The sequence below is a fragment of the Melanaphis sacchari genome, unplaced genomic scaffold, assembly GCF_002803265.2.
Source record: "Melanaphis sacchari strain LSU unplaced genomic scaffold, SCAv2.0 Contig94_pilon_pilon, whole genome shotgun sequence".
Lineage (NCBI taxonomy): Eukaryota > Metazoa > Arthropoda > Insecta > Hemiptera > Aphididae > Melanaphis > Melanaphis sacchari.
In genome coordinates, this window is record NW_020271674.1 from 1 (window position 1) to 72,089 (window position 72,089).

Consider the following 72,089-nt stretch of genomic DNA (forward strand, 5'->3'; position numbering starts at 1 on the left):
TCTGGAGCGTTGGTTACGTTCTCGTTTTAGTGTGACATCCTCTTAACTGTTTTACACGAACAAACATATTTGTGTAAATTAATTTAATCTAAGTGTAAACTCATTTTTAATGTTGTACGATTTAAAATAAAATGTTGAACTTAAGATTTATTTTAATTTCTTGTCAGGTGGCACTGCTGGAAGTCTTCTTACTCTATGATTAATGTTATTTTTATGTTAATACTTATTATATTTTGTTTGTATAGATTATAAATATACTATATTAAATAAAAAAAGTACTTGCATTATTAAAAAAAAAAAAATTTATTAATTACAGGGTGAATAGAAAAATACCCAATCAATGTGTTCCAGAACCTCGTAACCGGCATTTCAAAATTTCTAATGAATGTAACCTAGAGAGTCCTAGCCAATGTTGTTTTATGTATTAAGCAAAAAAAAAAAAAATTACATATCGAGAAGCTGCAAATGTATATGATATTCACCATTCAGTTGTACAGACATGTAAAAAAAATCCAAGTAACAAAAAACTTATAAAAAAGGAAACATAGACTACCAATATCCAAACATTCTTAAAGTCAGCTGTGACCTATTCTTATCTCAGTAATTCATTATAGTAAGATACCTAATATTTTGCTTTTTATTGATAAATTTCATGGTACTAATTTATCCAGTGTTGAAACATACACCTAAATAAATATGTTTGATAATTAAATTTCATCAATGGATTCTAATACTATATAGAAATATCATAGATACTTAGGTCACAAACAACTTATTTAATGTAGATATTAGTGACATTAATACATATGAATGTATTTTTATATGTATCATCAAATTAAATCTATTTTACAAAACTTTATGTTATGTACTATCTGGAAATAGGAAATTTTTTTAAACAGTCTATACTAAATTATAACTCAATACTCAATCTTAAAAGTGTTTAATTTAATTTAATATGATTTAACCTAATAAGATAAAAATTAAAAATTAAAAGCAAAATCTGTTGAAAACTGTTTAAAATTCAAAAACATTTTTTTATAAAGATATTTTACATGGTAATACAAATCACATTTCAATCAATTATTAAATTAATTTTCAAAAATTAACACTCAAAACTATTTTTAATAGTCACACAGTAATTCAAAGTATCTAAACACAATAGCTGAGCAATTTTTCAGATTACAAGAAAACAAAGGATACTTATATCACCAGGGTTCCCAAGACTGAAAGAAGCCTCACCACAAGAATTAACCCTTTTAAAATATATTATTTTATCAAAATACCTTGGATTTTAACAAATAAAAAGGTATATTTAATACAATTTAAAATTAAATATAATAAGTATTGCAATTTATTTCTATTATTTTTAAAATGCAATATTATAAATTACAATTAAAACTTATAAGTGTATCATCTTTAAAAAGTAAAAATATTAAATCAAGTTGTATTTAATATAAGTATTGAAATTACTTTTTAGTCATTTTAAATTGATTTTTTTATACAAAAAAAAATGGTAAAAATGTATGGTACAAAAAAAATGTTTCCATTTGATAGATTTATCATTGTTAAATGCTTACTCATCATATAAAACAGTTACTGGAAACCATATACCAATAGCTCAGTTTCAAATAGAACTAATAAGACAAATAATAGAAAAATATCATACCAATCGTGTAACAAAATCAAGACCACCAACTAAAGACCAACCATCAAAACTAATTGATAGGCATTTTCCATCAAAGTTCCAGCAACACAATCTGGAAGGCTTGCCAGAAGAAGATGCAAGAAGAATAATAAGAGAACTGACACTAGATATATGTGTACAGAATGTGATGTGGGCTTATGCGCAGCACCTTGTTTTAATATATACCACACAACAAAATATTGACTACTATTTTTTTTATATTTTATTATAAACTGTACCTAGTAAAATACTTAAGTATAATTATATGTAGTGTTTTAATTCTAATTCATGTATTTTTTTTTTAATAAATAATTAATTTTTGCAATTTATAATATATGCGTTATTAATTACCAATTAACGATAAATGTTGAGAACTAATGACTGATCAATTAAAAAATACTTACAACTAATTAGGAAATTAACTAATTAATTTTTTTTTTTTTGCTGATTATTATTGATTCAAGGAATTCATTAAATATAATTAAAAAAAAATATAAAAATTCAAATAAAAAAAAAGCTTGGCCTGGCAGTGGTAAATAATTTTAAAGTGCTTGGCAGGGAAAAGGTTAAACATCAACACATTGTACAGAAATAATTACAACTATACTTAATGATGAGCCAGTCATTTATGAACCTGGAACTTTAAGCCCCCTTATTATATTAGGTATAGACGGTATAGTTAATTATTAATTTATTAAAATTGAATTATTGTTTATTTAATATAAATTAAAATATAGTTACCATGTGGTTATTTTAAGGACACAAATCACAACAATAATATTATTACACTAACTTTTATTTTTATTGATTAAAGAATTTTAATAAACTTTCTTTTTTTTATATAAGAACTAGGTAAATAAAATGTAAAAAATACCTATATGGCAATAAATTATTTGTATAATATTTTATAAAAAATATTTAATACTTCTGTAACAATTATAAATATTAATATGTTACATGACACCTATTCACATGAACCCCACCTTATGCTGACCGATACATTTAAATTAACACATACATACATATAATCGTAAGGCCTATGTCTAATACACACTATGTATTAGGAAGACAGTTCACTATGTACCTTTGACCAAAATACACTATCAACACATGAACTCCGTAGAACTATGACAAAGACATATATTATTATCAGATATTAAGATTACCTGTATGTAAGTATTATGTTATAAGTATTTTATAAATTATAAATTAATAGTCACTATCACTGAGTCCGTGGTTATTTAAATATATTTTACAATCCTTTTAATCCATCTTTACCTCCAGCAACGGTTAACTATATCCATAGAATTCTACGATTTTTCCTGGGTATCTTATATTTAACTGGCCGTTCCCCTGACTATGTTACATTTCTTTACAATAAGTACTTTATAGTCTCTGTTGAAATATTTTATTTATACACAAAAAAATAATTAAGTAGTATTTTTAAAACACTGATAATTATTTAAAATTTAAAACATAATTTTTATTTAGAACTTAGAATATAAAAACTACCGAGTGTTTTAAAAAGTTAAATGTATGCTATAGTTATTCAAAATGAATTGAAATTATTCATACGAGTAATTACTGTACTTTTTTAAAAATCCTGGCACAAGTACAAAAAGTATCTATACTAGTCCATGAGACTAGAAAAAAAAATTCTAGCAGCATACCTGTAAGGCTGTAAATAATACTTATGAAAAAAATTGATTTAATAATAGTAAATAAAATGTATCTACACAATTAAATTGTTTATTTGATTATTATTTATGTGTTATTAAAATTGTTAAGAATCCTTGCACTCACTTTAGATTAGTAAGTATATTAAACTATAATATAGTAGTGTAAGCAATGTTTTATTTATTTTGTAAGCAACTGCGTCACCAAGACAAGAAGATGTAGAATAAGCAGTAGTCAGTCCTGTATAAGTAACTGATTTGTACAATACTGCGTCTTAAAATATTCTATTATAATTAATTAAGTAATAAATGTTTTTAAAGATATACAGATTTTCGTGTAATGTTTAAATTACAATCATAAGTTAACAAACTCTTTCTATAATAAATACACTCATCCGGCTTTAACTGAAAGAGTATGTTGGGAACCTTTGGCTGTAATATTAAGAGTATGCTAGACACTAAGACATTTTAGCCATGTAAGCGTAATGTATTTTATATGTTTTTTTGATTATTCTTATAACAACGTAATCAGTGTCTGTTGCGAGTCAATCGTGTAAAGCCAGCAATTCAGTAAAAACTATTGTAATTCATTTTATAATTTCATAACGGTGCTATCTTTCAGTCAAACTCATAATAGCAAAATAAACGTCAAACCAGGGATTAACCCCGACTGACGAATTACATACGGTAAATCAGAACGAACCGAGCAATCCTACACAACAAGTATATTCTCAGCGAAATATGAATTTAAAACGATTTAGTTTTAAAAACAATAAATAATTTAATATAATTTAAATAAATTATTAATATTATAAACTGTTGGTACATATTATGAGCAAAAAAATGAAAAACGAAAGATAAAAATAATATAATACTACAACAAAATAAAATCCACGTTCTACGTATAAATTATGGTTAAAATAATGCTTACATCGAAAAAATACTCACAGTCCGATCGCTCTCGTCCGGGGTTTTGCGAACATCGAAACGGTCTGGATATCATCCACGTGGGTGAACGGGAACAATTAATGGAATAATTGCGAAAAATGAATCGTCCGTCGTGCGCGCATAACGGTGGAAGGTGATAAAATAACATTTGATGTAAATTGTAAAATTTTTAAATAGTTTGGTACAGGCTAAATGATTATTGAACTCTAAATCGGTGGAGTTCAGCAAGAGCCGGACGCCAAAAACGCAATACACGGATCGTCTGTTACATTGTTATTTCGTTGCCTGTTCGGCGTTCGCGCCATTTGCGTCACGGTTACCGGCATATCGGCGCCATTTCAGGAGGGGGTGTCTGCCGACTTTGCCAGTGGTCTACTGTTGAATGTGGCGATCCAAGTGAACCTATGTGTTCGACTTATATCGTATATTTACGGTCTAACTATACAATAATACAGGTAGAATTCCACTGAAACGCATTCCCATGTTTTTAGAAATCAGATGACATTTTAACGATTTACGATGTAAAGATACATTTCTTTGTTCCGAAAATATATTAAAACTATTCTATTTGAATGATTTTTTTTTTTGTATCCGTACCGAGTATTTATGTTATAGGTTCCTTTATATTAGATAGAAATTTATAATACCATTACCAGAACACACCACAGGATGTACGTACAATTTTAAATGGCTTACAGCTGTATAATAATACAAAATTCAATTTATGGTTCAAATACGTTCGAAATAAAAATTTAAGTATAATAAATAATAATATAGTATTTATTTATATCTTTATAACGATATACATTTGTTTATTATATTAACGTAAGATAAATATACATATGTATCTACTATCTAATAGGAATAAATATTTTTTATAGTAGTATAAAATATCATAATATAATTTACTACTAAACAGTATAATATACTCTATAGAACAAAAAAAATGACAAAATTTTATATTATTTATATTGAACATGAAATGACTAATTACTAATGATCAATGTTATTAAATAATACCTACTTACTTATCTCGTTCTAGTTATCTATATAAATGAGAAAACATTTCCACGAGACCTATTATTTATAAATTATAATCATTTTATCAATAAAAGTAATAATGAATAAAAAAAAAAATCATCCATCATTTTTAATTAATATTAAAATATTGTTTTATCTCTTCAATATAAAAATAACTCTAAATTAGTGCTCTTAAAACGCATAGAAATTTAGCTCATTACCTTAATAACTATACTATATTCTAAACTTCATTAATTTAATTAAAGACGGTATTTTGATTCAACGGCGGGCTTTCCTGATGGTTCGGTCAAATAATCAAATCGTGAGACCGAGCAGTTTGGTTATATTTAAAATATATTATGTAGAACTCAATACAATTTTTATAGTTTTATATCATGATGATAATAATGTTTTTTCTACTTAAAATATATAAATACAAATAAATGATTGTGTATAATATTATAATAAATGCAGATATATTATGCAAGTATACAACATGGTTTTTCATTAATAAATTGTATATATTTATGTACACTTTATGTACACTGCAATAAACATCAACCTCGTAATTAAGTTACTGCACATAATAATTTATAACCATTGACCATTTCAATTACATACATATCGGTAAATGGAATTTATTTACAATCGCAATTTTTCTGTTTCTATGATATTTATTATTTTAATTCTACCACCAGTCCTCCGTTGATCATTATTAGAATTAGGTCACTATAACTCAAAATTGAAGCAACATAAAAAATTCCTTTTAAATATTAGTACAAATTTAGAATATAATTACAATTCAATAACATATATTTCCAATACTGAAAAAAAACAAGATAATAATCAAAAAACTATTGTAAATTTTCCTGATATAAACGTTCAAATAAATATTCTAGATAATTGACAAGTAAAAATACTAAAGAAGAAATACTTGTAATGATGTGCTTCCAAACAATCATAATTAAATATTTATATACTGTTTAATAAAATAAATAATTATGACCTTTAGCTATAAGCAATTTATTAATATAATCATGTATGACAAAAATAAAATATTTAATAACAATATAATAAAACGACCTATAATCGGATCATAAGAACAATAGATAAAACACACACACACACACACACAGGATATTAATTATAAAAAGGCCAGTCACACACACAGTGTCATGATTGTCTTTTTGTATAGACGATCACAAGCGAGAGTAAAAGACTACGCAGATCGTATATACAAGGAGACATAAGCATTGAAGATTGTTAATAGTAAAAATTAAATATATATCATGTATTAAAAGTTTTATAATAAAGTTAATGAGTTTAATCAAATAAAATAAATGTTGTAATTTCTTAACGCATACCGGTTACCTTCAAGATATCAATAGAAAAAAAATTGACAGAAAGAAAAAAAGGATAACATATAATACTATATATACATAAGTCCTTTTGGTATTATTATATACTTATTATAATGATAATAATTAACACTTTATCTTAGATATCAAAAATACAAGAAAAATATTATTGAAAAATTCAGATACCCAAGAAGTATGGTGATGTTGAAGCATTTTTTTATATAAATCATATAAATTTGTTATGCTATAAAAATTAATGCAATATTATTTACTACTACAGAAATAATAATAATTTGTTGTGTAATCAAAAGACGGCGACGATAACAATATTTATATACTAGGTATGTTCTGCAATAGCATTCTGTTGCGTTTGGTCTTCGCGTCTACTGTCATACGTTTTTAGATATTATTATACTTTTACAATAAAACGAATAGAACGATAGAGCATTATATTATATACCTACCTAATAGAAATATGCCAATATACATTTATCATAAAATATAGTAAGTACTATAAGAGGTTGACGGTCTATATTTTAAATAAAATAAAATAATAATTTCACATTTTTTTTTTCAATAATCGCGGACTGGCCTGTCGGCCATAGTAGGTACATACTACATATATTATTTGGCCCTTCAATATTTTTAAGAATAAAATGTGAAAACAGACAAAAACACATCTTTCGAATGATGAATTCGAAAACATTGGATAATACACAATATTAATGCGTTATGCTGAAAATTGACTTTATTTTTGTTATTGACATATTCTATTTTCATTCCGATTAAATTCCTACATGAACTAAACCCGCGCCGCGCCACGCTCTACATTAACGTGTAAAAAAAAAGTTAATGAAAAAACATAATAATGTTATATTGAGTAGACAAAACCCATTGTTTATTTACTTATTTTTATTTTTAATATAAAAGTGAAATGTTATTAAATTTAAATTAAAAATAAAGCAACAGTTTTGAACAGCATTTATTTTCTATCTGAAAGTCAGAATGAACCTTGGAACAAACATATTTTATAAACTACCAGGTAAGAAATATTTCATTTTAATAATTTGGTGTAGTTAGTAAATAGTAATTCATTTTATTAAATATGAACGTGAACGTGAATGCATTCACTATTTTATTGAACGTTCCAAACACTGTTATAAATTAATTATAACACAATATACATTTTAAGTCATAATGTATATTGTGTTAAATTTAAATCTAATGATATATCAATGTATAAAAAAGATGATTCTGAACGAAAGCAGTCTATTAGTCTAGACTTTTGTAGTACCATCAGCAAGACTAAGTTTTGTATGCAACAACATATCTTTTTTGCTACGTCAAATACAGTTCTAGTGAGTTATGTTCGCGATTTATATTATTCTGATAAAAACGGTACTATTTTTATTTTGCGTATTTTTATATATATTGAATTTGGTGCATATTTTTGCATATTTAGTATGATCATATTAATTGTATTTAAGCCGGTAATGATTAAACTGATCTAAGTGTAACTTGGTTTTTTAGTCAAACATAAATTTTATTTTTATAATTATTATAATCCTATGGCACAATATGCGATTAGAGTGAATAGTTGACGAAAAAAGATAAACATAATTAATAAAATATGAAGGTATCAATATAAAAATATAAGATTTAAGATAAGATATAATTTGTTGGGTTTTAGTGTATTATAAACACAAATACACAATCCTATAAAATTTGTTACTAAAATAATGATTAAAACATAAAAAATAAATAAGCAATTTTCAATTTTTAATCTCAATAATATTATATTAAGAATCAGTCAACCACTGATATATTCCAATAAATAAGTATTTTTTTGTAACTATATTTATGTGTATATCTTTTAAAAATTAAAATACATATTTTACAATTTTATATTACATACAATCCTTAGCCCTGGCCATTAGTAATTTTTTTTAATGTTAGTACAATTAAAGGTTAAATTAATTTATTTTTATTTTTATATAAATATATATTAGTTTAATAATATTTCATAATATTTTGTGTAAATAGAATAAAACAAAAATAGGTATTGAATTGAAATTATTTTATTTTTATTTGCTGTAATTATTTATTTAAAAATAAACATTACCTATATCAAGACAAGTATTTATTGATATACATTAAATATTTTTGGTTTAATGAAGTTTTAATTCTTCTTATAAATCTTGATTTTCTAACTGCATACTAGGTAGCCAAATTCCTAATGTGTAGACGTGTAGTCTGTAAGTGTTAAACTCAGTCATGATTGAGGCCGTGATATAGTAAAATCACTAAACTTTGTAACCAGTCTTTTATAATTATCAGAGATATCACTTATGTAAAGTAATAGTCAACAATTACTGTGGTAACTGGTAAGAAAACATAAAAGTATTTTGATGGAAAAAATTGACTTTGTTATATTTTTTAAAAGATGGCCCGAAGTTTTAAAATTGGCCTAACGCTCACCCAATCTGCCCTTGAATACACGTCTAATGTCTACACATAATATACTAGTATTAAATATATATATATATATATATATATATATATATATATCATGACACATTGATATGGGTCATTTATATTATATTCATGACTAAGTAAATATGACATTCATCGTATTATATAAAATATAAGCACTAAGATCCATAAAACCACTAGGAAATAACACATACCTATAAATAACCAACAAAATCCCAGATAATATTATTCATATAAAAGAAATACCGTCAGTCAATTCCATTATTAAAAATCAATATTCATTTTTAAAAATAAACAAAATAAAAAGATAAAAACCTATTTATCAAAATATAAATCGTGAAGTGCATTAACATAATATATAAATTCATACAAAATTAATGTTTTCTCTCACGAATATCACGCTCATATTAATTAACTAATACAGCCGAAATCGGTCTTTCCAAATTTCGAATTTTCAAAAAACATCTCCCAAATTGTTTACAACAAGGTTATTAAATAATTTAATAATTTTTATTAATAATTTGTGAATTAAAATTTACGTTTATAAATAATATATTTACATTTTAATTATTTCCATTTGGTTTAATACAAAATTGATTGTCCATTAAGAATTATTGTATATTAAGGGACATTTGAAGAAACAATGATGTTACATAAGATTCGCCTGACTTACAAAATTTATTGTGAACAAGTATGTTGTGATTCGTAACTACCTATTGCGCGTATAGGTACTATTTTCGTTTATATCGCGTATTCCGTATTTATTTTGTTATTATAGAATATTAAATTACATTTATTATTATTATTTTATTATAAACATTTTGAATAAAAAAAAAAAAATATATGTACAATGAATTACATAACATCACTAATTTTTCTGGTTTTTTTTACGATATTAAATGTTTTATATTATGCAGAACACTCTTTGTCCATATGAAAGTCTTTATAGATAAAAAACAAAATTTGTTGTAAACACGTACGACATTGTAAATATTCGTTTACCAATTTCAATAGTGCGTTTTTAGTTATTTTGAACATTTTAAAATATTTATACTTTTCATACTCATAACTTACTTAAAAATTGAAATATCGTAAAAAGCCAATGAGAGAACACAAAAAATTTTCTTACCTAAAAGTTTGATAATAGGTCAATTCATTCTAATATAAAAACTAAAAACACACTATTGAAACTGGTGAACGAAAATTGACTATGTCGTACGAGTATAAGACAAAGATAACCCTTAAGTACTGGTACGACGTCATTTTAAGTTGTGGTAAATAGTCAGTTAAAAATCAAAATAATATATATATATATATATATATTTAAACCATTTTCGAGTAGAAATGGTACAGCATTAAATATTGTTTTAACAGTGCAATTTTTAAAATTCGTGTATTATGAAACCTTAAATCGCATATATTAATTGTTGTTTAGTTTTTTAGTGTGTTTCTAATGTATTCATTTACAATAATAATATATATCTTCATGATATAATAGTTGATATATATAAATATATCATATTACACTAAATTATTTATTTGGTTAAGTGTTTGTATGGCGAAGGTACAAAAAAAAATACCTATAAAATGTTTCCATGCCTTATAAAAGGCAATTGGAAAATCAATAAATGGCAATGTTGTCACTTGCCTATTTATGCGCCCATACAAAGGATCTAAAACCACATTTATATTTCCTACAGTAGAAAATATTTCTGAAGTAAATATAGATAATATAGTTTTGCAATTGGTGAAGACAAAAGAGCAGCGAAGACATATAACATTTGATCTCTAAAATTATTTATATACCTATTATATTTTACTTAGTTTTTTAAGATGTATACTATAAGACTTACCAAGAGACTAGTTGTTGTTTAATTAATTATTTTGTTGTGTTTATATAATCTGTTTCAGATTTAAACAAATACTCATGTATTTCTAATATATTTTATAATTACCTATTTAGCTATAATTAAAATAAGGTAACTTAAAGGCTGACAATGGTTAAATTATTTTCTAAAATATTTATGATATAATATAAGTTTAATCTATTGTTTATTTAAAAAATAAAATATGTTTTGTTAAATGTTTAAATAAAATTTGTAATGTCTTAAATGTTATTGATTAGTTATTGACTTATTAGTTAATTTAAATTGAATATTCAATATTACAATTTAGAAAATCGCATCTTTAGTTGTATCTATACATAGTTATAAATTATATACAATTTTAATGACACATTCCTATGTAAAATGTTTTAAAGAAAACATTTTTTCTCATGTAATTTGCCCCAAGATAGCCACAATAGGCTCAAAATGAATTTTTCAGCAAAATTAAATAACTGCCCCAAGATACACTCTTTAAAAAAAAACTTGGGGCAGCCATAAAAAAAAATATATATATAATCAGGAATAAAGTATACAAGTTTAAATTAAAATCCATATTAAAGAATAGACTAAGAGACAACTTTTGATATGCATATTGGCCCCATACAATAATTATTGACTGAGATATCCATCATCTAAATTCAAAACTGTCCCAAGTAAGCCACTTCTATGGTAATGACTATAATGTACTAATATATACAAATTAAAACTATTTATATTTTATTTATATAAACGTGCTATTGCCCTTGTGGCTTGCCCATTGTGCTCAAACTCATTTAATTTTATTCTTAATATATTATGTGTATTACATCACTTACATGCATTTATTATGATATTCACACCAAAATTAAGCAAAATATTAAACACTATTGCCCTCACTTGATCAATATAATTTCATATATTAAAACAAAACATATTAGCAATGTTTCATAGAGCATTACTGTATTCATACATAAATACATATGTATGAAAATTGAAATCCTATATAATTATTCTTAAATTTAAATATTTAATAAATATGATACTGGAGGCTATAAATTATACTATTTGTACTCAAAATCATTTGTTTTTATAATTATCATTATATTTTATTACATTTTTTTGCAATAATAAGTGTAAGAGTTTAAGTTTCCACGATTAATGTTGTAATATGGATATCGAAGTTATGTACTCGAGAATTTGATCAAATACATCGTAATATAAAATTAATATATTAACAATAACATAATAATAAAGAATATATAATATTATGATCATGCGCCTTACCTGACTCGTAGCTATGTATATATATCCATGTATATTATATTCATTAAAAAAGTAATGTGACACAACTAAAAAATTCTCTGAACACGTGAATCCAAATAAATACAACACTGATTTAACTAATTAAAAAAAAAAAAATTCAATTGTCGCTTGCAGGATCAGGTGTTGCTTATGTGACTGGTGTGCATGTACTGGTAAAAACTGAAAAAGACGACACGGCCAAACCGGTCAAAATGGACGGCGACTTCGACAAAGACCATTCCCTGTTTCTGATACACAAAATAGTCACGTCGGGCGCCTGCCGGGTGGCGACCTATTGTCGTGTCGATTACAATACTTCTCAATTAATGTACACCCAACACCCGTCATGAACTTGTGACTCGCGTAAATAATCCGAACATTGTTACTCGACCGTAGAGCAATACCTATTCGCTTACCAGCATAGTCGTGCGCAGTTTAATTTTTTTTCCAACACATTGATGAACGTTTTAATTGTACATTAAAAACTGTGTAAATGAAATCAAGTTGTATGTACAACATTAATGTGCTAATTTCTGTACATATGTTTTTGAATATATCCATATTTTTTTTCATAGGATTGCTCAGATAAAATATGATAACATATTTTAATATGTCACATGATTTTGGCTGCGCTCATCGATGGTGGCGGCAAAAAAAATATAATGCGACCGATTGTAGGGATGCATCTGTGTGTGTGTGTGTGTGTGTGAGAGTGTGCGTGTGCGTGCGTGTGTGTGTGTGTGCGTGTATGCGTGTGTGTGCGTGTATGCGTGTATGTGTGTGTGTTAGCAATTATTTTTTTTTTCCACTACGTAGGTATGTGAATATTATTGAAAATTACATAAATATAACAATTTTACAATTCCAAAACAGCGTAGTCTAGGTACATTATTTTTTTTCGGATGTTAAAACGTTTTACACGTACCTATCGGCTTGTAAACGCACTAATTTCAATAACTTAACAAATATTCAAATTGATTGAAATAATTAGATAATATAAGATAATTATATTATTCGAATACAAAAAAAATTATTAATTATGTAATTAGGTACAAAAAAAATAGTATAACAAAATAATGTACACGTATATACAAACTCATAAAAATTATAAAAAATAATACTCAATAGTTACAAATATAATAATATATTTACAAAAATATATCGCAGTATGACAATATATATATAAATATATTAAACATAATATATAATAATTTTATAAAACAACAATATTATGACAAAGTTAAGGATAACATTAAAATAATTCAATAGTAAAAAAAAAATGTAATACTGTCAAATAATGATAATAATTTATTTATACAATTTTAGGGTAGAAACCGTCGTAGTAAAGACATAATACATAAATAAATAACATGAATGCCGATTTATTTAACTGATTTCACGCGTTTTGTTTTGGGAGGTTTGCTATTCGTAGTCATAGTTCAGTTGTTAGTATTACAAAGTTTAAAACAAAATTCTCGAGTTCTTAATTGTTATATTTTGTTTTCCATAGTCCGATGAATATTTGTTATGTGTTATCATTATAGTGATTATAGTATGTGTTATAGTATTAACACAAATAATAGCAGTTTTTATATTGTGAACGCAGTAGCTTAAAAAAACCGGGGACTTAAATTCTATAACATATAAACTCTACATAACAATGAATGAGAAAAACCTTTTAAGTTTTTTTTTAGTAAGTTATGTTGACTTGTTTGTAATTTTTCAATTTTTTTATCATATATTTCCGCATCATTATCGTCTATTCTAGTAATATGCCAAATAAAGTTACCCTATCTACCATATTTATTAAACCCCTATTTTCCCGGGTAATGGTATAAAACAAAAAACAAAAATAAATAAACTATAAAAAAAAAACTATAAAAAAAAAACTATGAATATAAACTATATATATATAGACGATATTGTTTATATATAGTTATATATACTTAACATAGTATATTTTAATTAGTTTGTATTAAAAATAAAATTGTAGACCGCCGAACAATTTTGAATCTAGTATTTACGTATACGCATTATGAACCGTCATCTTCAGATCTTATCGATTTATACTGTTAATACGCATGTTGTGTATAATACTTTCAAATTCAAATCCATTAAAAATTAAATACAAAAAAAACAAAAAAAAAATACACCCATCGTCTTAAGTATTAAATGACACACATTTTTATATAAAAATTATTTTTCTATTATTATTATTAAAAAGAAAGACTTCAAAAATCTGAACTCTAGTTATGAAATAAATGTATATACAATATACATATTATATTCCATGACTCGTAAGTCGTAACAATAATATTTCCATCAAAATAACTATTTATAAGTTTTAAATTTTGTGGCCTTTAATAATAATAATAATAATAATAATAATAAAAACGATATAATATATTTTTAATTCAAATAAAAATATTTCTATACGTTTTTATTATTAATTAGTTATTATTACAAGTAAATGTTGTCATAATGTATAGTTATTAGTTATATACGTATAATGTATAAATCATCATTTTATTATTATTTACTTATTAAATTCAGTAAAATATTACTTTAATTATGCAGTTATTAATTTGTTTATATGTGCAATGTCTATATTATATTTATTTAGTAATACATTAATCTTCACGCGGAGATGTGTAAAAATAAGAATAAAAGAATATAATATTATTATTACTATGGACAGATCAAAAAATAAACACGACTTATACCAAGAAGATACCGCTAGACTGCTGTGACTGACTTCTAAATATGAATGGTTTGATTAGGTGAGTAACGAGTGAAATATTGTTGTATGCAGATTACTATACCAATAATTTCCTCTAATACAACGACAAGGCTGATTGCCGAATGTATAAGAAGTTGCCTATAAAATGTTCCTTAGAAATTAGAATACAGTAGTTAGGAGGGCCATTAATATGAAATAGTACTAGATCATAAAATGGATACTTAAATTAAATATTAGTTTAATTTCTAACCCTTCCCTCCACATTTGTAATTTGTCATAATTATTCCTAAATAACTATCAAATTTAAAAAAAGCCATAAAAAAGAAATATGAATTTAGAAAAAAAATTTAATTTATGTCCCAATAAAATAAATTTCTGCCAACCAGAAAAAAAACACATTTGAACTATAAACGTTTCTGAAAAAATACAAAAATAAATATAATTCTAAAAAAAAAGTTTTTTTTTAAGCTATTACTGCTCCAGTTAGTGTTGCAATTAACAAATAAACTTTTAGCTAATTCAAATTAATAAAAATCTACTTTAAATTCACAACTAATAACATCAGAATTTTAGATTAAATTCATTAATGGCATTAATGGGTGAAATACATTTCACCAGAATAATATCTATATCATTAAAAGCTGAAATGTAAGTTTATTTAAAAGCCAAGGTATTGTAGAAAAACAGTGTATAATAAACTTTAATAAAATCACTTTTGCATAATTATTAATTATATCATGAAAATAATACTTGAGTAATAATAATAAATTGCAAGTTGGTCTAATATGACATAATATAGAGAGAAAAATATTTACAAGTAAATAATATTTTTATAACATTGATAATTATTTATCGAGTTTTTAAACATTAAAAATAAGATAGAATATATATCTAGTTAAATCAATAAATTAAATCTAGTTAATCAATTAATCTTTTTTTTTATTGTAACATATAAGTAGGCATGTTCTAATACATATTTTTTAAATATAACAGTATTAGTAATTAGTTATGCTTCAAATTTTATTTAAAAAAAAAAAAAAAAAATTATATCCAGCATATACTCAATGTATACTAAAACTGTAAACATTTTTGAAAATATTTCTTTTATATAATTTACAATCGAAATAAAATAACATTTTTTAATGATTTTATTGTTATAAATTATAATTTAAAATTTTTAATTTTTGTGAATAAAAATATATATTTTTAATTTCATATTCTGAAACAGAATATTTATTGGAATATTTTGATTTATAAATACCAAAATTCAAACAAATAATTACTCAATGACTTATGAGTTGTATTTAAAGTTTAGGTGTTTAGAGTGTAGTGGTTTAGAGATACTACATAAGATGTTAGACTACTACTCTATTCACTAAAACTCTAATTACTTTATTACTTATTAACTACTCATCTGAATTTTGATTTTAATTAAAAATACCCTGTAAAATATTTTGCTTCTAAATATTAAATTAAAAATTTAGTTGTCATTCAAAAAAGTTAAGAACTTTAAAAAAATTATTATTTTTTTTTAACTGTAAATTATATAAAAGAATTATTTAAAAAGAATGTTAATAGTTTTTAAAATAATGTGTAGTTTAGAGTAAAAAAATGAAAGCGAACTGCATAATATCTTTTAATATAAACATAATATATAAATAGAAATTAATGGTTTAAAGGATAGCAATCAATATCTCATTTGATGGAAACATTTTATGCTTTTACCTGTATTTGTGACTTAAAAGCTAAACATATATTAAACCTATATTTTAATATTTAAAGCAACTTATAGTACATGAAATGTAAAATATCATTTTTCCTGTAACAAAATATGAAAAATATTGACAATATAGAAGCATTTGATAGATTCTAACAAAGCTATGCTTTTATCTTAGATTCCATGATCGTTAAGAATTGTTTTGTTTTCCAAAAATTTCCTGAAATTGAGCATATCATGCTTGGCATAATGATATCAATGAAGTCTGCTTTTACATCAAAGTGTAGAATTAATATTTGAATGCCAATTGTGTCTGTAAAATAAGATATATGTGTAAATGTATCATTATAACATTAAAATAATTATATTGATTATATTAAATAATAAATTATGTTTTGTATATACTTTTTTTTTTTTTAAAACGATTACTCTTTAGAAAAGAGTATTAGAAAAGTATTACATAATAGAGAATTAATAGTTAATCATCATGTTTATAATTAAATAGTTATTAGTTTTAAGGATTATGGGTTAGTATTAATATTAAATTCAATTTATGCACATCTCTCTTTTCTAAATGATAATAAATCCAAGGTATAATTACTATAATTCATGATAGTTAATAATTGAAGTATTTTATTTATTTAAATTAATTTAAATGTTTTGGGTACTAATTAATTTAAAGTACCAAATGTATTCAAATTAATTTGATCCAATTAATTTTTGCTTATTATTTTATTTATATATTTCATTAATTAAAAGAATATTGTGATCAGTGTATTACACATACTTGATTTGTCAATCTTACATTTTTTTTAGGTCATATCAGATTGTAAGTTGTTTCTAAATTTAAAAAAAAACTTCCCCTTAAATTTCAAGTACATACGTGTGGTTCAAATAATTTTTGTTTTAGCAGCAATTTTTTTAATTGTATAGTAACATTTTGATTTAATAATTTATAATTTATTATAGCATATTTTATTTTTATATTTGATACTTTTAATTTTATTTATTTTAATCTGTTTAATAAATTCTAATATACTCGTCATGAAAACTTCTTGTTTTAAATGAGTTCACAATGGTAGAAATGTTTAATTATTTTTGTACTTGATTTTATTATAATTTATTAAATAGTGTAAAAATATATACTAAATTAATTAAAGCCAAACGTAGGTATTAATATTTATATTGTATAATATTAATATTGATTAAAATTAACCGCAATATATAAGTTAAGTAATCTTTACATTTTTGTATACATCTGAGTAAAAACTTTCTGCTTATCAAATAATGATTGATTTATAATAATAACTAGACAGCCATTTAGTTACATATATATACTTCTATGGTTAAGACACAATTAAAATATTGAAACAAACTGCAATATTCCCATTTTGTTACTAAATTAATAAAATATTCTGCTTTCATTGTAGAGTCACTAAAAATAAATCTATAATATTAAAAATAATTTTTAAAATATAAATAATGATTTTAAAATAATATACCTGCTAAAGATTTTGTAAAATACACCACCAAACAATCTCCTTGAGCTTGTGTGGATCTTCACCAATGATATTTATATCCATGCCAGTTAATCTAATTTCTGACAAAAGAATTGAAAATAATTGACTATGTTCGTATTTTGTGTTTAAATCTTTATAAATACATATGTTATTTAACTTTTAAAAAACAAAATTAATTATAATAGATTTCAATAAATTGATTCAATAAAAAAAATATTTTAATTTACCTGTTTATGTATCGATGTCAATAAGATATCTTTACACTTTCTTTAACATACTTATTATTCAGATCATCCAAAATACCCATTTTTCAATAGTAATATTATGCATATCATGTAACTAATAGATAACTGATACTTATAAGTTATAACCACTGATTTTATAATACACAGATAAACCATAGTACAGCAATTTTCGGCTATTAAAATATTAATTATTAACTTTTCAATAGGTATGGTTGGTATCATGTGAAATTATATTTCCTGTGAAATAACAATTCTATTTTTATAAATTGATTGAGGTGGTCAAAATAAGAAGTTTACTATGATATAGTACTGTTATAAATTAAAAAAAAAAATCTAAGATTGAATAGGAAAAACTATTATCACCTATTTTATAATATTGTAATAACCATAATTTAAATCAATTATTAAAAACAAATAGTTAATATACTTTAATACAAATTTTAAAATATTGTAATACACAAATATAAATAAAAAGTTGTTCATCCGTGCTAAAATGCTATAGGCAATCTGCTGTTTAACTATTTAACAAAAAGTGAGTAAACTGACATAAATATTTGAAATAATAACTTAAATTAGTGATTTAATATTTTTAAATAAATTTAAAATAAATATTGAATAGTAACTAGTAAGTTTAATAACCAGATTTTAAATATTATTCTGTCTTTGGGAAATTGGAACATGCTTGGCTGTAGTTTTAAAATAATTAAAATATAGACATTTATTGTCAAACACAGTATAAGTTTCAAATAAAAAATAATAGAAATGGTTGGAAATAATATTTTGTATTTAAAATGTTATTCTATTAATGTATAGTCTATCAATAACCATACACAATTGTCACCTGAATTAAATTTTGTAGACATTATTGTCTTATATGACTGTCCCGGAAAATTTATAAGAAAATATTATTTGAATATGTTATTACTACAGCAAGTTAGTTTCCTACTGAGCTCACAATAATAACAACAGTGTTATACGATAGATGACAATACAGAATCAGTCATCACTATTATTTAAAGCATGATTTATCTGTATATTTTAAAATCAATACTATAGATTTGTATAAGTTTTAATAGAGTAAAATTTTTTAGCTGCTTTGAATCTATAAACATCAGGATGGATCCAATTTCAAAAAACTGAATTTTTAAAGTTTCATTTGTTGCATCTGATACCATGTTAGTAGTAAATTTATCCAGAAGATTGATTAGTGATTACTCAACTACTAAAATATAAAATTATAATTAATATACATATATATATATATGTTTTATAATGTGACTATTTCTATACTTAATTGTTTCTTATTTAGAGTGGAGTATCTTGAATACTGAATCTTCAAATAAGTTAAATAGATCTAAAACAAGAAAAAATTTACCTATGTATAAACAAATTAAAAATATTAAAAATAACCAAAACCAATAAATACTCACATGACTATTTTCAATGCTTTCACTTTTTATTCATTATTATTCCATGCCTCTAGAATTTCTTTACCCAAATTGTCCATGTACGTCAGAAATTTCTGTAATGTTAAGTTGTATAGTTTTCTTATGAATACTCTATTAATTGGTCATAACATTCTTACAATTGCTGCGTGCCAATATCAGATTTTTTTATAAGTCCAGGGTGTTTATTTTAAATGAAAATTACAACTTTTAAGAACAATAATGTGTTTATTAGTTATTAGTATAAATAAAGTTCATGTAACTAATACAAAAAGTGGCCGAGTGTTGTGAAGGTGCTCAGGTTTCTGTGGCACTGGTACACCTGCCATTGTTGCTTTCTAGACTCCCTTATACTTATATGATTTTGATTCCTTGTTATGACAATTCGAAGCCTTGCAGGTATCCTTGTACTTGTTACGTGCGGACCGAAGATAACATATTGCGAGAATCTACTAATCTCTTCCAAATTTCTTTAATCACATCAGGCAGCAGCGAACGCAAATAATAATTGCGATGGGTAAAATATTTTACAAAATAAGTAATAGGTTTAATCTTCATGTTGTCTTATATACTTATATCACTGAAAAAAATGATATTTTTCGAAATTAAAGTTGTTACTCGTTTAATGTTTTACTGATCTGATTATCTCACACGTATCGTCTTATCAAAAGCCACTATTCTTATCAGTCTGCCGAGTTTTATCATTTAAAAAAGTTACGTAAAATAATAGGCGTTGCCTAGGTAGCCAAGTGGATAATATTCAAGGTTTATAGATAGGTTAGATTATATGTATAAATATTATATATATATATATACCATATAAGATTAAGTGATGTCCGTACCTTATCTTCATAAAAGTAATGAAATTATAAAGATATAAGATTTCATTATGTATTATTTATTTCTATTTTCTAAATAGTAAATATATGTACTTTATCACAACATTCACAACCCTGTTATTTTTTAATCACTAAATTGTTATTGACTGTATGTTTGTTTATAGTCTTAGTCAATAATGTTGTGTCCCGGTTCAATGTCGATTCATACATCAAGTTAGAATTAATACATAATGTTTAAACGTTTTATTATTGAGTCTTTATTTTAATAGTCAACTCATATAGAAATACAATGAGTTTAAGCAAAAGATGTTAGGTGAGCGGTGTGACGATTAGACTTAAAAATACTGATAAACGAAACTGTGAGTAGTGTTACGACCTGCCTCTGAGTGTCGGATATTCCTAACCGTTTGCTGAGCTCTTGTCCAGCTGTCTAGATCTCCCTTATGTATGGTAAATTCACAAAGAGAAGTGATTGCGGTAGTGAACATTTCGATAACACGAGAGCTCTTTAATTTTAATTTATTATTCTTGTCGATTCTTATTTTTCAGAGTTTTAAATTTTCTAAAAAGTGAGTGACGTGTGATCATACCCAAATAGTTAAATTAAATAATACAATGTTCACAATATCTGTCCTGACCTCAGATTGTCTGTATTTATTTTAACTATTCGGAATATGTATCACCACACCACACATCTTTTTCTATACTCTGAGCTGAGTATACTTATTATAGGTACTAGGAGGTTAATAGTTGCTAAAATTATTGTTTTTAAGTTTTTATATATTAGGTATTTCTTAAAATATAAACTATTAAGTAAACATATTAAGCAAATTCATATAAGACTACAATATATATCAGTAGTATAAAAAGAGCGGTTCTGTATCCTCATCCTCATCATCTCATTAACTGAGCCGCCGCCCGATCCGTGACGTATACGATATACCCCGCTACCCTGCTCTTCCATATCAATTGGCCGCCGCCACCACTCACCGCCCGATCACGTACGTGCGCGACATATATTTTATCAGTTATCAGTTGTTATCAGTTATCATATAATCATTTGTTATCGAACGTTAATCAACAAATAGTGAAAAAAACTGCAAAATAACTGATTGGGTATCGAACCCGGACTTACCGCCTCCCGTGAGATATGATCTACCACTAGGCCACCCCGCCGTATATCCCTCTTATATTTGGGAAAAGAATATTAAAAAAAAAAAAAAAATGTAAAGAAATTGTCATTAGATAATTAACACGACTCGTGTCACCAGGATGTCGCCGACTTATAATGTATATCCCTACACCACCTCTCACATATCCATATTCAATTCATCGATAATCAATTAAGAACGTACGTCGCACACTAAAGATATTAAAATGTCTATTAGTGAATAACACACATTAATGACAGATATTAGTACCTTCTGCCGGACGTATACAGTATAATATCAATTAAGTATCAATATTCCCATTCGTATATATAAATCCTGAAAATAGTCAACAGTCCTCCAGTACGTTTTAAACCGTCATATATGCGTCTTCGTGTTTAATTTTTCATTTTCTTAAACAATATGTTTAAATGCGATTTGCGAACAGTGTCCGTCGGTTTTCACACGTAAAGATAATTTAGTCAGACATGGGAAAACTCACGATAGTGTTCGTTTCACGTGCACTATCTGCGCGTCATCGTTCAGTGTCATGTCAAACCTTAAGAGGCATGAGAAAAATGCTCATGGTATGTATACTTATTTATTTTTATTATTAATTTATATCTAATGTTTGTCCAAGGCATCGTTCCGGCTCATCGTCAGCCTGCACCGGTTGTTGCTCAACCCACTCGACAGAGTGTTATACAGTACGCACCTCGCGTTGCCCCACAGGGCGACATACAGATTGCCCCTCAAATTCTCATCTCCGATATCCCGGCTGGTGGTTCGAACATGATGTCAGAAGACGAGATTTGCATAGCAGCAATGGGAGAATTTGAAAATGAAGAAGTTCAAAACGATAATTCAGGTAAGTTTTTTTTTTTTTTATTGGGGCTCGAAATAAAAGATTTTTTCATAACAAATTTTTTTAATAGATAGGTCAATAGATTTTCAAAAAGATTCGTTATCACATTTTATTTAATTAGGATCATGTATTTTATTTTAAATATTACACCACCAGCGTTAACGGTAAACGTGTTTCCACCGCCAACACCATGTCGGCTGCTAGAGCGAAGGTTAGGTTAGGGGCTCATTTCACCCTTGTCGCCACCAAAATACTCGGATATGTCGCCAATGCACGAAGACGCTTCGCAGGTACAGGTAATTTACGATTTATAAATGTAAATAGTTTAAATATTAATTTTTATAATTTTTTAGGTGGCTGACGAGGATTGTGGTATAGACGATCTGATAATCAACCCTACACAAGCGACATGGACACCAACCAAGTCATTGGTAATACTCACATTTAATTTTTAAAATAAATATATATATATTAACAAATTATTATTTGTTTAGCATATTGATGATACCGATGGACTAGCACCATCCTCACAGACGGACATAGTCAAACGTCGTAGGCGTAATTTGGACAATGACGCACAGTACCCTCCATGGTATATAACACCACAATATATAGAACCAGCGAGCCTCGCAGTTGATGAGAACGACGGTCCAACGTCTTTTAACCACTCGCCATCAATTCTAGACTCCACAGGCGGCAAGTCCACGAACAAAAACGGAACGTAAAACGCAAACTCTTTTTTTTTTGAATGATATTGTTTAAATAATTTTGTGTAAAATAAAAACAAGCGTGATACTTAAAACAAGTTTTTTTATTTATTAGATTAAGTTTTTACAATAAGGTTTACAATTTATATTTTTAAAAACAAGGTATAAAAAAAATAATTATAAAGTATATAAAATATATACAAGGTTTACAATTTTCTGATCGGATAACGACGAATCAGTAAGAATGAAATTAAACTTGGTAACGAAGTCAAAAGTAAAAATAATTTCCAAGCATTAAATTTGAAATACATCAACGAAATGTAAACAGTATTGTTTGGAATTATCACTATAGCCAAACCTAAAACAAATAATAAATATATTTAAAAAATAAGTTAAATATACCTACAGTTCATTAAAAATTAATTTGTTCAAAAAGTAATTTTTTTTTTTTTTTAATTATATTTATACATTTTACATTGGTAAGTTTATTGTATACAGCTGATATTCAGTAAAATGGTGACCTGACAAAATATTTTTTGAAAAAATAACTCAATATTATTTTAATTTTATTATTTAACGAAAATGGTATCCAATGATACAATAATTTTAATACTACCTAATTTAAAACATTTCACAGTAAAAAAAAAAAAAACCAAAACTAATAAATAAAAGTAATAAAATAATTAATTATAATATTTAATTTATAATAAAATACCTGTTATCAAAAAGTGCAACGAAAAAAATATCTCGTGAACAAGAAGTCAAGAAGGTTTCTACTTTAAAGTTTAAAGTTAACTTGAAAAAAAATAATATGAGGGGGAAATGAACTTTTAACAAATTCGAAGATTAAAGAACTACTATAGTTATATACATCACTACTTTTATGTTACAAAAGTATACTTGCTTGAAATACATTAAAAATCAAATACAAGAAAACATTTTGAATTGAATTTTACTCACCAGACTGATTCTGGGCTTCTTCAAATGTTATTGCTGGACCTAAAATCAAATAAAAGATATCTTAGTTAGGTACTTAGTACTTACCTACCGGATATCTCATATATTTTTGGCATAATTATATTTCTTTTTACCTTGATAACCTGATCTTGTAACACCAACTTCAACATTAATATCTTCAGAAACTTTGTCTAATGAGGTTCGTGTCAATAAAGAAAACATTCCAATCCCGTCTACATGAGGATTATCCATTATTTATATGATTAATATAATAATAAATTTTTAAAATAAAAATTATAGTTTTAAAAATTGAGTGAAAATATAAATGTTGAAGTGAATTACTATATTTATCCATAGTAACCGAAACTTTGTTTTGACGTATTGTCGTTTTGACCACGGTGACATGGTTATCGTTGTTATTTATTATTACTTATCAGTAGCATTACTTGGAACAACTGCTACTCTAATAAATGACTGTTAATTAAATAACTGTTCTCATATCTCAAATGTTACTATAAAAAAATTAAGTCGGGATAATGAAAAGTGGCCGCTGGCAAATATGATAGCAACGATTTTTTTGCTAACAACAGGAGTTCTCATAATGAAAATCAAGGAGCGCGATCGGTATACATCGTCGACTGGTTCACCGTGAACCAGCTGTACTGGTAGTTTTGGTTTTATAGACCTTTTTTTCTCTATTTACCCACGGTTATTGTAGTTTTATTGGCCGTAACACGTTTGGGTACATAGGACATGGGTATTAATATAACATTTTAATCAGAGGTTGCTTTGCGCTTTAAAAGTGACATCACTGTTTGTTTAGTGATGGTTTCTTCAACTAATTCGTCATGATTATGTTCACCATTTATTGAAATTACCGTTTTTAAATTGGCAGTTAATTTAGCATAAACAGTTACGATTCGTGCAACGAAAAACTTTAGTTGCATCTTTGTTGTCTCTAAACTCACTAGATTTATAACTGTTAGTCGCAACACACTTTTTCCCACGTCTGGTTTCAAAAATATCGGAAACGTTCACGTCCATAATTACAAAAAATAAAATAATCTTGCCGATTGGAAATCTAAATCGGAACTGAACATTGAAAATTTGAAACGTTGAAAAATTTAGTTAAATTCATAAACCATATTTTATAAAGATAAAATCGCTTTTTTGCGATAACTTATTGGCAATTAGCGTATGTTCCCAAACGGGCATGGCCGTTTTCGACCAAAAACGTGTTCTATATTTACAGGTAAAAATAATGTAATGTACCCAAACGTGCTTCGCCCGTTTTATTATATGGTGGAGAACCCACTACACACCACATACCATATAATATAATATAATGTATTATACACAACATTTGCTTCCCTGTTCTGATATTTGTCATTCGGCAACGATTATTCCACGTGTTCAGAGTTGTGTTGTGTTTTATTAGTCTTCAAAAACTGTGTTAAACCATTTTATTATTATATTATTACTGTTTTTAGTTAAACGGTTTTTATAATTATAATTGCCAGTAAAAGTTGTTTGAGTTTTAAATGTATTTGAGCTTACAAAAAAAACTCCAGTGGACTGTATAATCTTGTTTATTTATTGAACAGTAAAAATTGTAAACACTATAGTCCGGGCAACGAAAACTGGCCGGTGACCCCCGTGACCCGCCTGCCTTATACCAGCGGTTAGCCATGGGTTCTCAAATCGAACTTATTTGGGCCCAAGTTAAGAGTCGAGTGGCGAAAAACAACAATACGTTCAAGATGGTGGATATCGAACGTCTTACCCACGAAGCGTTAGATGCGGTAACCAAAGAGGATTGGGAGAAGTGTGTAAGACATGCCGAACAATTACAAGAATTAGATAACCAAAAGGAAATCCTTAGAGACACCTTAATGGAACCAATAATTTTGACGATAACGCCTGATGATAGCGATTTCAGTGATGAAGAATCAGATACAGAGCAATTGGAATAACTATTATTTTATTATTTTATATTATGATTTATTTTATTTAATGTATATATAAAATATATTTGTAGATTGTTTTGCAATTATTATTAACAATTAATAAATTGTATGTATAATATATATGTTACGGGCAAAAGCCGAAATCGGGCAAACCTCAGAAATGCCCGGGCAAAACGCGAATTGCCCACAATCCTTGGGCAAAATGTCATATTTCGGCTTTTGACCGGGCAAACCTAGTTATGACCAATATCATTTGGGCAAAACCGCCAAAACCATATACTGACTTTCATCGTAAGGACAAAACCGTAGAGTTTTATATACGTTCGCTAATATTATAAACAAATTTAATAATTATAAAATAAGTATTATTGTACAAATATATAAAATTAATATATTTAAACCTCACTTAAGTCAAACTGTAGCGTTTTAAATAACCACTAATATTAAATACAAAAAAAATAATAATCATAAAATATTGTACAGATATAATTAAATACACTTAAATAATAATAAAAATATAATGATATTAAGTACTAGTATAAAAATAAACATATAATAATATTAGGTTCTCTATAATGTTAAAATAAATAATTAATAAAAAATATTGTACAGGTATAATTGAATATAATAATAAAAAATAATATTTTTGTTTATTTGTTGCTACACATATTAGAACTACACACAATTTAAAACGCTACAGTTTGACTCAAGTGAGGTTTAAATATATTAATTAAGTTTATTTAATTATATTTGTACAATAATACTTATTTTATAATTATTAAATTTGTTTATAATATTAGCGAACGTATATAAAACTCTACGGTTTTGTCCTTACGATGAAAGTAAAAAAGGTTTCACTGTAGTATATTTTTACAGTAAATAGAAAAGGTTACTTTTAAACTATTGCATAATTTTGTGCAAAATTCATAAGAGTTTACAGCTCGTATAAATTATAATAAATAATATTTTGCTATATTATGCTGTTTAATAGAATTGACTCAAAAACTTACGCTAACAGTAAATGTTGTAAAATGTGACTGTGGAAATTGTTCCTTCACCAAACTTAACAACAAGGAATTGGAAATTTTATTGTAACGTAGATACTATATTGCTCAATTAAAAAAAATTTAACAGACCTCTATTTTGTCGTTATAAAAATACAATTTTGGAATAATATTATGACGGCGGCATGAGATCTTTTATCACTGCGGGTGTCGGCAATCGCCCGCTGCGACCGAAAAAGTGAACGACGATTACCACGCAGATTACCTATATTGATTACGCATACCACCAACACCGCTCTCTCATCGAACCGCTTGTAACCAACCATCAGTCCGTCGACTAAACCCTACCGCGGCCTATTAAAATGTATAAAAAACCGCTAATAATTGTTATTAATCGTGCATGTTTACATAATTATGAACGCATAATATTATTAATATTGTTTATTTTAATGTCTTTACTAAACGCGACGGGTAATAATCACGTGCGTGGGTGTGTGCGTATAATAATTATTAATTAATGTGCGTATTCAACCACTATAGGCTGGTTATTTCAATTATTTGTAACAAATAACAATATTATTATTGTTGACTTGTTGAAAAAAGTTGTATTTAATAATAAAGTTGAACTATTTACTATCTGTTATAAATTTCGTAAACTTTATTAGTTTGTATTAGCATAATAGCATGGGTAAGTCGTAAGTGCTGTGTTGGGAAGGAGAGCATGTGTGGAAGCCGATAGGTATTAGATGTTACGTGTGTAGTTTATTATATAGTTCATAAAATAATACAACATAAATAGGTTTTGTTATAGGTATTTTAAAAACAATATTCGCAGGGACTTAAAACTTTTAAATATGTTATGAACTTAACTCTATACAATGACATTTCCAAAACTTGTAAATTAATTTTTTAGATATTATCTATTTATAGCATGCATCTATTCACACTATTTTATAGTAAAGTGCTGTATTAACTCAAAAGTTAATAACAGTAATATAATATGGTATAAATTATATAAATTATTATTATTATAATCAAATATTAATATTTAATAGTATAAATAATATAATAAAATGTACAATGTTTTTGTGTACAAATTGAATAAATTGTAATACTAACAGTTAAATAGTTAACTTTAATAGTAATATCAAAAAATATATCATGAAAATATGTAGTTAATGATATAGGGTGACAGATCATCTCAGCTCAAAATCATTTTTCGTATATTTACATTAATACTAGTGACATATTATTGAATTCAAATTTAATTCGTTCATTACAGTGATTCACTCGACGTTTACTAAACAGCAAAACAGTACCCACTTGTCTACTTTTTTTTAAATTTATTTTTAATTTTTATAATCTATATGCCTATCAAATTAAATCACAGTAAGTAAAATTAATGGTTTATAATATTTATTAGATATCACAATATCGCGTAGATGGGGAAAATTGCATATTTTCCATTGATATGTCCACACGACTCAATAAGTTCAAGAATACTTTTAAAATATTACTTTTTTTAAATAATATAATATAATACCTAGTTATTAATTTGTACATGGTACAATATATTACTTAATACTTTAATGCTCACGTAATATGTAACTCTAAAAAATCATCAAGTATGCATTTTAACACCCATAGTATACATTTTTAAATAAAAATGAAAATGTTTTTTTGTATCAATATAATGAATTTTTTTTTATTTAGTTACAACTTACAACTTGACAATGACCGTGTATCGATTATTGATCATATTTTATGCAGTAATGTATATTATATAAATAAAATTAATAAATAGGAAATTAATTTAATCGGACATTCTTAAGCGCTTTCAGAAAACATTGCATCTGGATCTGTAACACGTGTACTTAATACGCTCGTATGACCCTAGCCTATATATACTATACGTATAATCATTTGTGTTTTCGTATTTTTATATTATTGTTGAGTTTTTATTAAATCGGTCTTTCAAAATTTTATTTCACTTAGGTATAGCTTAATTTTAACTAATAAAAAAATACTTTAAATTATAAGCTAATGAATATTAAAATACTAATTAAATACAAATTTAATTATAAGTTATAACAGGCTTCAGTGCCTCCAGTCTTCACTACTATATAACGCGACCAGAATGATCAGTTAAATTTTAAATATGAGATACTTAGGGAGATTCCTGAGACTGTGTAGATATAATTATTGTATCCGTGTACCTATAAATAGATATATTGATCTTAAATGTATTTAAAATGGAAAAAAATAAATGTCAAATATCAAGAGGGGAAAAAAAATTTGTACAGTTTTTGATTTTGAACTTTATTGAGTACTAGTCATACAAGGTAAATTGTAATTCATTAAGAACGTTCAACGAGTTGGTTTCTGAGTTATCAAACTTTAAAAGTTTTAAGGATAATGGTATAGTTTATATAGTCTTTGATGCCAAATCTTTTATCTGAACTATATTTTAAACATAAACATACTTATTGCTGGCTGTTTTTAAAATTATGTCGCAGTTAACTTCGTTCTATCTAAGTATGAAAGTGTACAATCTTAACTCCTCTCAATTTCTCCATAAAAAATTGTTTATTTACTTGTTTAATAATAAGTATATTAGGTATAAGATGATTTATTAAACTAACTAATATTACTTATAAGTTATTACGTTTATTATTTATTAAATAAAAATAGAATTACAGTTATATCGCATTATATTTACTTTATAGTTTATACACTGTACCTAATATCTAATATTATGTAGTACTTATTACCTAAACTTATATATACCGTGACCATGACGAATTTAATAGATGTCTTGCCTAACTTGCAGTGCCTTGCCAGATTTAGCAGAATCCGGACAATAGCTACTATGTTACGATGCAGTTTATTGTAAATTATAATCGTTAATAATATATACCGCGGAAATCGGATTATAACACGATCGGTCAAGGAAGTCAATCCAATTAATTGACTCGGCGCGGAGTAAAAATGATACGATATATTTAGTTAAAATGGTAGCCTATTATAGTATTATAGTTTATAATTATGATTTATATGATTGGTTCTAAATTCTCCTGTCGTATAAATATTCGTATATTTTAAGTAATAAAAAAAAATTACGTGTCTATATTATTATGTTATCCTTATATATACATATATATATATATATATAAAGAACAGCTCTTTTTTTTGTTTCCGTTTTGTGACGACACTATTAAATTTAACATTTTTCCAATTTTTTTTCGCAGAGTTGTTCAAAATACCTTCCTGAGTGTCACCACGTCGCCCAATTTTTCATTTTCTTACCCTGGGGAGAGGATGAGGGGAGATTGTATTTCATTACTACAATTATAATCGTTTAGTTCATCAATGCATATTTGTTTACAAATTGTTATTAAAGAGTATTTTTATTTACTACACAAAATGATTGCCTTAGCAATAGCCAATAGATAATTTGTATTTAAACGACGATGTTATTGGTGCATTTTTAAACATCGTAAAATTACAAACATTGTTTATTCCACAGAATGTATTATTTTATCAAACACCACTTATGTATTCAGCCGTCAAAAACGTGGATGATTTTAAAATTTTGTAAATGGTTATATTAAAAATTATACTAATTAGTCTATACAATACGATTAATAACAATTAATTGGAGATTTTAAATATTTTACGATATATCCTTAAAATTAAAAATCCAATGTTGTGTTTAAATCTGTTATAAAACATCCGGATGGGTATTCCTGTTGAGTTTTTGCAAATGCATTTGCTACATCACTAATATTTGGACGTAATCCATCTGACGAATGTTATATTATTAATTAAGACAATGTAATATATCGTGTTAATGTATAAGTTGAATTCTGTTGGATTACTGGACCGATCATAGCCGCTTTTGACGCGGACGTTTAATGCATTTCCACATTGAGCAAATCTTTGCGATATGTGCTCAGATGTTGTTGACGTCATTAAGTGACCGGTGAACAGCTGCTGGTCGTCCGACGGGTGTGTACAGTCAGTCGACGGCTGCGACGACGGGCGCGACCACGATGAACGCCTCGGGCGCATCGAACTGGACCACGAATGATTGTAGGTACATATACCGTTCCGTGGTGGTCATAACCAAAAACTGGCCGGACGCACATCGAACAGTGTAAATTGATTCGACGATCACAGGTTGGCCGTTTCCGATATGGCCGTTCGCCGCCGGAACTGTGCTCAGACCGTGAACCACGGATCGCGAGCCGTCCGCGTTTACTTGCGAGTAGGGTAGGTACTCCGCGATATCCGAATACAATTGCCACACGTCTTCCGGCGCATTGTACAGCGTTATAAAAAAATTTTCCGGGCACTTCGTGGCCGACAATCACATCGTGATCGTCGCTGTACACCTCGGACCCGCCACTGCCGCCGCTACTATTCACATCTTCCATTTGACATAATTTTTCTTCATACCTACTTGCTATGTGCCTGATTGCATATCATCGGTCCTTGTTCCTGCTCAGCCGATTTGTGTTTTTTGCAGCTTTTTTCTGTTTCCGGGTGCTCACTGTGCAACATCTCATAAAAGTTTTAAAGAACTAGCTTAGATTCTTCAAATTTTCGTATTTTGGAATAGCTGAACTTTTGAAGTGTATGTACTATGTTATAAATTAAATTATACAAATTATAATTATAAATATAGAATCATTTTTTAACAATTATATGTGTAGGTATACAATCATTAGAATTATATGTAAATATTATTATTACTTTTGTTTTATTTATAATTCAGCAACTACTAGTTACTACTATATTTAGCACTCGATAAAATTAAGTAAAATTTGAGAAAACAGAAAATACACACCGGCGAAGCCGTGTAATTCAGCAATAAATTATAATATAATATGTAGGTACCTAAACATATATGTTTTCCTGAATATGTTTAATAGTCAATGCTATATTTTGTAATACGTTACAATGGTTCATATGCTTTACTAGACTACAGGTTAGCTACTAGAGGTATATTTACTATGCTTATAGACATCCGATAAGGTTCGATAGTAATGTAATATGATATCCAAATCGATATTTCGGATCTTAATTTTAATCTATACTAGTTCATTCATTACACTGTTATTGGTAAAGGTATAATATGATCGAAAAAATATTAGGGAAGACAATACATTAAACAATATCTTGAATTATTATTAGAAAATAATTTTACGTCTTATTTCATAAACTAATAAACAAGGTTACCTAACTAATGTGCGAAATCCGCACTTATGACTCAATGGTCTATTTTTCTTCAATAGCGCTAAATAACATTTAATAATTATTTCAGTAAAATATGCTAGAATATACTTACATATACCTATTACTGATCATTCCACAATTTGTTTATTTATATACCTATAAGCCCTTTTTTGAATAATAAAAGTAAATTTTTTCTGTTTGACCAATGACCATAAAAAAAATGAAAACATTATTATATGAAAAAATATGGACCGAAGTGTCATTAGAAATAACGCAAATGAGTGTTATATTGAGTTTTAAAAGGTAATTTTTAATTTTATTGATAAATCAACTATTCTTCTAAAAATAATAAATATGTGACTAAAGTAATGTGTGTCAGCTGGTTTGTTATGCTCTAGTCACCATTAAAAATATTTATATTTAAAACGTAAAATAAACTAAAAAAATAAAAAATTGGTTCTACATTATAAAAAATATAAAAATAATTATAAAATATTTTCGATAATCCCAATTAACTCGGCCACTTATAAATTAAATTATATTCTTTGAAACTAATAACGAAGATATAATTAAAACTATTATCACTTATTAGTAATGACCAGTATTAATATGATGCTAACAATTTTTCAAAGGGAGGTATCAAGTTTATTAAATTAATTCTTTATCAATGTATGAAAGTAATTAGCTAAAAGTTCTAGGTATTCTGTTAAAAATGTTTCTCTTGAAAGTTTTTTTTTTTTTAGAATAGAAAAAAATAGAGAACTCAGATGTTATATATAGTAGGTACCTAAATACAAAATACAAAGTAGTCGCAAAGATAATGCAACTGCAAGTTTCGATAAATATAACGATCAAATTATCAAAATACATTATTGAATTTATTCAGAAGTGCCATTTCCAGTTTTTTTTTTTTAGGAGGTATAAAAAAATAAAGAGGCCAATTTTTTTCTAAAACTAAGCCAATCATCAAAAAAATGTTTCTCGTGTTTTCACTATACAATTATTAGTATCAAAAATTATACTTAGCTTCCATACATAACATATAAGTTAATGAATTAAATATTAAAATTTTAGATAGATACCTATCTATAATCATTCAGTTTTTGTTATTTTTAAATTTTTAACGCATAAATTTGATAAATAGTTACCTATATTTGAAATTAGAATACCAAACAAAAGGGAAAATATAAATTAATAATTTAAAACTAAGTTTATGACTAAAGCATAAAGTAGAGAGTCTATTGCAATGGAAATATATAACAGTTTATTAATATAACGAGTTTTATATTAATAAATATAAGTTTAAAATAATGATATAATAATAAATAATAAATAAAATAGTTGTAATACTCTTTGATAACAATTAAATCTACCTGATTATCATTAACTAAATTTGTAACATTTTGATTTTTTACTTCTAAATATCTAAATTATTAATTGAGAGCCTGAAGGCCAAGGTGGCAAAGGACCTAGGGCCATGTAGATGAAAAAAATTCAAGTTGTGCGAGCGCACACCCTGTTCCCTCCACTAAACGGTGCCCGCCTGAATTTATTATATTAAATTCGCTAGTTAATACCTATTTATAATTATACTGAGTCATCTAAAATTAAGTGAAGTAAAATTAAAATATTTACGCACTCATCCACCCAGAACTGAGTAAGTTTTTTACCTCTAATAACTAATAACTTTAGTTATTTATTTAATTATTTAGTATAGGTACTCGTATTATATATAATGTAAAACGAAAAACACATATACAAATAAAATCACTCACCCACTTTATTATATAAAGCAATCGCTTCAATTCGTACATAGATTCGGTGCCACTGCATACAGCAAAGTATATTTTCAAATAATTTGAAAGTAGTGTAATGATAGTCACTAAGTTATACAAAAAGAGTGGCATCATCATAATATTTTTTACATACACCATACTATTTTAAATACCATCACACAGCTGTTTATATTATGATTATGGACATCTGTGGACTGTGGTCAGACATTGTTATGTCCTTATCTTCATATAAAAGAATTATCCCTACCGGCTACCAGCTAAAACGAGACCCAATAACGACCATCGACGACTTGGACTCAATGTCACCCTCCCTGGCACCCTTTGGTTGTGGTCATACGTTAAGTGTTAAATGTGTAAGTTATCTAATAATATTTGTGTGTCTTAAATAATAAAAGTGTTATTCAATATTAATATTACATCTCTTGTGTTTTTAATTAACATTAAACCTGTACATTATTCCTGTGTTCACTGAATACCTGACAACCAAATAAGGGTAAGTTAATTTGATATTATATAATAATATTGCTATATGTATAATCGTATATATACATCTATACATAGAAGAGGGTAGTAATCAGGATCGCTTGCACAACATAATATTATATGAAAGGTAGACACAAATATGCTGCGCAAGCGTGTCTATTACGCTTTACTACAGTAGCAATTATAAACCCAATTCTTAAAATGTGAATAATTATACGCCTTATAAACCTTATATCTGTGATTTTTGTAATTTTGTGTAAATATTAGAAAAAAATATTTAAATTAAGATAAATTTCATTTATAGACGAAAAAAGACTTTTAACTTAATATCAATATGTATTGAGACTGGATATCGACATTAAGGATGTCCTATTAAGTACAATTTTATTTGTTAATAAGAAATTAAATAACAATAAAAAGGCAAAAGCGGTGTTCTTGGACTTAGCCAGGGCTTTTGATACTATGAATCACTTCATATTTTTTTTTTTATTTAAAAAGTATAGCTGAACTTAAATTAAAAATTACCTATTAAATAGGAAAGAAATATTTAGAATTGATGATGTAATAGGTCAGGAAAGTATCGTTGAATTTAGTATAGAATCACTAGAATCCTACCAAGAAATGTTCTGGGCTTGGTTTTATTTATAATAAATGTATATCTACTAGGCGAGTAATCTAAATGTTTATGGGTTAGTTGTTTAATATGTTGATGATTTCTGCTTATTTCCCACCTTCAAGTATTACATACTACATAGGGTTCGTCACAAACCAACTCTTGGTGTTAAACTGCGAAAATAGCTTATCAATGTCTATTTGCAGACAGGAATGTGAAATTCAATAAAAAATATATAATATTTATGTCATGACTTTATCTAATAATTAAAATTTTTCAAATTTTAATCCAATAATAATACATAAATGCTTGGATGGTAACAACTATAATTATTTATAAATAAATGTGTAATTATCAAAAAGTAATAATAAGGACTCGATAATATTTAGATATCATATAAATAATAATTATATTATGATAGAAATTGGGAAAATACTTTAAAAATAACTTTTGGCTTGTGACGATCGTGTTTCGAGATAAGCATAATAACACTACTGTCATGTAATCAGTAGTTAATTCACTAAAAAAAAAAAATAAGTAGTCATCACTTATTAATCTGTATCCGTTCCATATTCAGTGTCTGTATTGTATGGTTGTAATTTAATTTAGTCTTATTTAGTTTTATTTAATTTAATTGCTTGATATAATTTGTCTAGTTAAATATTTTTTAAATGCCGAAGATACCATCATAAAATTAAAAAAATTAACTACTCAGTAGATACTACCTTTAATTAAAAACGATTAACATTTTAAAACTGATAGCAAAACTCATTTTGTCAAATATATATGTAACGAACATATTCCGTGCAATAAAACGTTACAGAAATCGCAACAAGTTCACACATCTTTACACCAAAAACTTTAAAACGTGAGTTGAATAATTTAAAACAATTTTTTTTTTTTAGAATTTAGGTACTTCTAAAAAAAAATGTAAATTAATTTTTTAAAGATTTATGTATCAGTTTTATTACTGTTAAATGCTAATATACCATGGCTTAAATTGCAAATTTCACAATTTCATACATTTTTAGAAAAATATAGATATTAATAAATGAAAATGTTCTTATTATGGAAAAATTATCTTTCACATTATTATAATAAAACATTATCCGATATAAGAAATTAAATAAGTAATAATAATACCTGGTTCGTTATCGATGAAACAACTGATTTAAATGACCGTTATGTGGCGAATTTATTTATCGGGATATTTAGGTTGAATCATCTAAGATCAAATTTATTCTTTCTTTTTAACAAAATAACATGTAACGTTTTAGAAAAAAAACAATCATTATACTGTAACTCGATTTGTTATTGATGAGTTAAAATAACTGTAGTAACTGATGAAAATAATGAAAAGATGTTGTTCAATGTTCATCATAGGTGAAACTACGGGTTAGGCCAGTCAGGCGGCCATGTTTTATTAAATTCAACAAATCAAAATTATTTTTAGGTATTTTTATTTCTATTTAATTTACTTATCTATATTTATTTCTATATGATGTACTATGTTCGATTGTGAAGGTATTTGTACAATTTGTTTTTCTTAAATATACGCATATTTAAATTTAAATAACAAGAAGAGCAGTCAACGTCTACAGTTCGTATTTTCGTTGCGGTAATACGGTATAGTCGTTTGTTCGAATATTATGTGCACGAATGAATATGTACAAATGAAAAGTTTTCGAATGTTATCTGTTAGAAAGTTTAAATGTTCGAATATTATTTTCGATTATTCAAACATTTTTATTGTGGAATCGACAAAGCTTAATTTTTCTAAACTGACTTATGAAGCGATTGGTTTATTTAATAGATAAGACGTATACTAGATGCCAAATTCGAATTATATGTATAATTATATACTGTTATATTATTAATAATAATTTATTATTAGATTATTCTACTTCATGATACTATTTATTATGATACATATTATAATACACTACAAAATCGGTATACAAATTAATTCTAAAATATCATAATCAAAATTATACAATTAAGTATGAATTGTTGTGTTTATTTGAAAGAAAATATATTAAAAAGATAAATTATAAGCAATTTCCCTTAAAAAATCTAAAATTAGCATTGTTTTACCAGCTTAGAATAAGATTTATAATACGTACCTTTCGTTGTTGTTTGGATTTTTCGAACTCTTTTGGAAATTGGTTTTGAATCAACTGTAATCTTAGTTATGCGATATATTCTTGGAGTAATAAAATTGGAATGATGACTAGTGATTACACATTTATATTTATATGGCTGGTTTATCACGCAATCATAACAATATATCTATCTCGATTATCCGATATAGTATACTCGTAATTATATTCAAGTAGGAAAATATAACATTCGTACATAATACTATTCGAACACAAGTCCATTCGAACAGATTTTTTCGAACACTCTTCATTCGAAAACAATACATTTGAACACTCGACTATAGTTCCCATAAATAGGGTGTGGTATTATTGGTATTTAATAACCATTTTCTTGAATTTCAATAATAAGCATTAAGCTTGAATATATGAGTATATTATTGTGGTAGCGTGTTACTATGTTTATCAATTATCAAATAAAAAAAAAATCATTAATATCTAATAATTATATTAAATAATACCTATAGGTACAAATTTGAATAGTCAATATTTTTTATTCAGGAAGGCAGACAATTTAAAAAAATTTTGGCCTATCCTTAAACGAATGTTCAATTTTTCTTGTTGTTAATGCTTTTGAATGTTGTACTGTACGCGTATATGTAATAAAAACTGGATAGACATTAAAAGTTTTTATCCCAATTTAATTCACAACACTGAGTAGCTTACATCTTTAACAGGGTCGCAGAGAAAGTTAGAAAAATGTACCCAGACGTAAATAAATTAACTATTAGGTATCTAATATAAAATAGTACCTATTGATAAAAGTTCCGTACCATGACCAAATATATAAAGAAATTTATCTAATATTCCATTACCTCCAGTACCGATAATTAATGTAATTTATTTAATTAAATAAAATGTATACAGCTTATATTTTATTTTTATTTTTAAATGATATTATATTTTATTATATTTCTATTTATATAAATTTCTTTTTTCTTTTATCACCCATAAAATAGCACATTATTTGAATTTAAGAATATATATACATATTTATGTAAAAACCTAGTTTTTGCACTACGATTTTTAAAGAATTAATTTTGGAAAATATTTTAAATATCTTAAAAGAATATTAGCATTCTATTTTGGCTATTTTAAAAGAATATTTTTTTGGGCTCTAATTATAATATCATTAATATTTATTAAATAGGAGGAATCATGTAGTCGCGAACGATTGGTCGGCCTGCGTCGCTCCTCCTCCAGACAGACACCATGGTTACCGCCACTGCAACGAGACGTCGACGCTACCACCACTACCGCCTACAAACATGTAACAGCGCAACTACCATGTTGTGACCATGTACCATTAATTGTACACCTTCTCCGACAGCAGCAGGTTACTGTGGTTGTGTTTGTGTATACTAATTATTATTATTATTATTATTATTATTACGCGCTCGTGCACGGTGTTTTCTCGCGCAGTACAGCGGCAACAACGGCGACGGTAGTGTGTGCGTATCTCACTCGCGGCGTACAGTGGTGTTTTGACAATACATCGCGTAATGTTATATTATTTTTATCATACGTTCGTACTACAACTATATTGATATTTATTTATAACGTTAGTAAAACAGCTTGTACACGTACGAATCAATCGTTCTGACGTAAGTCCAATTTTAATTTAAACAAAATTCCCATCGACGGTCTTCAAAAGCACCAGAGAGAAAAAGTCGTGATAATCTCTCTGCAGCGGTCCGCATCTCTCGATACTTTAAATATATTGTATAAGAATCAAAAACAGTTTTCGTATATAGTTGCGAGCGTTATTTTTGTGGGCGACGTGCCCGCCATAAATGTCATCGGCATCGTCCAGGTCTATACCATCAGCACCGTCAACGCGATGATTGCTTCGGAGACTCGTAACCATTGCGCCGCCGTAGTCATGGATTTAAGCACGCGGGCCAGTTCCGGCGGTGGAGGCGATTCCAACGACGGCGGTAACCACGGTCGCCGGCGCAACGGTGGCGGTAGACCGGCCAAGTCAGTGTTTTCCATCAGGAGTTTAGTCGGAGAAGACACGGTTCGCAGCCGTTGCGACCGGGATGTCGACGGCAGCGGCGATGACGACGACAGAGACGATCACGGTGAGTGTGTTTAAATTTATATATCTATGTAATATTATTTACCTATAAATTATGTATTGTGTGAAGTATACATAAGATAATAAGATGATATAGTGCGTTTTCAACAGATAGGTACTTACCTAGTGTATATTTAATATTTTAGTTGATATAATAGTGACCATAACTAGGTAATAACATCATATCACGTATAAATATTCATACACCAATTTAATCTCTATAGTTTAACCTGACTAGAGTATGCAAATGGTTATTTATTCATCATTATCTTGTATTAATTAAACTATGGATTTAATCGTGCAATATGTATTTGTATAATTTCACATCATTCCGTCGAATGTCATTTTGCATACCTATTTAACTATTGCCTACCAAAATCCCAATAACTTATTTGGTTCGTAAGAAATTATAATTACGTATATAATATAGTACACTTGTCATAATAGGAGTATATAAATTAAGTTTAATGTCATAGGTTCCAAATGCAACAGTAGTGTCACCTGTTACTTATACATAAATAATATATAGTGTGTGTATATACTATATATATGTGTGTGAATAAATTCGATAAATATTATAGTTAATACGTGCAGCGGTTAACTGATCGAATAACATGATGGTATATTATTTAACTGTGTAAGAAAAAAAATTCTCATAAATAATGGTCATATCTCTTGTATATATATATAAAACGTAAGTAGTGATATGGCAGCAACAGCATTTTCTGCTGCTGCTACAACGATAAGGGCACGAGAGATTGATCGAGAGGGTAAATAAAAAAACTTATAAAAAAAATGTATTGAAAACCTCCAAAAAATATGTTAACAACATCTGCAGCTGCAAATAGACATTGCGCTGTACGTTGCATATTATTAAAAACAAAAATTATTCATACTATTTCGAAAAATGAGTGCGCACGTTATTGTTGATACACAGTTTGTTAGTTGAACCTATACACTATCGAAGTATAAACGTATATGTTATCGTTAAATATTATTATACTTTTTTATTTACAATATTTTTTTATCTTGATTAATCGAGAAAAAAAGTTAAAAATTTTAAGGTTAAATTATTTATATAAAAATTTCAAACAGAAAAAGTTACCTATTACCTAAGTCCTATCTATTGAAATTGTATTTTTTACAAAATAATTGAAAATTATTACATTTTTTTTTGCTTTATGCATGGTTGACTGTATAATTGCACTTTGTACCTGGGTTATTCTGTAGTATCTATTGAAACTATAAAAGCTCTGCTGAAAATGATAGCTGATTGTTATGTGAAGTTATATGTACCTATGACGTCTATGCGTGTGATGTATATTGCCGCGTACGATTTATGATAGTAACTAATTTGTTTATGCAATATGCGTTTTATTTCAATAAATTTGTAATATTTTATTAAAACTTAAAAAGGTATATATAAACATATAAATATAACTAATAATAATAATAATATTGGTACTGTAGTTACGTATGATTATTTTATCGGTTGTTGTATGAAATATTTATAAACAAAACATTATAATTTATTAGAAAACGTGAAATTTATTTTATTTTATTTCATATATGTATATATTTGAAACGAAATCGTTATAGAGATTGTTCTTGTCTAGCTTCATGTTCGTTTAAATAAATTATGTATTATGTATTTAAGTGATATCTGTGTTCAACGACGTCTCGTGACGCGTCGATCGATGAGCGATGATAATCATCAAACGCAAATTAGATTAACTCATAACAGTTTTAAAATAATCTACAATATGTTTATTATTATTTATTAATATTTTTATATTACAAAAAAATCGATTTTTTGTTGATATGATATTAATTATTTTAACATAATCCAAATACTATGGATACAATTTCCATAATTTTTGAAATCATTATAGTTTTCATTATTTTCTAAAACTCTGTTTCGAAGTTGTAAACGTCCCCAGTAATAGGTACTTTCGTTTTCCCTGAAATAGAGATTTGTCAATTTTTACTATTAATCCAGGACATCCAATTTTACAGTCTACCACCTTATGGGAGTAGGTACTATAGCGTACTACGACTGATTCAAGTATTTGTCTAACTGGAATAAGATTACTCCAGTATCAAATCGATACAGTCAGCGAAAGATTACTGTGATATATAGTATATTATATTGAGATCAATACACGGGAAAAAATTGTTGTCAGTGCGCAATGATCGATGAATTTGGCAGCTTTTTTTTTAGTAAATTGTAAAGTCATTATTACTTTTATTGTTCCATCTGAGTCCCGTTTATCCCCTTTTCTTGTTGTTTCTTATAAATTTCCTCCTTAAACAATAACATATTTTTTTATGTCCGTACACTCATATTACTTATTTCGTTATTATTCGGTAATCACCCTTTAATTTTCAAATTATTTGTATATTTAATTTCGTCTTTTATTATATTTCTGTATAAAAAACCCATTGTTAATAACATTATTTAAGGAACGTTACAACGAAAATTGAAAATATTTACAGAAAAAAATAACACACTAACAAAGAGTGAGCAACTATTTATTGTAATTTGTAATAATGTAACTTTTGAACTATGGTATATTTATGTATAATCGATTTGGTCGATGATTAATGATTATATTGTGTTAAAGCAATATGTTCTTAAAACTTATAAATAAAAATCATATAAAAATATATTTTTAAAAACATATTTTGGTCGAATATCGCTTTCATGTAGTTGCTATATCACTCACACTAAGTAGATCACATGTAAAAATGGTACCATATTTAATAGAAATTACTTTTAAAAAGTCTTAAATTATCAGTAAGTAGAAATTAAGTAAGCAAAATTATGGCTTCAGAGTGTTTTTACATATATAGCTAAATAGCTTCGTATTTATCCGTATAATTAGAAGTTTATTTGTTTTTATTACAATAAAACAAGGTTTCGTATTCATGTGTGTTCAAGTATTATAAAATTGTATAGTATTATTCATTTATTTTGAAGCAAAATTAACAACAGTATCTTATTAAGTACTTGCATTCATAATGGTTTTTATCCATTACGAAAATACGACACTATACCCGCCACTTGGAAAAACACACTTTCTAGTTTCTGATATACCTATACCGACTGATCAGAATTTTATGAGCGTGTTCTGTAGATACTTTGGGAATGATATTTAATATGTGAACATTTCACAAAATTGTATATTAGTGTATGTTTGTATTTATATTTTAAGCACTTATAGCAGATAGTTATAAGTCAAGTTGATTATAACTTATAAATATAGTTAATAAATACATATTAAATAGATGATGTATTGTATAATACATATATTTTGTAATAGCTATCTAGGGAATACATAGATAAAGAAGTAATATTTAATTTGTTCACCGATAATATAGTGTTTAATTTATTGAAAATTTGTTAATAATACTTTTCAAACAAAATAATATTACAATAAAAAAAAAAAAAAATGTATAGAATATTATACTTACATATTATATTATTATACCAGACACAATAGACAAAATTTTAATATTGTGATAGAGTTACTATTTATTATAGTGTCCTGTGCGATTTTTTTTTTTTTTTGGAAAAGGAAGACTTAAACTCCTGCACCTGTACGCGATACAATAATATAAGTATAATGGCATCCCTTAGGATTAATCTGATACAACAAAAGTTGTTTTAGTAGATTTTTGTGTCTTAGAGAGTATTGTGTCCAGATGAAAAAAGTATGTTTAGGTACAGAAATTGAAAGTCAATAAATTAAAATCGATAAATTTGCCCATTACAATATTTTATACATTACATAAATTTAACATAATAATTAATAATAAAAGTTGTTTTATCATACTTATAATTAAATAATTATATAATATATTTATATTTAGCTAATATAAATTAGGTATAAGTAAAAAAAAAATTCTATATTGAGCAAAAATTTAAATAAAACTATTTTTAAAATTTGACTTGTTTTCTGGATACAAATTGTTTATCCCTCTTTTATTTTATAAACATAACAGGTACACAAATCGTTATCTGCGACTTGTGAGAGCAATGATTCATCTCAAAGGTTATTTTTTTGTGAAAAAGAAATAAAATCTTCGTTTATCTTTTACTTATATAAAAATTGTAAATAAGAATTTATTTTCTAAATTAATGAAATCTCATGTAAATTAATTTTACCTACTGCCTATCTTTTTTTTTTTTTTTTTAATTTGAATTATATGTAAAATAACATTTAATTAGGTATTTAGTACCCACACTTAAATATCAGGAAGTAATTTCATTTGCTTACTTTTTTTGTAAAATTATTAATATTATTTGATTTTTCGATAAATTTGTTAGCATAATGCTCGATCGTTTACGAGCTATTATACAATCATTATTATTAAATATGGTACATTATACAATCGTTTAGTTATTTCAAACATAATTCCACCTATAATGAAATACAATTAAATAGTCCATTTAGTTGCAAAAACGTGGTTCATTCTATTTTTTGTAATTTTTAAGAATACCTTCGTATAAACATTAGCTTCAATAGGGGACTTAAGGGGGACTTGACCGAGATTAAGGAGCTCTTCTCACAAATCTATTCTTCATCAAATACTAAAGAAATATGCTATTTTATTCCTATCATTTTGAAACAAAATCTAACATAAATTATTAAAAAAAATACCTATTTAAAATTATGTTTTTGCGTTAAAATATTTATCTGATATAGAAAGATATAAACATTTTTTGAAATTCGTTAAATAAATCACTAGTATTAAAAGATCATTTAAGGAATTTAGAGAGTTTCGGAGGCCATCAAAATTTAGTGTTAATCTAAGTAAAGTAAAATAAAAAGCAAAGAATTAAATAAAAATTGATAAAAACTTTGCCAAAAAAAAATTTCTTGTCGGGGCCAAATAAAGTTCATTTTTGCGTACATTCTATATCTATATTATATATCGTATACATTATAATAGTATAATACAACAGTTTTACAGTTTATACAGCATTATCATTTTATTCATATTGCGTATGTTTGATTTATAATACTATACGTGTGATATAAAAACACGCAATAAAATACCAAATACCATTATGACTTCTTTGTTCCTGATACTACTTACTCGTAAGTAAAGATGTATTTTCAAATTATGGACATTGGACACAAAAAAATATATTGCCTTTTATATATAGAAATAAATTATAGCTGTGGCAGTGATAGGAGTAGTTCACACATCAACGTCTGTATTGATTTTGAGAAAAAAATCATTTTTCCGTATTTGCTAATTAGTACATAGAACCATACAAAAAATTAATTGGCTTAAACCGGCGTAAAAAAAAAATGTAGTGCTAATATCTCAGTCCGTTGTTTGTTTTTTCACATCGGTTTGGATGAACGAATTTCTTAATAGTTATTAATCTTGTTTTCAATTCGTCATTTCCTTGAACACCGTTAGATGATAATCGTATAATAATACTTTCTTTATAAGTTCTTTATAAACAAATAATTTTACCCTAAATTAAATGTTTTTCTGGAAAAAAATGTGCAAGACAATAAGACTTGCTGTGTATCATTACTTATTTACTAATATCAACGATCATTTTATAATGAATGGGTTGCCCTTTCTACTTGTTTGTTACTGATAAATACTCGTATTTTTGAAATATCTGTAAGTATAGACTTCCTCATTTGTTCTTGTTCAGTATTTTCCGTTTTCAACAATAGAACTATAAATACGGTGGAGTACTTTTTTCAAAGATTATTATTAGCTTCTCCATATCACTTATTATTGCAAACTACGTTTCGATTTGTCGTATTAACAATTATTAAGCATTGAATTCAAATTAAACCGATCCATTATAGCCAATACAATGAAAAAGGAAGTACACACTTAAAACCAGTAGTATGCAACAGAATCGAATTCTACTTGTTTTTCAAATAAAACCGTTCTTTTTATTATAATCTATTAAGTGAATGACTTTTTTTTAAATGTTGATGCATCTTAATTGGAGAGAGTAGTATCTGAGTTGTTAAATTTTGGCAATTGGACATTACGATGTTACGATGTATGATGTACCTACACGTGTTATTTTACTGCAGTCCAAATTAACAAATCCGATTGAAACGGACGTTCCGGACTGCAACATGACTGTGGTCTGTGGCTTTTAAAGTATTAAAGTAATAAGATTTGTTTTTAATATGATTATTTAATGTACACTAATTATCAAATACCTTATTTTTATATATTTTAATATATTAACGAACAAGACTAAAATTGTAATAATTAATGATTAACCTATAATTAGTTATATATATTACTATAGTCTATGATAGCTGTTTGTCTCCCGCTGTTTGTTCTCATATATACACAGAACATACGTTATTATTCCATCTATTAATCTGAAATCTGTTATGCATACCTAGTGGTTAGTTTTAATTTTAAAAATTTCGAACTATTCTTATGGAATTAGATTAATACTATAATAACATAATAACAATTATATTGAATTGTTGTCTAATCAGTAATCACAGAACATAAAATAAATTGTTATAAACCTGCAGTGGTGCAGAACGTAAATACGAGTGTTAATCAAACACGATTTATTAATAAACACAATGTGTAGATACCTAAATTAAGTTTTGTCAACTTTTTATCATATTATTATGCAACCTAACAGTTTTCATTTAGCACCGTGTACCTATATGACTATATATCTGCCATGTTTCCCGTATCTAAACGTGTTGCTAATAGCCATAATAATTTGATATATACGAATAGTCTACTTTAACTGTTGGTACGCTATATAATAAATTAGCACACTTAATACTAAACTGTACATATTACACACAATAATACGAGTAAGTACATTGATATACGACGTATCAAGTACATTAAAACCGGTATATATATTTTTATGTGAGTATAATGAGACTAAGACACGATTTCGTGTACCTACAGAATAAAATCACCAAAATACCCGACGATATTGTATACCTATATCGACTGATGACTGTTCTTCGTCAGTCGCCACTATATGTATAATATGAAAACGATGATGTTATAACCGGAGTGACGTCGGTCGGCGCAGACCAATAATGCTAGCACGCTCGTTTGTTATCTTAATTACTATTACACGTATATATCGTGTATATTTGTGTGTACATTATATATATATTACAAAATTGTACGACAGTCTCGCCTTTGTGGTCGTCGAAGTGGCAGACGCCTAGTTATCTGGGGTGGTCGACCGCCGCCGAATTCCATCGCGGTGACGGCTATAAATTTACAATAACTACTATAAAACAACAATAATAATATCATAACAATATATTAAAAAATTGTTATTATAGCTATCGTAAAATTCGATACCGATAGGAATAATGACTCCGACAACAAGACAATCACAGTAGTCAACAGTTGTACTGTAAGTAGGCACTGTACGTAATGATACGTATGTTTTATACGCGAGGTGGTACACATTATAAAAAAGTGCTTGGACGGTTTAATGGCGAAGACAACGATTGATTCCGGGTCTGGGGCGTTCAATTAACTTATCCATAAATTATTATAGGACATTTTATGACCAACGTAGTATTCTGAAGTTTGAAATTAATTATTGACAATATAGGTATTTATCGAATTATTATACGTACGGTTCACGCTAAGAGGTACCAATAAATATTTTAGTTAGATGACCTTGTACTGAAATGGATTTTTCGGGGAATGAAAGAGAGTAGGAACCGAAATACACATTTTCAGACAAATTTCAAATTTTAACTCTTTTGGTACACGCACACGCAATACAACTTATTTTTTTTTTGTAAATTGTTATTTTAGCTATTTAAAAATATTAAAAATACATAGGTTCGATTTTTATTTATAAGCACTTGAAGTTTAAATCTGGATAAAATTCGTTAAGACCACTAAAATGTAATAACATTTTCAATTTTTATAGCTAAAGATTGAAAATTGAATACAACTTTTCTCATACTATAACCTAAAATTCTTAAATAAACACGAGTTTTTATAATTAAATTTAGATGATTCAAATATTTTTTTTAAACGAAGGATAACGATTTTAATGATGCATATTTTATACATTCAATGAAATTTTCAAGTGTAATGTTTTCAGCAAAAATTAATTAGACTTACTGTATTACTAAATACTAATAGTAAATTGATAACTTGAGCAATATACATATTTACTTAGTAATATAGACTGACAGACCGTCTATGCTAAGAATCGTTTTTCGTATAATCGTATGCAATGATTTATCATTGAATTCAAATTTAACACGTACATTATAGTGACTTACTATTCAATTACGACGTTCAATTGACACCTGCTGTAGGTCAAAGCAGTTCTACTTTCCCTTTTTTTATTTTGTATATTTTTTCATATAACATTTAGCATAAATGTACACTATTACATATTTTAACTATAAACGTGAAAAATGCATGTTTAATGATATGTTTGAATTTTAAACGAAATATTGTAAAAGGCTAAAAGCTGTGCATCGTATTTAAATTTTTTTTTAGCTTTCAAAAAATTGTTATTATAGTGTCTCTTATATTATATTATATTTAATTTCTAATTTCAGTACCTATCATAAAATCAGCAATATTCCTTTTGACCAAAAAAAAAAAAAAATTAAAAATTAAATGACTTTATGTTCAAACTGTTCAAATATTTATTTTAAAGTAAGCCAACAAAAATTATTTCAATTAAGTTAACAGTAACTTTATTTAATCTGTTTTAAAATTATAAGATGCTTCTGTTTAACTATTTCACTTAATGATAGTTGAAAATTATTAACAAAGTCATTTTATATTTTACTATTTTATATTGCATATTTGTGTATAAATCCTAGTTTGAACATTTTAAGTAACAATTTATTGGTGTGTCAATAAATTTTATTCGACATAATATCATATTATAGAAACTTTAATAATATTATAGATAATAGTAGAACTATAAATTGAGTTCTGTAGCAGATAAAATTTCCCGTTGTTACCTACTCAACCTTATAAATTGATGAAATTGATGTTTTTGAAATATAGTTAAATATAGTATTTGAAGGTCTTAAAAACATTAAACTCGGAAATGGTATTTTGATTTTTCAAAATACCTGAAATGCAAACCAAATTTATATATAAATAAATATATAAAATTAAAAAATTTGAAATTCATATTTATATTGGAATATAATTTACACGATTTAATCAAAACTATTTAAAATTGTTTTGATCTCATTGATAGTCTACGTAATACCGGATGGATTCCACGTCATGATAATCTAAAAGTATAATTTATAGCAATTTTATAATCCATTTTAAAATTCCTGTTACTCTTATATATGTTTATATATTTATCGGTTTGGTTAAGAGGAAAGTAGAAGATAACTGTCGTCTTGTACTAAAAACAGATGTAAATTATAAATAATGACTCTATTCCTATGAGTCTTATATGTACTTCACAGAACAACAGATTTATTAATTTAAAATTTTTTAATTAAAAATATAAGATGAATTCATGCGATTCTAGAACTGTTACAGTCTTACAGATTACAGTTTACAGTGAGCATGAACTTTATTACTGTAATAATAAATTTAAAATTAGATAAGTAAATGCTAAGTATTTATTCTTCAGTATTAATTTATTATTATTGTATTATTATTATAACAAATAATATAATGGCTGCATCCGAACTTCATGCAAAAAAAATGTTCAAATTGCATGCCACCTCTTAGAGAGGTAAATCCAAATTGCATGTCGTGTACCCACAAATTTAATTTTATTTATCATGCACTTATGTGAACAAATTAAACTTTATTTTCGAATTTTCTAATTTTTTTGAAAAAAATTATACTATATATATATTGTCAAAAACTTCACCAAATTTTATAATACTACGTATTATTTATTTTAAACACCATGTAAAAATATAAAATACATTCACGTGATTAATTTAAACTATACAATCGTTTTATTTAATATTCACAGTGTCATCTTCTATAATTTGGTAAAAATTTTACTTGGATATAAAAATATTTCAATCTTGAAACTAATCAGTTTCTATTCGTGCGCTTAAAAAAAAAAAAAAATAGAAAAATCAAAAATAAAGTTTAAATTGTGCACATTATGTGCATGATAAATAAAGATAAACTTGTGAGTAAGTACACGCCGTGTAATTCGAACAGACCTCTTTTAGGGGATAGCAAACAATTCAGATTAAGAGTTGGTATGTAATTTGGACATACCAATTTATGTAAATTTTTTTGGCACGCAGTTTGGATGCACCGAAGATACTAAGACATCCGATGGGTGGGCCTAAAAGGGATTTTTGTAACATACCGGAACGGTTAATTTTTCGATTTTGTTAAGAATCGCGTTGGAACTAACTCCACATTTGCTGTCACGCCACATCTGAAGTCCCCGTTTGATTATTCAGTACAAAAAAAATCGTATTAAAAACAAATTTATTATTATTATTATTTACAATAAAAGTTTTTGCACTGCAATTCGTTAATAATCAAATCAATAAGTAACACTCGCATATCGGTGACGACAAAATAAGGCACGCTCGCGTAATAATCCTGGAAAACGATTTCGATTTTCATCGCTGGCATCTATTATTTATTTATGTGTAGGTACGCACATAAACGTTTTCACATAATAATTATTAATCGTTATTATTACGACACGTCGGACGAGAGCGACGTTCGCACCCCGTCGTCCGTGTCCCGAAAACGTATTACAATATTATGTTATTACGTGCGTACAACAACGACGACCAACTTTGGGGGGGGGGGGGGTGCGGTCGCGAACCTAATAGCGGACACGACCAGTTGCGTAGTGGAGGGTATACGGCGTATACCCACTTCTCTGATTTTCCGTAAGTGCGTATACTTATAGAATAACACATGATGCGCGGGTATATACGCGTATGGGAATACATTTATTCTACAAACAGTGCAAATTACTACAGTACAAGACTGTAATTAGACATTAATATTATCAATTGCACAAGCATGGCTAAATGTTATTTATATGGGGGGGGGTGTGGGGGCAAAGCCTCCCACGTTTTTATTTCAATCACATTTAAACGTATTCTTACTAAAAAAATTACGACTACATCACTAGACACGACGTATCATTACGATATATATATATACATATTATTATATACATTATAATATACACATAATATTGTACATATTGTACAGGTATTATAAGCGGACGCGTACGAAGAATATAATAATAATTATTAAACATCGCACGCGGAGAGAGAGAGAGAGAGAGAGAAAAATAAACATTAGGTGTATCGTATTTTACGTGTGTCGTTAATATATTGTGTGGAAAATAATGTAGCCGAACACGCGAGAGCGACCGAGACAGCGGCGACCGCGCAGAGTCGTATCGGGCGACGACGACGACGACGATCCGAAAAAAAACGTAATCTATTAACGCGCGCGCGTTCGTGTGTCTGCCAGCGCTGCGCTTGTGTACTGGTATTATCTCTCACTAATGTCCGCCGAACGCGTGTAATTCGACGGCGAGGACGACCCCGAAAAATATAAATTAATGTATGTTTTAATGCGTGTAATGATGTTAACGCACAAGACGACCCGGCCAATTAATCGATACGAATGTGATACGTATGCAGTCGCGCGCACACGTATATATGGGTATGGTGTAGTACGATAATATAATAATATAATGCGTGGCGTGTATACTCGTTGTACTGCTATCACAACTACCACCACCACCGCCACTACTATTACTACACTACTACTACTACTACTACTACTACTACTACTACTACTACTACTACTACTAATAATAATAATAATACTAAATACTAATACTACAAAAAATACTACCTACTACTACAAAACGTATTATCATTATTATTATTATTATTATTATTATATTAATATTATAGTAAATAATGCTCTCGGCGGCGAAACCAGTTTATCCATTACCTCGGTGTGTAGAGTACTCTATGCGCGCACGCACACACGAGTCTTGGTACGACTCCGGCGGCGACAATCTCGGTCGTCGCGCACGATAAAAAATTTTTAAAAAAATAAGAAACTGGTCGCACCGTCGCCGCCGCGCTTATCAGTCTACGAATGCTGCTATTACTTACTGCGAGCCGGTCGCCGGTCACCGGACGCCGACGGTACCGAAAAGCCCATGTCACGCGTTGTAAATGTAATTATTATTGTGGTCTTCGGAAACGATAACGGTCGAGAGAGAGAGAAAGAGAAATAAAAATTAAAATTAAAAATACGAACGCCTTGTCATAACGACACGGGACGAAATGTGGTCGTCGGAAGCGTTTTTACCACGAAAACGTTAACAGTTAATTTGGCACAACGACGGCGGCGTTTTTTCGTTTTAAATATAATTATTGACACAATATTGATTTTAAAATTTTTACTACTACATTATCTAAATATTAATGACTAGAGCTAGGATTTAAATGACCTAAATAATACATAAAAATGCACTAAAAAAAAAAAAAATGCGAAAATGATCTAAAAACTCTAAAAATGACCAAAAAATATACTTGGGTAAGCGAAAAAAATTTAATTTTAAAATAATTATTATTTATTCATTTTTTATATTGTACAATATAATAGGTAAAATTTTGTTTTAAGAAGTTTATTTAAATTTGAGTTGACAATTAATTATATTACTTTTTCAATATTTATGGATTGGAGTATGTATAAACGACATCGAACACGGAGAACCACCGGTTTTGCTTGTTCGCATACCCGCCGTCGCATCAAGTTATTTGCCAAACATGACTGTAAACACGAAGAATACGAGAACAGTTTTGCGATTACGTTTTTTTTTTTATTTTAACCAAATTATTGGAAACGAAGGGAAGTGTACAACGTGAACCGATTTAATCACGTACATTAGGCATTATTAATACCAACTGTGGCACTGAACACGCGACTTCTATTCCAGGCGACGCTAACTGTTGGCTATGCTTAGGTAATAGTAGGTTTTCTATGGGTAAATCGACCCGGGGCATATACATTTTTTTTAAAACTCAAACTTCATACAATTGTTCGGGAAAAAGCTTAATTCAATGGAAGTAATGACGTGTACCAAATAATCGGCACATTAAAAAATTTTGATTTTATTTTAAAAAATTATAATAATAATAACAATAATGTAAATTAGGTATTAATGAATTATAATAATTTATGGATAACAACCATTATTTTAATTTTAAAATGTTTACAAGAATAATATACTGTCCTATGCGGTTTATACTGCGGATATCGGCAGTGAGTGTCATCGTCGTTTTGAGGTTGAAATATAAAATGAACAGATTTAAAACTCTTGTTTTTCTGTGCTCATTACAACTTTTATAAAAAATAATAATATACTTTAAGTCGAATCTCTGTGTAAAAATCGTTGCGACGAGTTAGAGATAAAAAATTATTAACACTTCAATCTTCTACGATTTCCAATCAATAATGTTAATGAAACATTTAATTTTTTTAAATCAGGTCAAATAAATCTTGAGTACATTATTATTATTTATTAGTCTGAAAGACTAATCTAACCTTGGGTTAACCCAAATTTTAATACTAGGAAAGACACCACAAAATTAGCGTGTTGGCATATAGTTGAGTTCAGCATCTGTATTAAAATTAAACTATATAATTGTTAATTGGCATATTTAAAAACCTTCGTTTTTACTATCATTTATTTTTTTTTACGTCAAAAATTACATGTAATATAATAGTCAATACTCAATGGATATATTTTGTTTTGTAAAATCGTATTTAATTGAATTCGCAATCTCAACCATGGATACAAATAGGTATAATATTATACTTTACTACTGTATAAATTATTCATGGTACTACTATTTGTAAGCTAGTCTTGAGTTAAAATTAGATATTTCAGTAAACATTAAGCTTATTGGTTTTATAGTTTTGTGCTAATTGATAAGTATATATTTTTTTAGTATTCAATTTAAAAAAAAAAAAATATCTTTACGTGATTTCTTTTGAGTATACTTTCTAATTCTACTATAATGCTGTGGAGTTTCTCGGTGTATCTCAAAAACTCCATAAATACATAAATGCATAATTTTAATTTGAAAATTTACGACACTCGTTCATAAGCTGCAATATACTGATCATTGGATCAAACATACTTGTATCATCACGGATCGAAATATTTTTTCTAGCATTTAATGTATGGTTTGTCAGTTATTAGTAATTATTTATTAGTGTGCACCTTTGTATTTTTAACTAACGCTAAAACGAAAAAAATTTTCCAAACCCATCGATGGTAATCTTATGGTGCTCGGGTAGTTTAGCCCCCAACAAAAAAAGTATAAAATACTTGTTACGACAATCGTTAAAATCTCAAAGCGTTTTTTTTCTAGATCTTGTTAAAAGTTTTGAATATTATTACACAACAATCATGCGGTTTTCATTCGACTGGTGTATAATTTTTCATAACTGTTCACACGATTCGTTAATTGCTTCGTACACGATACCACCACTACGGAACTGAATTATAATATACTGGGCGGGGGTGCGAAGCTCCCGCGGGTCACTTTGTGCCGCATGGCGTAAAGTCCTATGCCTAGCCTCCTGCACAGAATTCTACGTACGTCAAATCTTCGCTCACGCCGGAACCAGAAATTTGTTTATGGCTCCGACCAAACGGGAAACGATCAGTAATCGTCGGCATACCCGCGGCGTAACAACATTACGTCGGGGTTGACGTCGCGATGTGCTATAGTGCGCACTGCAGTACTCGGACGAGTATAATACTTATTATATCGGGACGACACCGCTGCGGCGGGCATCCACACCGTGCACTGACGGTCGGCCGACGATCGGATCGAAATCGAATAGCAAACGAACCGGATCGTTATAGCGACATGCCCGACAGTGTGTTGTATTTTACGCGTACAATACGTCGTATACGTATATGTATATATATAAATACCCGCCGTAGTAATACATAATGTTATCCGCGCGTATAGATATATTCCCAGCGGCGGCGGCGGAAGTAATTACCACTTCCCCGCCCGCGCGGCGTACTACACTAACTAACTTTAACGGGCCACCGCGGGCGGACGGAAAACCCGCGGCACGGTTCATTAGGGAAAAACCCGTGCGCGCGCGTGTGCGACAAGCGGCGCAGCCCAGCCGCCGCCGCCGTCGTCTTACGGCGCGCATTTTATGTGTACGTAATATCGTATACGCAAAATATATATATATATATGTACAAATATATTTTAATAATAATTCTACGTCATTACTCTGTACGACGCATAGCCCCGGCGCGCCGAACCGATGAACCGCGGCGGACTCTGCTGCACCGGTTTAATGATAAATATACACCGTCGCGTCGTGGTGTGCGTGCAGCGTTTGGTGTACAAAGCGGGCGGGCGGTCGATCGGTCGCGCGCGCGCGCGCGCGCCAAGCGTAAAATATGTAATTATTGTCGTTCGGCGCAACACGCGCACACGGGCGCACACGGACGCAATACACGCCACCGCCGCCGAGTGACTAACTGACTGACTGAGTGACGCTACTCATTTCCTATATTTAATAATATAATTTCGTAGCACACCTGCCGCCGTTGTCGCCGCCGCCGCCGCCGCCGCAGGGTTTGCGCTCCGTCGCCTCGTCGCGCCGCGTTTTTCTATACTATATATATATATATATATATATATTTTGTTATTTTTTTTTTCACCATTGCATTTTGTTGTTTACTGTGCACACAGACGTCGTCGGCGCTCGGTGCGCGCAGGAAATCCTCGTCACGCCGCCGATCGGTATTGCTGTTGTTGTTGTTATTATTAGATTCGTCGATACACAACGCGGCGACGACGACGTTACGCCTATTGATAACAGCGCGCGACAATATTGTTGTACAGGAGGACGTATTGGATATAATAATATTATGACTCTGGAAGTTCGTCGAAGCCCGTTTCTGTTGTTCTCGTCACCGCGACGATTACGAAATCGACGGATAGAAAATATAATAATAAACTATTATCGACGAATCAGTTACGACGTGCCCTCCCCCTCCCCGAGATGAGCTCTATAGTATTATCCAAGCGATGACATAAAATCGAGCCCGGCTCAAGTGTTTAAAACACTTAGGCAAATTTGAGTTTTGCCGTCCCTGACGTGTAAATTTTTTTTAGATTATCTATAATACAAAAATGATAATGCCGTCTCTGAAAAATATCGCCTTAGGATTGGGCTTATGTCGCATACCGCCCTTGAGCCGGGTCTGCAGACAATTTAAATTATCGTGCACGCGGATTAGGTTATGGTTAAAATAAAGGATTTGTCCGACTAAAACTTGGCTTGTACTTGTAAATATCGAGAAAGTTGTGGTGTATTTATGATTTGTTTACAAAATTACTTATCGAACTACCTAATTATACTTACTCAATATTACAAAGAAAGAATTAAGGAAGGATCCTCGTTAAGAGAGAGATAATAAATAATTAGAAGAGTGAAAGAAATAAGGAATGGCAAATAGGGTTTTCCGGAGTCTAAAGTGGGATCGCATTGCCCTCTTTCTAAAATTTGAGATTCATTAATAGTAGTGTAAATCCACGACCCGTGTTTTAATTAATACTCAAATTGAAGTCGTTTTACGGAATGTCTATGATTTAAATATTTTAATGTATACATTACGGCTTTATGATGTATTATTCTATGTCCATATTTTATTTACCAAAATTGTAAATGTACATTTTGAACTTGAATATAATCTATTAATCTGATATAATATGTTTTTACAATTTTATTTTCTTGATTACTTTATGTATTGTGTAGTAATGTTATAATACAATCCTGTCGTAATAAGATAATAAGAAATAAAGGTTAGGCGGTTTCGGCCTCTCTAAACAAGTTTACTGAGTTCCGCTTATCGACGAATGGCATGAGACTTGGTCACGGATTGTCATCGAGTGTGATTGGTGCGCGAAAGAGTAGGTACCGTAGATACAATATTTTATCGAGTTAAAATATCTTTTGATTGAACTGAACGAGTCCTTACCTCTTTCACAGTTGAAATGTTTAAATATACATTTACTCTGCAACAATACCACTACGTTCTTTATGGCACCCATTAAGTCCAAACTTAAAACGTAAGCGTTTGATCGGCGGTCCTAAGTACCTACCTACTGGTATTTCGGATCGTAATTATTAAACACGACGTAAATACATAACATATGATAGTATGAAATCGTCTCGTTTTTTACCAAACCATCAAACAATGACTGTAACGCAAAATCCAACGAATGTTTCGGCGGTCCAGGCTTCGGTTGTATTATAATACATGTTCGGGAATTACGACCCGTGTGCCCGTCTACCAGACTGCTTTGGCCCACAGTGCAGGTCAATCAGAAGAGGTCGGGTGCGCATAACATTATTGTTACGCGTATACGATGACTTGTCGTGGCACGCCCGCGTGCAATACCGCGCACATTGCACACCCGCAATAATGATAATAACACGAGAGTGACGTGCTTTTCTAGCGCGCCGGGCGTTGACTGCGGTCTGCGTACTGATCGTGCCCGCGCTAGACGCCCAAATAAAAATCGTACGTCTCCGCCAAACGTTGATAATCGTGCGGCGGCGGCGTCGGTCGTGCCGCGACCGTCGTATACGCTCACCGCGTATAATATGTACATATTCATATAATATCATTATAATCGCGGCGCGACGTCGACCCCGAGGCTAACCTAACCTAACCAATTGCGGTTATCATATTCGATGCGTACACGTAGAGAGGCATCTCCTAGGCGCGCACCAGGACGGACCGTCGCCCCTAATGGCCGCGTTGCCGGCTACGTGTTTCGTGCGCGATGGTTTTCCGACCAAAAACAAACACTCTCGAGACCGCAGCGACACCCCGTCCTGGCGAACGATTTCCGTTTAAGTCGCGTCGTTAAACACACACACACACACACACGCGCGCGCGCGGGCACAGGTACCGATCACGGTTTACACCGGTTATAGCGTATAGGTGTCATTACCGCGGTCGTCGTCTTGTGAAACCATCGTTATTATAATGACGATCTCGTGTTTCTCGTTTCTTCCCGTCATCGGAAATCAGAAAAACAAATACGCACGCGCGCGCTTGCGCGAGATAATGACCGCGGCGCGATCACGACGTGATGCACCGCAACGATATTATAATATTATGTACCCGGTAAATTACACAAACCGGAGATATCTTCTCCTCTCCGCCGAGAGCGCCTGCGTTATCGGATGTAATAATAATATATGACACATTGTTGTTGTTGGGTACGGGCAGCACACGCATTGTAGTACGCTCCGAAGTCTCGTAAGATAAATAATAATGCGCGCGCTCGGGCATCATGATGTGCGCGTACACCTCTCGACGAATTAGTGGTCCGCGATCGTGTGTGTAATAATCGACGTCGACGACGAGTGTCATTGTTTTCTGTACCGTATATTATTATTAAACTAATAACCACCCGACGACGACCAACGGAGAATGACGGACATGTAAATAATAATAAGAGCGAAGGAGAGACAGAGAGAGTGAGAAAGAGAGAGAGAGAGAGAGAGAGACGATTGGAGTAAAAAAAAAAAAAAAATGAGATTGCGTGCCCATGACGTGTTTTGGTCCGTGGGACTTTGAGGAGGTATCCTCGTGTGTTGGAGGCACGTGCGGTGAGGCGAGGTGTAGGTAATCGTCGTTGTGGCTTAGAAATCTGTCGTCGACGACGAGACCATTTGCACCCATTAGAATATCGAATACGCCTATATTATAATATTATTATTATTGTAAAATATTATTAACGACAGGCGGCGCCGTATATATTACTGTTCTGAGGTTTGTACGCCTCCGATTCGTGTACGATATAATATTTATAAGCAACAACCGGCTTAATTTCTGTATCTCTCCGCATGAAATAAAATCAAATAATCTATAATTATATTTTCATTTTCATAAAACATTAAGTATAATTCGTATAAATATTCAATTTAAATTTAAATTTTCTACCTTTTGCTGAAGCCAATTTTTGTACCATATCGTATTAACTCCTCATTATACTGACAATAATTTTAAACTCCAAGAAGAAAATTAAAAAGTACCAAGTGTTGTTTTACTTTTAAAATATAAATTTTTTTTTAAATAAATATTTTATATAATATTTTAAGGTCTAAGAATTACAAGTATTATGTATTTTTTGTTACACACAATATTTAAAAGTAATAATTACAATATTACGTATGAATGTATGGTGTAAGATTAGAGACCCGTAAAAATCTCAAGTTTATTGTAGACCAAGGGTCATACCCAACCCCTTTAATCCATACTTGCTCTTTTCGTGTGTAACATATTTAGTGTGACTAGAAGTCTTCTATTTAGAGATTCACGTCTTTCTTTTATTAAATAATCCCATATTCATGCATATTTTAAATATTAATTTTTTAATTTATTTTTATGATTAAATCAAAATTCTATTATTTATGATTATACGTATGATCTATGATTTTAGTCACGATGTAGAAAATTTTTTTTTTACATCAATATTTTCTTTATACTATAATTTTACTTTTTAGTTATTACTTATTTAACATTGACACCATAGAAACATTGGCCACTATCATTATTCAATTATAAATTATCATGGTATAAAATAATATAATTTACTTAAAATACTACCTGAATATAATATATATAAAAGTAAAATAATTAGTTTAACCATTAGTTTAATAAAAGGGTATTAATAATTCTCAATATTTTTAAAAATGTGTCCACTATTGGACAAGAAATTCATGATACCTATAGGTATATATTTAGTATACTAAATAAATTGTATACTTATATGATACATATTTGATGTTCGTCTTGTTCTCATACTTCTTTTTTCTTCTATATATAAGCTGAAATATTTAGTCTCGTTGATTATTCCTCATGAAGTCATGATATTATGTCTCACGTATTCTATTTTTTGTTGTTGTTAAGAGTTCCTTCTCTTTTATCATTATTCATTACTAAACTTTAATTAGTAATACGATTTGTCCACGACATTTTTAGCATTTGCCTATAAAATCCTACTCAAAAGATTTCATTTTCTTACATATTATGAACTTTGTTAGTGTCCAGTTTCGACATCTTATAGTAATACAGAGAACACCAGGATGGGCAGGATGTATTTTGACTGTGTTAAAGATAGCTATTCCTAAAACGCTTTTTAATAAACATATTATAATCAATATGCCGTCATGATAATAATTAATAATATTTAAATATGCTCGAGATCGACGAGAAAATAAAACCGACAAAAATTAAGCATGGGTCTTGTCGAAGTCCCCCTCCCCCCCGATTGCTGCGTCTTTCTTAATAATTGTATTAACTATTATTTGTCGATACCGATCGTTAACGCGGGACTCGTTCCGTATATCGGTTTATGATGTTAATGATGATAATATGTATACTTTGTAGTACAATAATAACGTGCGGTGGTAAATCGAAATAAAAATATTCATAATATTATAATAATAATTAGATTGGAGGTTAGGTCGGTCTCGGTTGGATGCGAAAATAAAATAAAACACGTAGGTAAATACATACGACAGCGACGACGACGACGACGATTGCTGGTAATAATAACCAATTACCGTCCGTAGCTGTTACGACGGTGATGATAATAATCGTCGCGGTTTTTCGCCGCGTTCGTCATTACGATAATAATAATAATAATCCGGAAAACCTAAAAAACCAACAAGACCGCCACATCGCCAAGAACGGTGCGGTAAACGCCGACGAACGAGGAGCTCGTGCTGTGTACCGCCGCGCCGCCGCCGCCACCTAGCTCGGAAACGCAAACAAACACGACTAATTGCGGCTTAAAAGGCGCACACCACAGCCGCCACCACCATTACCTCCTCCGTCTGTATTGTAATAATAACAATAATACATTGCCCCAGGGTACATTATAATATTTATTATTATAATATCGTAATGCGAGTGTGCGCGTATATGGAGTGTGTGTGTAATATCGTTTTTATCGTAACCGCGCGCGCGTGTTCGGTACACGTCGTTATTTAGAATAATATAATAATATAATATACCCACACAACAAACCGAAACGCGATATTACGTATAATGACGTGACTGAGACTTTGGGGTTAAGCCACAGAGATGACTGTGTAAACGTTTATTTATTTTTTATTTTTCCCACTCGATGAGTAAGCTCCGAGCAGACAAACCGCTAATCGTCGTTTGAGCACTTACTATACTTTTAAAAATAGATAAACAAATAAATACAAATAATATGAATTTGGACGTGATGATATTTTGAATATTATTTTTATATACCTAGTTTATAATATTTTATAATAAGTACATTGATCTGGCGGGATCAAGCTCGACTTGATGTCGAAATGTAAGAACCTACCTATTACTACTGTTATGGAATCGTCAATTCAACGACATTTCGGTTCAAAGCAAATTAAATCATACTGCATAACACTTTTCGAACATCGTTTAACAATACATTTTCTTTTTGGATAAAGGATAAATGGTTCCTTAATACAACGACTTAACGGTTCTTAAGGGTCCTTATCAAATCTAAGTAGGTGTTGTACTGTTCTATCGTACACCAATACACCATTAACCGTGGTCGTATCGAAAATTTAATTCAACACATTCCTTTCGATGTCTAAATGTGGTAACATATTATTATATTCTGCACAATACATAGTTTTTATACACTAAACAATACTATACATTATTAATCACTTATCAGTGGTTCTTACCAGTTTATAAATAGTATTCATTACAATTTATATATTGCATAATAAGTGAAATTAATCTTTTTTTAAATCATTAAAATAATTTCAGCATTATGCACATTATTACGAGTATATCTGTTTTTAGTGTTAATTTTATTTATCATTATTAGACAATTTTATTATCCTATTCATTTCTGTAATAATTAGGTTATGACTGCGATATCTTGAAAGTATTTTTTTTGCTGTGTTTCATTAAAACTTGTCGAATAGAGGACAAATAAAGGCTTATTTTTCAATTTAGAGAAAAGTTATTTTAAACATCATATAATATACTAGAAATAATTATAAATTTTATATTTCATAAATACATGGAAAACGACTAGTTGTTTGAAAAGTTTAATTATAGATTATATAAAAAAAAGGTTGAACTAAAGTATTAAACATTTGTTTGTTAATATTCTATATAAAAATGATGACACTTATGTGAATAATACAATGAAAATATTTAAATTTATATAGGTATTTAATAAAAATATGTAGCTGATGATAAAATACGAAAATTTATAAAAATATAATAAGAAATAACAGATCATAAAATTTGAGCATGCTTTTTTGAGAAATCCTAAAGATTTTTGTTGTAATTTTTTTTAAATTAATCACATCATTAAATTTAAAAGAAAAAAAATACTTACAATTTTACAATAAATTGTCGTACTTACATTTTTTTGTTTTTTAATCTTTTAATAACTACTTTAAAATTAATTTTAAAATGCATAATTTGAAACAACATACTTTTCTAAAAATGTTAATGATTGTAAATATCTTATATTCAACAAAATAAATGCGTTAAATTTCAGTTCAATGATAAACTGATAAACAATTATATAGTATGAAAAACTAATCAAACTGTAGACTGTCCTATATTTTTAATAATACTACATTATTATATACCCATTGAATAATTATATAACTATTATTAATTTATTTTTCTATTAGTACCTATATTACGGTAGGTTGAACTAATTTTTATCATAAATATAGAAATTCCTATATCTATTTATTATATTATTACGATAAAAGTAGAACGTTGTGAATTAATTTATGGTATGAATGTATAATAGCTTATAATTAATCTAAATATTTAAAAAAAATCATTATGTATCATAAATAATAAACTATTAATGTAGTAACAATAAGTCCAATAACAAATATTATTTTTGAATTATAACAAAATTACTAAAATCATTATTTTTTATTAAAATATAAAATTTGTCATCTTTTGAACTTGTAGATATTTTGTATTTTTATACAACTTTTTAGGAACCTTGTATTAAATTTTAATGATTTTTTACTCTAAAACAAAAATCGTATAATACCTACATAAATGGGGGTAAAAGAAATCAGAAAATCTTACAATTTCATATGTCTATTTATAGACATGAGTTTATTTAAAATTCCTTAACGTTGAATATTGAAGCATTTTTGCTATGAAAGGTAATGACAAACATGGATAAATCTTGTGTAAATAAATATTACAGATCATTGTTTAACCAATACATAAGTAGGTACATCGTTCGTTCAGATTCTAAAATTTAAATAATAAATATTGCAGTTTATCCTAATTAGGACTAAATAACACACACATACACATATTATATATTTATATATAATCTGTTACTGTCACGAATAGATAGAATGTTTTCGGGTATATTATTACCGATATGCCGTTATTTTTGAGAACATGATATTCATATGATAATATTCCTTGATAATGTTATTAACGTCGCAATGAAGACAACGATTGAGTGCACATTATAATTTAAATAATACCACATTATATTGTAGGTACGGCTGCTATAATTATTAGTGTGATTATAATTTAGAGAGTCGCTCCGATTGAGATCGTCGACAATTACACAATCACGCGGGTATGCACGTTGTCACCACGAATTCTTGGTGACGACGATAATATATTATAATAATTTATAATATACTTATTATTAAATTGTAAAATTTTAAATATTAAGCACCATCGAAATTTCTAACCTCTTCTACACATGTACAACCGAAGTTTTATGGAAAAATTCCAATAAAAATGCATTATCGCCGAAAGCAATAATTTTCAATTTGTCCGTTTTCCAAAAAATTATTATAATAATAGGACCACTTGTTGAGCAGGCTACTAAATACTGGTGTTGAATTTAACAAATTTGTACCACCAAATTAGTAGCAACCGTTGGATTTTACTAGAATTTACATTTTTTTTTTTTGAAACATATTTTTATCACACTACTAAGCATAATATATAATTAATATTTTTATGTTATTCGCCAAAATAATCACGATAGGTATAAATATTTAAATTTCTAGTTTTATAAAAATAATTTATACTTCACTATATATTTATGTCTCTCAACTTGCCTGTTCGGGTGCTGAAGCTCTCTCTTAAGCCATTTATACTAAGTAAATTTTATTGCTTTCGACTATATCATTAAAGATATAACGACATAAAAATAATTATTCTAATACAAATATTTTTGAACATTTATAATCTTTGACCACCAATGAATAGGTGAATGTATTAAGTAATCATGTAATTTTTTATAATTAATACATTATAATATAATGTATACTTAAAAAAATAATAATCTAAGTAATTGAGTTATTTCAAATAGATATAATTGTCTTTAAATGTATTTTTTTTTTTAGTATAAAATATAATATAATATGTAAAAAAGTAACAAATATGAAATAAGTATTTAACTGTCACTTACGTATTCTTATTATTAGGTAAACGTATAAAGTAATTTCATGGAACACTGACCTAATAAAACACAGTAGATAATTTTTGCAATAATATTCACTATATTTTTTTTATATTTTGAAATAATCATAAGTAAACTAATTCAATTAGACAGTGTTTCATCTTTTTATTCATCTAAAATATAAAATATATTATAATATAATATACATATTATATCTGTTATATATTTATTATTTGCCTAATTAACAGAATGAAAACTATATGATACGTTTTATTATTTTAACAAGTGTTAATCAAATTAAATCAGTAACATTAAATTGAATAATGATTATTTAGACTAAATTTTGGTAAAATTGGAAAACTGCTGTATTTTTAAATTATTTTCAGTCAACGTTATCATAAAAATAAAATATACAGTAGATATAAAGATTACATCAGTAGTTTACTATACTTTTCAAACATGTATAAATATATTTTAGATTTATACAAACTGTACTGCCGAGTTAAGATCAAAATCCAGACATTTCTGTGTTTATATTTTTATGGTTTTTTTTTTTTTACCTTTTTATATTAATGTGTGTGTATAAATGACTAACGTAATTCACTAATCCAAAAGTAATTGCAGTAAACGATATAAACAGTAAAATTAGGAGAAGCGATAATATGTGTGTAATGTACATAATCAAATTAGACGAATGACTATATTATATGAGTTATATTACTATTTGAATGTATATAAACTGGGCGATTTCACGTGTTTACAGTAGTTGTGTTGTTATAAATTATAATAATAACAAATTAACAAGTTGTTAGTAACGACTAACAAGACCTGTAGAAACCTGTAGTTAAAAAGTACCTAGTGCGGTTAGTGGGCACGATTAGGTAGATTCTAAATATAATATTATTTTGATTATTATTATTAAAATTATATAGCAGTGAGTTGAGACAAATTATTGTTATAATAGCGAACACTTTAAAAGGAAAGATAAACGAAAATTCGTTCATTTTAACGTACACCGGTTACTACCAGAAATCAGAGTTAAGAAGGCAAACAAATGCTGAATTAGTTATTTCTTTCTTCATAGTATTATCTATTTGTTATTTGTATATAAAACAGCGAACGTCAGTTTTACTATTGCTCCGTCATCTAAAAGTAAATTTTCCAAAAGATATTCTAGTAGAGATCTTAAAATATATTTAATAGATTTGGTATAATATCCAATGATCACATTTTCAATCATGACATACAATGTTTTATATTATTAAAAGTAAGTGTGGTGTGTGAGATGGGCCATACGTCAGAAAACAAATTGCGAGAAATAACTTTACCTATAGAGGACGTCAAGTGAAGACAGTTGTGGTGCTCTGCAGCGTTCTGATTATCGCGGTAATAATCATTTAAAATTTGCTTGCTACGGTTATGGTAGTCGACGGAACCATAAAAGAAGCAATTCGGGTAAGGAAAATTTTGGTATAAGGGAATGACTATTTTACTTGAAAGGTATCCCTGTCCCTGTGTTTTCCGGTGGTATGTTGTTACTATTACTTAATTATAAATTATCGTTGTATCGTGTAATATACTGATGCGTATAAATTACCGCCGTCAAACTATCGTGTCATATTCCATATCCTCTGCACTTTTGTGTTATTGTCATTGCATCGGCCTTCGCGCCTACACGATATGATAATAACAAGGGACGCGATCGCTGCAATTATTATGCAGGTACGTTGTTAATATTATATATTTGTTTCCTGTGCGCGCGGTCCGATTATCGCTCATCGGCGTTGGCATTATAGGTAACATATAATAGTGGTTAGACGTACAGTTGTTCTAGTTGGTAATAATAACATAGTAATAATAATGTTATAATTTTTTAATTTGGATGAACACGGTGAGGAGATATTACATGTATTGTACATACACACGGTGGTGGTGGATTGTGGACTGGCGGCGGCAGTGCAATGCGATTTAATATAATTATATAATTGATGGGCGGGGTGGGTACGGGGGTTTGATGAAAGGAAGGGCAGTGGCGGTGGCCGTAAATATAATTAGGTTATATACAAGTCTACAGCAAAACACTGAAACAACTATACACAACAACAACGATAGAGGCAATTATATTATTATTATTATATCTATACGTATTGATGTGTGTGTGTAGCTACTACCCCACCAGCCTCTGTCCGCCACAGCACCGACTTAGTAATATTGTTATTATAAAAAAAAACTCCGACCGACATATACACCGGAAACGAACTCGCGCGCACTAACAACAGTAGATACGTATTGTACTGCCATAGCTGTTGTAGTAATAATTGCACACAACACAACAATTTGAAATAATATTTTCGGGTTTTTTTTTCCGTTTTTTATTTGGTACACATAGAACATGGGTAGTACTCCGTAAAACTGCAGTTATATACTATGTGCACACACACATATGTATTATATAGTGCGATAATATAATTAAATAATGTCGGCGTTGCAGTTGTAGGTTGTAAGTTATAACTTATAATGATAGGGTATACCGTATACGTCACACGCGCGCCTTTTTTTCCCTTAATTTTTTTCCCGGTTGCCAATTTTGCGAGTCGCCGCCTTGTCCGCGCTGCTGTTGCCGACATCACCGCGCGCCGTCCTATTTTATGACCATATCTTGCGATTTTCCACGACTTGATCACTCGCCGTTTTCATTTCGTTTCCAATTTGTGACGAATACTTTTTTTCAAACTAATATAACTAATTTTTAACATATAATAACTATATTCAGATTTTAAAAATTCACCCATGTTTACGCTTCAGGATAAATTCTGACGAATATCAGATATTTATTAGTGGAACTAACTTTTCCAATCATTTTATATTTTATTTATTCACTGCAGGCTGCTGTGTAGACCTATTACCTAACGTCTATAAAATAACTGTAGAAGCAGTGTGTGAACAAATGCTATCATGGCCTTAGAGCGTTGGTCTATCGCGCGGGTCTACTCTATAATCAACTACGCAATTAACTAAATTCAAGAAGTGGAGTAACAATAGTAATAAGTTTTCATAATAACTAATAATTATTAAAAACATATATGTTATGGAAAACTCATTAAAACTATAAACATCATTATTTTATGGGTATTCAAAATGTTAATTTTTCGTAAAAAGTAAATGTAAATTAATATTATAGTTATTAATTATAAATTATAACATAATAATGTGACTAATTATTTATAAGCCTTAAATATAAAAAAATCAGCCAGGCTTTTATTTAGTAATTCTGACTAATTACTTAATAGTCTTTATTATAATCCTCCCTATAGTAGTTTATTTTAATTGAGCGTTAGGAATGTAAAAAAAAACTAAAATATTCCCAGTAAATTTAAATGCTAAAAATATAACAATGTGCATAATATTTAAAACAAAATTTACTGTGATATATTTGAATGAGGAATTTGTTTCATAAGAGTTTAAGACTACGACTAGAAACTAAGAACCTTTACGATTTATTTTGATTCAAATTTCAAAGTTAAGAACTTAATTTAATTGTATTAATTATGTAATTTTTAAATGATCTTATTTTCCCATAACATATAATTAGTAAGATAATAAATAGAAAATTATCAAAATATTAATTAATCAACATTTTTTCTGTAGTGTATTTCTTATCTATTGAGATTTGAGATCGATGAGTTCGTATAGTTGTAGTTAAGTGGTTCTATCGTTCACATTATAACATTTTTATACATCAACGTTTAAATTTAAGTTTTACAAGTGTACTACACAATATAATCTACCTAGTACCTAGTAGGCTTATAGTATACTGTATACTTAACATTTAGTATACTATAAACTACAATAGGTACACTAAATGTATTATAACTATTATGGTCCATTATGTAATAAAATAACGCACCGAACATTTTATTATGACTTTCGGTGATCAAAATGATAATTGATTACAGGACATTAAGACATTTATTTTATAGTATAGATAGATGAGTTATACATCCCATCACCATGAGATTGCTGTACATAGTTTATTAATTGATTTCAGTATACATTAACAGAAAAATATCGCGACGTAATTATAGAAAATAATATTATTTGAGTATTTCACCCAGTAATGGTAATTACCGTGATGAACCGCAAACAACCAGAAATACTACACTAATGCATATTATATTATGATATAACTAAGTATAGTATATTGTAACAAATGTAACATCGTCGCACCGCTTTGTCTTTGCTTCGTCGACAAGGGTGGTCGGCGACGGCTGTGATTGTCGTGTTGGCGCCGCCACTGTCGGCACGGCGCGCCCTTTAATAAAACAACACGACGAGTAAAACACATACAATCATAAACGCAATAAACAAACGCGACCCGTAGCATATAATAAACACTATAAAATTTTAAAGATAATTTTGAAAATCTTTGTGGATAATCCCTTTGAAATTATTGCCTACATAATACGCAGTCTGGTTCGTCTGTACTTTGTAGGACTTATAACATCTCATCTATGATCTAGTAATTATATTATTAATTCACATTTTTAGAGAATGGGGCTTTCGATCATTCGAATTTTGTTTTGTAAATGTTTTTCTATCGAACTATTGAGCAATGCGCGTTAATATCATATTATTAATATAATATGATAAAATGTGAAAAAATTGAAAAAAAAAAAAACTTTGAACAAATAACTTTAATGATATTGTATAAGTTGATCTCTAATATCTGCTTACTTAATCCATAATTTATGTCATTAATGTTATTACTTAGTAATGTGTCATTAATATATTATATTACTTAATCATTTAATTAACATTTAGTTCATTTTATATTTTATTTATTGCTGCATATTATCTATAACTTATTGCGCACCTATGCAATGTACATATTCTTTTTTAGGTTACCTTAGGCAAATTAAAGAATCAAGCAGTTCTATAAGTGTGTTTTATTCTACAATAAAGTCATATATGATTATTAAAAAAACTATGATTAAAGAATTTATAAACCATATTTTCTATTGTAGTGTATCCTAATATAATTTCGAAAATCTCCTAGTGGCTATTTAGTCCTGCTCTCTTACCATATTAAATATTTACATTATTTATTATTTTAGATAAACCACTTAAATGTTTTTGTATGTACGATCTCATACTAAATATTATATATTCATACCTATATAACATGGTACATCATATATATAACATAACTATTAAATAGTATTATAAATGGCCGTGTTAAAAAATTATATTAAACAGTAGTATTATCGCCTGAAGTTGTTTAGGTATTTATATATAAAGTACATCTGTTATCTTTTAATATAGCGCTACAGTTCTTGTACCGTTTATGTATATACTATATTATATATATATTTTTTACAGGATCAACCCCTGTACATATATTGCCATTCATGACTTAACGACCTGTATGTAAGCGATACGAAATAACCATCCTATCAGATGCATTTTTTTTCGTTATTAACTCATTAGATACTACGCCGCTGCTCTCATTTATTTATCTCTAATCATCATTATTGTATTTTTTATACGATTTAAGTATTACTTTGTAATTCGTTTAATTAGAACAATATTAAATAATTTCTGAGCTAAATCGTTTCAACATTAAAAATTATTTTAAAAAAAAAACCCGGCATGGTTAGGTCGATATAATTTTGTTATATTTTATCCACATAGAAACCAGTATTATTATCACGTTATAAATAAAGCATATGGTTGTATTAGGGAACCTTTTTTTTTTACATATTAAATCGATAATTTTAAGAATAATAGTAATGTGTGTAATATATAAACATAATAAAATAGGGGCTCGGAAATGTAGTATAGTGTACACGTGTGCGTGTGTCATCCTCGACGTTGACTTTGGTGCACAATATTATAGTCACGTCGCGCATATCACGAGAGTATATGAGACATATATGATGTAGGGTTGAACGGAGGCCAACATACGATAATAATTAGTATAAAGTGACAGCTATATATGTTTATACATAGGAATAACATTGTCCCGCTGTCGAAACGACGACTATTTTTTTTTTATCATTACCCTTAATTTGTAAAGCAGATATTAATATATATACAGCGTGTTTCGCGGTGTTCTCACCGCGATCCGCATATAAAAGAAATGGAAATATAATGGTACTTTGTGACCCACCTTGTATAACGCAATTTATAGGTAATATATAGCCGACCCACAATTAGTGGTAGAGGGTAAACCACCACTAGGTTGTGCCTGATCCCTCCCATATCCGTCGGTATCACCCATTTTAGTCTTCTCTCATCATCCTCTGCAGCCGTCGCCGTAATTCGATTAACTCTCTGCACAGGTACATAATACTATAATGCCTATACATAGTACCTATATAATGTATAGGTAACTGCACCTTCTATATATACACACACGCACATTATATTATTATTGTTATTATTATATTACACGGCGTATTATAATAATATGTACGTAACGACTGTGGCGTGGTTTGGGGTACGCGACGAACGAATGACTGGGTCGGTGGCAACAGCCAGGCTCTAATATGTGATTTTATTTTTATTTTATCCACTTCTTTTTCTCGCCGTTTCCGTTCCGTTTGGTTCATCCGAAGATGTCTCTAATGTCTATTACTATATTATACACGACTGCTACGGACGTGTACGCATTATATATGCGCGCCCGACTATATCATTATTCCGATTACATGATTATACCACGACTGTTACAATAAAAATTATACGTATAGAAAATTATATATACAATAATAATGATAATAATAATAATATCATACGATCTGGGGCAGCATCGAAAGTGTATTATAATACGGGCGGCGAGGCGTCGTGGACCAAATTTGTGTGTGTATTTTTGAGTATGTGTATGCGTGTGTGAGCGCAATGTAATAAACGTGTTGTAATCGTTCCACCGTCATAGTAAACCGCAAAAAGTAATTTCAAAACGTGTATAATATACTTAATATGTGTATATATATATATGTATTCATTTATATTTATGTGTGTGTGTGTGTGTGTGTGTAGATAATGTACGTGCGAGTATGCATCGAGTTATGGTTAGTGGAGGGGTGGTGGTCAAGGGGTGGTGTACGGAGATATAACTATTATTTTTTGTTATTAGATTAAAAAAATTCCCGCGAGCGACGATGGAGATCGCGGGAATGATTATTACGTTATTATTTTATTTTGTTCTTTCGTTATTAGATTAACAAAATTCTTTCCGCGGCCGCGACGACCGTGAACTTTTTTTTTGAGCTCCACGAAACTCACTACACAGTCATAATTTGGTTGTTGCTATACATCATATTATGGTTTGAATCTCATACGGTAGTTACAAGTTACATGTATGAGCGTATAACTTAGTAAACGGTACACTCGCTTTTTTTTCATACACACTTACTAGAGCTTGATTTTGGCGTGTAGACACTAGACAGCGTGCGGATATTTAGAATGGTTAAGAAATCGTTTTTTTTTTCCAATATCGATGAAATTAAGTTACAAGATCAAAATTTAACGAATTGCATTAATTTTATCGATTATAGATATCAAATACAAAAAATATTCAAAACTAAATGTACCTAATATACTATAGATTTCTATTAAATCTGAGTATTCAGAATAATCAAAACGAGCAGAATTGATGACTTGCGAATTCTTGCATATTAAT

At 28.4% G+C, this 72,089-nt stretch overlaps 1 protein-coding gene, 2 long non-coding RNA genes and 1 pseudogene across 4 annotated transcripts in view; 2 read left to right on the plus strand and 2 right to left on the minus strand.

Annotated features, from left to right (window-relative positions):
* Nucleotides 1-16,732: 16,732 nt before the first annotated feature.
* LOC112603048 lies at nt 16,733-18,950 on the minus strand. 2 transcript variants are annotated; one of them, XR_003115145.1, is made up of 3 exons: nt 18,551-18,950; nt 18,306-18,454; nt 16,733-17,116 (listed from the first exon to the last, which is right to left on the minus strand). It is a non-coding gene; the product is annotated as an uncharacterized LOC112603048 (long non-coding RNA). The 2 variants fall into 2 exon arrangements; XR_003115144.1 differs by having other exon boundaries at nt 16,735-17,116; nt 18,306-18,403; nt 18,551-18,944.
* Nucleotides 18,951-19,181: 231 nt separating this feature from the next.
* LOC112603047 lies at nt 19,182-20,675 on the minus strand. The gene is made up of 4 exons (XR_003115143.1): nt 20,154-20,675; nt 19,999-20,090; nt 19,859-19,922; nt 19,182-19,790 (listed from the first exon to the last, which is right to left on the minus strand). It is a non-coding gene; the product is annotated as an uncharacterized LOC112603047 (long non-coding RNA).
* A 2,374-nt stretch (nt 20,676-23,049) lies between these two features.
* On the plus strand, nt 23,050-23,613 carry LOC112603051 (annotated as a pseudogene).
* A 15,515-nt stretch (nt 23,614-39,128) lies between these two features.
* The window catches only part of LOC112603046 (retinal homeobox protein Rx-like), a gene marked incomplete at its 3' end in the record, with an annotated part of 61,300 nt that continues 28,339 nt past the window's right edge, over nt 39,129-72,089 (plus strand). Inside the window, 1 exon segment of the mRNA XM_025351447.1 lies at nt 39,129-39,870. Coding sequence (XP_025207232.1) covers nt 39,627-39,870 — 244 coding nt within the window.